Here is a 72,089-nt window from a genome sequence, read left to right on the forward strand (position 1 = left end):
TTCGGATCCTGGGCTTACTAGCTTATTTCTTCAGTGTCTCATGAATTAATCAGGAAGAAATCTGGAGAAAACCAAGACTTCTAGCTGTATCATTTCATCAGTTTTGCCAGCTCACCCATCCCATTTCTACTTTTAGGCTGAGAACCTTTCCCTTGCTTTTGATCTTTCCTTCTTATGCACTTTATGAACAAATTATATTATTAATCACAAACACCTGTAGAGTGCTTTCCAAGATTTACCAAACCCTTCTGCCAATACTCTTACTTGATTATTATCGTTAACAGCTCAGGCTGGTAGCTATTATATTCAGTTTACCTGGCCTGCCCAGAAGAGTTCAATGAATGAATTGTCCAAAGAAACACAGATAATAAGTTATGGAAACAAACCTTCTGATTCCAAAGTCTATACTCTTTCCACAACACTATCGTTCCTACTAGGAGCAGATCCAGATTTTGTGGAGCCTGAGGTTTATACAATTTGTGGACATTTTCAAGAAAAGGAATACAAAATTACAATAAAGCACTAACATAATCCTGTGAACACACTGTTAGGGCCCCTTTTAGTGCCCTGGAAGGGGGTCTATTCAAGTGAAGTGCTTTTAGGATTAATCTTAAGGATTGAGTTTCATGGTTTTCCATGACTATACAATTATTTAATGCTCACTATATGCCAGACACTTAAGTAAAATACTATTTTTGTTACCATAAAAACCCTATGAGGTAGGTATTATCCTTGTTTTACAGAGCACAGAATGAGGCTTGGAGAGCAAAATAATTTGCCCAAGGATACAGAGCTTGTAAGTGCAAAGTATCAAAACTGGAACTGAGACATGGCTCCTGGGTTGATATTATAAATCTACAGTACTTTGTTCCTATATAAGCCTATTTTTCGGGTTTCCTGGGAATCAACTTATTCTACCACTTCCCACTACATTCTACAGTTCTGGCCCTGATAGGCCCATGTCTGAACCAGTGCCATTTTGTCTCCCCAAATCCGTTCTCCTATCATCTACCATGAATGCTGCTACCACCCTAGCAATCCTAACGCCCTGCTGTAATTCTCCGCATTTATCAAAGGTGAAAAACAGTTACTGCTCATTATACACTGCCTGGCAATAGATTCTGTACAGCCTTCTGAGGTGTTGAACTATTATGGAAAACTTTCTTTTGTGTGAACCAGGCACAGTGGGTGAAGGGAAAGCACATTTACATCTCAGAACCTGATCCCTCAATCCCCACTCCTCAATCTCAGTTCTTCATTTGCAACACAAAACCTTAAGGCCAACCTCACAGGGCGGTGAGAATTAAGGGCAGAGGGGGCAGGGTTGGGGCCAACAGCAAGTGGTCCTCAAATGTTGATTTCTTCTGCCTGACTCAATCCCTCCAAAGAACTTGTAAACTCCTTGAAGGCAGGAGCCTTCATACATTTTTGGTATTTCCCAAAAGCCAACATAAGAGACACCTCATGATTATTCAACCTGATCACCTAAACTGATACACTCCAGTGTCTGGTCTTGCACAAGAACCTACAATGGCTGTTAGAACAAAATCAGGCTCTGGAGTCTGACTTTGGATGTTGGTCACTTTCTCTGTGACCTCTGCAAAGTTACTTAACCTCTCTGAGCCTCAAGCCCCTTATTTGTAAAATGTTAAGAATAGTGACCTACCTCATAAGGCTATGGAGGATAATTCAGGTGAACTGCTAAGTACATAATCAGTCCCTCAAAACTGCTAGCTGTATTTATATCCCGTCCCCAACATTTTGTGTCCACAAAAACTTGGCCTCTGCATTCTCATTTCTCCGTGTTTCCAACATACGCACCTCCCTGGAGACCAGTCTCACCACCCTCTGACCTGCTCTGCTTTCCCGACTTTGGCGTTTAACGCCCAGCCTTCATCAAATGCCGCAGGGGAGGCTCTGTATTAAGAAAGTTGCATCAGTTCTCTCCCCCCAAACCACCAAAAGTGCCCAGGAGATCGATTCTACTACGGTTGCCTTTTTAGAGAACAGGAAACAGGCCCTGAGGGTTTGAGTGACTTCCCTGAGTTCACCGAACTCTGCTGAGGCCGCAGCCCGCGCTCTCACCGCCCGCCCCTTCGGCCTCTTCCCGGGCCCGAGGTGGCCGCGCGTCCATTCACACCCTGCCCACTCCCTACACTTACAGTCGCTTCCCCGCTCCTCCCCGCGCCGGTCGCCCCCCACACCTGAGTCAGGCCCCCGGGTGTACGCCCCATCCGTCCTTGGCGGCTTCTCCCTTTTCTCTGCCAGAGACTGAGGGGGAGGCCGGCGCCGAAGTCCCGCACGCGTGTAGGTCATCGCGAACTCCTTGGGCTGAGGACCCGAGGGGCGAGCTCCGCAGAGGAACGCAGCAGCCCTGTGGACGCAGCAGAGGAGGGGCGCAGAGCGCGGGTCCTGCGGGGCCGCCGGTCACGTGGCGGGGAGGGGGCGCCGGCGCGCGCCACAGCGCGGGCGGGCGCGCGCGCCTGAGAGCGTGTAGAGGCGCGAGTCGCGGTTCGGGCGTATGTATGGGGGGGGAGGGGGCGGCGGCCGGGAGGGCCGACTCCGCCCCCTGTGCGCATGCTCGGGCCCCGGCGGATTATAAGGCAGCCCCGCGGGCCCGGCCCGACAAAGTGCTGGCGAGCTGCGACGTGACCTGCCGGCCGCGTGGGTGCTCGAGAGAGCGAACGAGGTAGCTGGCGAAGGACGCGACCTGGACCCTGGGCCCTGCGGGACTCCAGCCGTGTCACGTACACGTTTGGCGGCGCGAACCGCGCATAACGGTTAGTTGGGTAACGGCCCGCGGCGGCGCTGGGCGCGGACCCCGCGGTGCCCCTGCCGCCCTGGCGGGTGGGAGGGGGCCTCGGGACTGGGGCGCAGACCTGGGTCTCGGGGGAAGGAGGCGGCCCGGCAGGGGCATCGTGGCCGCGGGCAGCCGCGTAGCGTCGGAACGTGGCGTTGGGGAAGGAGACCTTGAGGCGATGGGGACAGCGCCTTCCTTCGCCCGGCGGGGCTGCGGCCCCGTAGTCAGGTGCGGGCCACCGGCCTGGCCGGGGAGTTGGGTTTGGATGCCAGTGACCTTGGGGAAGTAGCTTTTCCCCTAGCGTTCAGGAGTCTCCTCAAGAGATGCTTTTGATTTGGAAAAGGGACGACGTGGGGCTGGCTCACGTGGTGCCTCCCCGCTCTCCTGGCCGCGTTCTGCTCGGAGGGAAGGGACTCGGGGCGGGAGTTATTTTGGACTCGTGGCATGCCCGCCCCAACCTCGGCCAGCCAATCTTTGCCCCACCTGGTGACTTGTGAGAGTGCTTTGGGGAGCCGCAGTCCCCGCAGCCAAGACGTGACTGCAGGGTTCGAGTGGACTTTGCGGAGGGAACAGTGCAGCTGCCGGACGCCGGGACTGGGGCTGACGGGGACTCTTTGTCATTCAACCTGTGGCTGCCGAATCTCGACTGGAGCGCCCTCGCGCTCCTGGTCTTGAAGGCGGCCCTGTTGGGAGGGATCTGAAGGATAGCGTTACACTTGGTCAGATGCACGCGTTTTGTTCCGAGTACATCCTTTTCTTCCACGTGCATTTTAGCATTTCATTTCTTTGTCACGACTTATTTGGTGTGACGAGTACTGGCCCAAACCACTTTGTAATTATTTTCAACCAAGAAACAAACGGATTTCTGCTTGAGCCGGTTTGCAGCGTTTGCTTACGAACTAGGCGCCTACTGATAACAGTAGAATGTTTACAGAGCTACTCTTTACCATAACTAGTTTTGAAATGTTTTTTTTTTATTTCCCAAAAGTTATTCCGGTTTCGAAATAAAATGCGTACATGTCAGTGCCCTGATAAAACAAATGTGGGCTTAGTAACTAGTGGAATGTCGTGATAGGGTGAACTCATTATTGTGTGAAAGTTTGGAAGAGTATGACTAGGAATTAGGCATTAATAAACAATGTCAGTGTCGTTTACCAGAACTGTGAGTGAATTAGAGACTGCGTATCTTCAGCTTTTTACTATGGCGTTAAGTAGTGCCCATAAGTCCAAGTCTCATGTTGTGAAGTACAACTTTGCCTTAAAATTGCCATAGGAAATATCAGGAATTCAAGATATCTAGGCTTTAATACAGGTAATGGGTAAGTGTTATTTCAGAGTTTAACATACTTGAGTAATTTAGGGTTTAGATAAATGCTGTTCTTTAATCGTATTGCAGTGACTCTTGTTAAATATGTAAGTTAATGGTCTGGAGAGATTTTGTGAGATTTTTATAGCTGAATAGGTTTAAAGGTTTGGTTGTAAGCTTAACATAATAGGTTATAACATCCCTAAACAGATTTTTTAAAAAGGATAAAAAGGTCATAGGATGAAACTATTTGATAGTGTTTGAATAGTTTACATGTCTTTTTGTCTTCTAAATATTAACGCATATAACATTAACCCTGGGAAAGATCTTAATGACCAGCTAGTCAGATTCCCTTATTTTACAGATTAGGATATTGAAATTGAAGAAGTTAAGTGACTTAACATCTTAGATGTGAAAACTTGTTGTTTGTGTGGAATTAATGTCTTTTGACTCCTATTAACCAAATTGGCACTCTTGAGCTTTCTGTAAAGTTGTTATTATGGGTATAAATTATTTTATACTAAAAATAGATATTTGAATAGCTTTTGCCCAATTTATGTCCTTCATTCCCATCGTGTTTTCAGTCCACTTTATAATGCATCCCTATGTAGGATTTAGGTCCCTGTAAATGCCTATATGGTCAGTCTGGTTTTTTTGCAGATGAAGACTAGGAAGATGGAACTTGGATGTGAGAAAAACAAACCAGAGAGTTGTGGGTATTTATGTATTCAGCAATTTGTTATTAGCTGCTAGGCACTACTTAGGTTTCAGCAATGAACAGGTTCTGGCCCTGTTCCTCCTGGAGTTTGTAGTTTAACTGAAGAGCAGATAGCCTGGTAACAGTGATTACTACAAGTACTCTTTATAAAGAAATACTGAGTGTTATGATAGAGAAAGTACAGGTTCCTGGGAAACGAAATGGTGTATTCCGTACTTATGCGAAGACACCCAACCTAGTATATAAGCAATCTGGGTAGGCTTCTGTGAGGAAATGCTATTTAACTTTTTAGACTTGACCATTAGGAGCTAACTAAGCCAGGAAGTGATGGTGGAGAAAGCATTCCAGCCATGAATGCTGAACCTCCAGAGTACGGGGTACATTGGAAAAACTGCAAGAATTTAGAAAAGCTAAAGCATAAGAGGGAGAAGGGAAATTTGGGAGAGGTGGAAGTTAGAAAGATAGACAATATCAGATACTGGAAAGCCTTATAAGTCATTTTAAAGAATTAAGGAAGGGACTACCTTAAAAATTTAAGGAAGCACTCTTGCCTTGAAGCTAATCAAAAGCAGTTTAAGGGTTTGAAGTGGAGTTGAGGACCATATTTTGCATTTTAGGAACTTTATTCTGTATACAATGTGGAAAACAGACTGAGGGAAGCTTTTGGGAGAGTGCGAGACCACAGTGATGGACAGTAGTGGGAGGGCATGAGAAGGGGGGAACACACAGGATTCAGTGGCGGACCAGGTGTGGGAAACTAGGGCAGCCAGAGTTAAAAGTATCTCTGAGCTTTCTAGCTTGACCAAATACGATTTTGTGGGTTTACCGGATAGTATTTGTCTCCATTTAACCAGTGGGGGCAATTAAGACATTGTATGATTAGCCCAGGGCTGCTCAGGTTGTCAGTCTTGGAAATAAAACAAATCCATTCCTGTCCTCTTTGTAGTTCTGTTGGTGTTATTGATAGTGATTTTTTTTCTTATTTATTCCCCTCTAAACAAACTTCTATCGAAAAATTTCAAACATAGTTGAGAGCCAGTGTTTTATCTATCCCTTTTCTACTCCCCTACACCTGCTGGGTTATTCGGAAGCAAATCATATGTGTATAATTAATTTGTCTACGAATATTTAAGTATATATCTAAAAGATAGGATTCCAGGAAATCATAACCACATACTATTCTCTCATCTGTAAAAATGAACATAACCAAATAACCAGGCAGTGTTCAAATTTTCCTCAGCTGGCTTTTTTTGTTTTTTTGTTTTTGTTTTTGTGTTTTTTTAAGTAAGCTCTACACCCAACACAGGGCTTGAGCTCAAGACCCCGAGATCAAGAGTCATATGTTCTATTGACTGAGCCAGCCAGGCATTGTACCCCTAGGGTTTTTTGTTTGTTTTTTAATTTTTTGAGATCTAAATGTTTATTTGAGAGAGAGAGAAACCATGTAGAGAGGGGCAGAGAGAGAAGTCAGGCAGACTCCATGCTGAGCGTGGACGATGGAGCCTGACTCGGACTCCATCTTACTACTCTGATATGGTGACTTGAGCCAAAACCAAGAGTTGGGTGTTCAAACAACTGTGCCATCCAGGCACCACCCCACTCCAGGTTGCTTTTAAGTAATTGATTTGTTTGACTTGGAATCCAAACACAATCACACATTACATTCGGTTGCTATATCTTTTACTACAGTTTCCCCCTTTGTCGTTTCTCATAATTGATTTGCTGAAGGAACCAGGTTATTTTTCCCGGTTTCCCTCATTCTGGATTTTGTTGAATATGTCCCTTTGGAATAATTTTAACATGTTTTAGTTCAGCAAATCCCTTGATTCCCTGTATTTCCTATAAATTAGTAGCTAGGTTGAAGATTTCAAACATGCTTAGATCAGTTCAGGTTTGGTTTCTAAGAGTGCGAGCAGTGTGGAGGAGAAAACAAATATAATTCATAGGTGATGATGTATATTTCCATCAGGAGGCCTTTGGTTATCACTGACTCTGCTAAACTAATAGTGTGGCTCCATTTCTTCACTAGTGGCTTGCAAATGGCCTTTAATTGTCTCATATTCCTCTTTTTTTTTTCTTAGATTTTATTTATTTAGGGATGCCTAGGTGGCTCAGTTGGTTAAACGTCTGCCTTTGACTCAGGTTGTGATCCCAGGGTCATGGGATCAAGTTCCACATGCGGCTCCCTGCTCAGTGGGGAGCCTGTCTCACACTCTGCCTGCTGCTCCCCCTGCTTGTTTTCTCTCTCTCAGACAAATAAAATCTTTTTATTTATTTATTTATTTTAGGATTCTATTTATTTGACACAGAGAGAGACAGCGAGAGAGGAAACACAAGCAGGGGGAGAAGGAGAGGCAGGCTTCCCGCAGAGCAGGGAGCCTGATGCGGGGCTGATCCCAGGACTCTGCTATCAGGATCAGAGCTGAAGGCGGGGAAGGCAGGCGCTTAACTGACTGAGCCAACCAAGCACCCTTCTCTAACATTCCTTCCTAATTGATTAACTAGAATACCTCTATAGAAAATAGGGTTTTTTCCCCCAGTTTTATTTTGAGATATAATTGACATTACTGTGTAAGTTTAAGATACATAGCATAATGGCTTGACTAACATATTATTATGAAATGATTGCCACAATTAAGTTCAGTTATCATCCATCAGCTCATCAGATAAAATAAAAAGAGCAAAAAATTTTTTTTCCTTCCAAAGAGAACTCAGAATTTACTCTCTTTACCTTCCTATATATAATATAATAGTGTTAACTATAATCATCATGTTAATACCTTAATATCTCTAGTACTTATAATTGGAAGTTTGTTACCTTTTGACTACCTTCTTCTAAGTGGTTTTTGAATAGTAAGGGCAAGTTAAAGTTTGTGTGTGTTTTGGTTTTGTTTTTGTTTTTTGACAGAGAGAGAGACTGAGAGAGAGGGAACACAAGCAGGGGGAGGCGCAGGGGGAGAAGGAGGATTCCTGCCCAGCAGGGAGCCCAATGAGGGACTCCATCCCAGGACCCTGGGATCATGACCTGAGCCAAAGGCAGATGGTTAATGACTGAGCCACCCAGGTGCCCCAAAGTTTGTGTGTTTTAATAGAACATCATAAGTATTGAGATACTGTCTTTTTTGGAGATACGTATGTATGTATTTTTAAAGATTTTATTTACATATTTGACAGAGCACACAAGCTGGGTAAGTGACAGGCAGAGGGAGAGGGGGAAGCAGGCTTCCCACTGAGCCAGGAGCCTGTTGGGGATGTGGGACTCCATCCCAGGGATCCTGACCTGAGCCTAAGGCAGATGCTAACCCCGCTGAGCCACCCAAGTGCCCCTGGAGAAATGTATTTAAATGTATCAAGATATATCCTCTTTAAAAGCAGGTATTTTGTTAAAATGTTTTTAGCACTTGATATGATCATTTCAAATGGTTTTTAGTATTTGGAATATTTAGAATTTCTATTCTTACATTGATAGGGTCTCTTTTGGTCTTCTCTGCTCTTTCAGCTTATTTGTTCCCATAGCTTTTGGGGAATTTCTGGTAGAATCACTACCAAATCTAAATCTCAAGCTGTAACTGGAATATAGATTTTAAATTCCTTAAGTACAGAGATTGATTACTCTTATCCGTGATCTGCTTTTGTAATTATCTCTTGGGCATTTCATACTTAAAATGTTGCCTGAGGTTCATTATTTCTGCCTGTTCTCAACTTCCTTCATCCCCCAAACCTAGTCTTTTCTTCTGACTACATTCTTTCAGGTAGTTAGGCTTAAAACCTCTGAGTCATCTTAACACTTCCCTAGTGGGCCCCCTGCCCTCCCAAATGCAACTGTGTGCCAGAGTTTCTCTTCTTTGTTATCTCTTGTCTCCATTCTCTCCCTCCACCAACCCCACTTTTCATTTTATCATTACTCCCTGGTTTTGGCTGCTGCTATGATTGTTGCTGTGGCCTTGTATCTCCCATCATTGCCATTCCCCTTCTCCAGTCTGTTCTGTGGTGTTCTACCAGTTCCTTTTTTAAAATTTAATTTAATTTAATTTTTGTGTGTGTGTGTTCCAAAATTCATTGTTTATGCATCACACCCAGTACTCTATGCAGTACGTGCTCTCCTTAATATCCACCACCAGTCTCACCCAACCCCCACCCCTCTCCCCTCCAAAACCCTTAATTTGTTTCTCAGAGTCCACAGTCTCTCATGGTTTGTCTCCCCCTCTAGTTTCTCCCAGCTCACTTCTCTCATCTCCCTATGTCCTCCGTGTTATTCCTTATGCTCCACAAGTAAGTGAAACCGTATGATACTTGACTCTCTCTGCTTGACTTAATTCACTCAGCATAATCTCCTTCAGTCCCATCCATGTTGATACAAAAGTTGAGTATTCATCCTTTTTGATGGAGGCATAATGCTCCATAGTATATATGGACCACATCTTTATCCATTCATCTGTTGAAGGGCATCTTGGTTTTGTCCACGGTTTGACGATTGTGGCCATTGCTGCTATGAACATTGGGGTACAGATGGCCCTTCTTTTTTTTTTTTTTAAAGATTTTATTTATTTATTTATTTATTTGTCAGAGAGAGAGAGAGAGAGAGAGCGTGCGCGCGCGTACTGCAGACGGAGGGAGAAGCAGGCTCCCTGCCGAGCAAGGAGCCCGATGTGGGACTCGATCCCAGGACACTGGGATCATGACCTGAGCCGAAGGCAGCTGCTTAACCAACTGAGCCACCCAGGCGTCCCCAGATGGCCCTTCTTTTCACTACATCTGTATCTTTGGGGTAAATACCCAGTAGTGCAGTTGCAGGGTCATAGGGTAGCTCTATTTTTAATTTCTTAAGGAATCTCCACACTGTTTTCCAAAGTGGCTGCACCAACTTGCATTCCCACCAACGGTGTAAGAGGGTTCCCCTTTCTCCACATCCTCTCCAACACTCATTGTTTACTATCTTGTTAATTTTGGCCATTCTGAGTGGTGTAAGGTGGTATCTCAATGTGGTTTTTTTTTTTTTAATTTTTTTTTTAATTTTATTTATTTATTTGACAGAGCGAGTTCACAAGCAGGCAGAGAGGCAGGCAGAGAGAGAGAGGAGGAAGCAGGCTCCCCGCCGAGCAGAGAGCCCGATGCGGGACTCGATCCCAGGACCCTGAGATCATGACCTGAGCCGAAGGCAGAGGCTTAACCCACTGAGCCACCGAGGTGCCCTCTCAATGTGGTTTTGATTTGAATCTCCCTGATGGCTAATGATGATGGACATTTTTTCATGTGTCTGTTAGCCATTTGTATGTCTTCCTTGGAGAAGTGTCTGCTCATGTCTTCTGCCCATTTTTTGACGTGATTATCTGTTTTTTGAGGGTTGAGTTTGAGGAGTTCTTTATAGATGTTGGATATCAGCCCTTTGTCTGTAGTGTCATTTGCAAATATCTTCTCCCATTCTGTGGGTTGCCTCTTTGTTTTGTTGGCTGTTTCCTTTGCTGTGCAGAAACTTTTGATCTTGATGGAGTCCCAAAAGTTCATTTTTCGCTTTTGTTTCCTTTGCCTTTGGAGATGTGTCTTGAAAAAAGTTGCTGTGGCCGATGTCGAAGAGGTTACTGCCTATGATCTCTAGGATTTTTTTTTCTAAGATTTTTTATTTATTTATCAGATAGAGATTATAAGTAGGCAGAGAGGCAGGCAGAGAGAGAGAGAAGGAAGCAGGCTCCCTGCTGAGCGGAGAGCCGGATGCGGGGCTCGATCCCAGGACCCTGGGATCATGACCGGAGCCGAAGGCAGAGGCCTTAACCCACTGAGCCACCCAGGCGCCCTGATCTCTACGATTTTGATAGATTCCTGCCTCATGTTGAGGTCTTTTATCCATTTCGAGTTTATCTTTGTGTATGGTGTAAGAGAATGGTTGAGTTTCATTCTTCTATACATAGCTGTCCAATTTTCCCAGCACCATTTATTGAAGAGACGGTCTTTTTTCCACTGTATATTTTTTCCTACTTTGTTGAAGATTATTCGACCATAACTGGTGTCCTACCTACCTCTGATCATGTCATTGCTCTAATCAAAATTTTCTCATGGTTTTCTAGTGCCTACCAAATGGTATTTGTCTGGATAAAGTCTTCAGTATATGACTCCCAAGTTACCCTTCTGAGTTGTATGTTATTCTTCCTTTAACTTGCACTGACAAACTGAAATTTTTCTCCATGCTTTTTTCCCTGTAACTTTTTTTTCTCTTTTCCTAGTCATAGGATCCATTTTATAATGGATCTATATGCCAAGTTTAGTATAGTTGAGATGTTTGAGCCCTTGTGTCCTATAAAGAAGTAATGAAACAGCAGTGATCTTTTTTTTTTTTTTTTAAGATTTTATTTATTTGACGGGGTGGTGGTGGGGGGAGCAGGCTCCCTGCTGAGCAGAGAGCCTGATGCTATGCGGGGCTCACGGGGCTTGATCCCAGGACCCTGGGATCATGACCTGAGCTGAAGGCAGAGGCTTATCCCACTGAGCCACCCAGGCGCCCCAGCAATGATGATCTTAAGGAAATGATGATTTCTCTTCTGGGGTCACAGTACACACAGTGACAGCAGGAGTTCACATCTACCAAAAGGGAGACTGGCTCAGGGGCTAAGCTGTTGAGGAGTACAACTGACCACTTATGCAGAAGAAGCAGGGTCCAGCTCTGTTGATTGTCCATACTACTACTATGGTACTAATCACAGCTTATAGTATTGTTAAATCTAATCTGATGTGATTACAATAACTTAACCTTCATATAAAGGAGAAGTTTCTCAGAATGTACAAGCATTGTAAGCTACATATTTGATCATTTGTTGAAAAATTTCTTCCCTTTAATTTTGCTCTTACTGTGTAAATCACCAAAATTATTGAGTGAATGAAAGCTTGATAATACTGCTCTAGTGTGTTAAACTGTGTTGGATAGCAACAGGGCTTTTTTTTTTTTTCAAGTTTTTATTTTAAATCTAATACATTTAACCATGTTATATGAGTTTCAGATACACAATATAGTGATTGAACAATTCTGTACATTACTTCAGTGTTCATCATGATAAGTGTACTTCTAACAGGGCTTTTCAAAGTTGCCTTATATAGTTTTGAGACTCAGAGGTTTTACTTTATTAACTCTCTCTTCTCTTCCCCTATCAGCAGTTTTTAACCTAGGATCTGCAGATTGGTCTTCCATGGTCAATGGAATTCAGGGGGTCTCTGAACTTGCTGAAGAAAAAAAATTACATCTTCTCATTAACTTATACATAAAATCTAGTTATTCCAACTATGAATGTAGGCAACAAGCAGTGAGTAGTTTTGCAGTACCTGTGACTTTGTCATCAGTAGAAATTTTCATATGATACAGTGGTTGCAGCCAACTTGAAATTGTTTAAACTCATCATTACTTCAAAGTTACTGTGATTATTAGACCAACTACTAGATCTTATCTAATTTGTTATTTTTAAAAGCACATGTCAATTAAAAATATATTTTGACAATTGTATGTTTGTATTTTATGCATTTAAAAACATCATTCTGACAAGAATAATGACAGGTTTTAGCAAATTGTCAAAGGAATCTGTGGCACCAAAGAGGCTAAGAACCTCTGCTCCTAACTCCTAACTCTTATATGTCTGTTCTGATATAGGAATGGTTAACCAGAAGCTGTGATGGAATATAGCATATAAATCATGATATCATAGGTTTATGTAAATTGTTTGGCCATTGACTTTTGTGTACTAAATCATAAATTTTGACCACACAAATAATAGGGAACAAAATGTTTGTGTGTGTATTTTAAGGGCTAGTAATATGATTTCTACAAATTTGGGCAGAATAATTTTCCTTTGTATTCAGGAAGTATATGTTTATATAACTTAAAATTGTGGTTTCCAAAATTCCGTGGGTTTTTTTTATTTTTAAAAAATTTTTAAAAGTAACCTTTAGACTTGAACTCACAACCCCAAGACCAAGAGTTGTACACTCCACTGACTGAGCTAACCATGTGCCCCCCAAATTCTCTTAAATGCCGTAAGTTAAATGGAATAGGGGGTGTCTTTATTGACTTGGAGCACTTTCTTACCCTCTTTTGGATATAATCAGCAAAAATACTTCAAATTGCTTCCAGTGTTATCTTTATCAGTTCACTCTATTAGATGCAGGCTTTTATTTCGCTCTGAACGAATCCTTAATGGGGTTAGTGGAATTCAGGTTTGAAGTACCTGCTCTGTAGATTAGAAATACACATCCTTGGGGTGCCTGGCTGGCTCATTCAGAAGAGTGTGTGAGTCATGCGTGAACTTGAGCCCCATGTTGGGTGTAGAGATTACTTAAATAAAAATGAAGAAAGAAAGACATATCTTATCTTTTTCTTTTTTTTTTTTTTAATTATTTTAATAAACATATAATGTATTTTTATCCCCAGGGGTACAGGTCTGTGAATCGTCTGGTTTACACATTTCACAGCACTCATCATAGCACATACCCTCCCCAATGTCCATTTCCCCACCACCCTCTCCCATCCCCCTTCCCCCCCGCAACCCTCAGTCTGTTTCTTGAGATTGAGTCTTTTATGGTTTGTCTCCCTCCCAATCCCATCTTTTCATTTTTTCTTTTCCTACCTCCCCCCAAACCCCCCCACCTTGCATCTCCACTTCCTCATATCAAAGAGATCATATGATAGTTATATTTCTCCGATTGACTTATTTCGCTAAGCATGATACCCTCTAGTTCCATCCACGTCGTCGCAAATGGCAAGATTTCATGTCTTTTGATGGCTGCATAGTATTCCATTGTGTATATATACCACATCTTCTTTATCCATTCATCTGTTGATGGACATCTAGGCGCTTTCCACAGTTTGGCTATTGTGGACATTGCTGCTATAAACATTCGGGTGCACGTGCCCCTTCGGAGCACCACGTTTGTATCTTTAGGATATATACCCAGGAGTGCAATTGCTGGGTCGTAGGGTAGCTCTATTTTCAGTTTTTTGAGGAACCTCCACACTGTTTTCCAGAGTGGTTGCACCAGCTTGCATTCCCACCAACAGTGTAGGAGGGTTCCCCTCTCTCCGCATCCTCGCCAGCATCTGTCATTTCTTGACTTGTTAATTTTAGCCATTCTGACTGGTGTGAGGTGGTATCTCATTGTGGTTTTGATTTGTATTTCCCTGATGCCGAGTGATGTGGAGCATTTTTTCATGTGTCTGTTGGCCATCTGGATGTCTTCCTTGCAGAAATGTCTGTTCATGTCCTCTGCCCATTTCTTGACTGGATTATTTGTTCTTTGGGTATTGAGTTTGATAAGCTCTTTATAGATTTTGGATACGAGCCCTTTATCTGATAGGTCGTTTGCAAATATCTTCTCCCATTCTGTCAGTTGTCTTTTGGTTTTGTTAACTGTTTCCTTTGCTGTGCAAAAGCTTTTGATCTTGATGAAATCCCAATAGTTCATTTTTGCCCTTGCTTCTGTTGCCTTTGGCGATGTTCCTAGGAAGAAGTTGCTGCGGTGGAGGTCAAAGAGGTTGCTGCCTGCATTGTCCTCAAGGATTTTGATAGATTCCTTTCGCACATTGAGGTCCTTCATCCACTTTGAGTCTATTTTCGTGTGTGGTGTAAGGAAATAGTCCAATTTCATTTTTCTGCATGTGGCTGTCCAATTTTCCCAGCACCATTTGTTGAAGAGGCTGTCTTTTTTCCATTGGATATTCTTTCCTGCTTTGTCGAAGATTAGTTGACCATAGAGTTGAGGGTCTATTTCTGGGCTCTCTATTCTGTTCCATTGGTCTATATGTCTGTTTTTGTGCCAGTACCATACTGTCTTGATGATGACAGCTTTGTAATAGAGCTTGAAGTCTGGAATTGTGATACCACCGACTTTGGCTTTCTTTTTCAATATTCCTTTGGCTATTCGAGGTCTTTTCTGGTTCCATATAAATTTTAGGATTATTTGTTCTATTTCTTTAAAAAAAATGGATGGGATTTTGATAGGGATTGCATTAAATGTGTAGATTGCTTTAGGTAAAATAGACATTTTCACAATATTTGTTCTTCCAATCCATGAGCATGGAATATTTTTCCATTTCTTTGTGTCTTCCTCAATTTCTTTCATGAGTACTTTATAGTTTTCTGAGTATAGATTCTTTGCCTCTTTGGTTAGATTTATTCCTAGGTATCTTATGGTTTTGGGTACGATTGTAAATGGGACTGACTCCTCAATTTCTCTTTCTTCTGTCTTGTTGTTAGTGTAAAGAAATGCGACTGATTTCTGTGCATTGACTTTATATCCTGACACTTTACTGAATTCCTGTATAAGTTCTAGCAGTTTTGGAGTGGAGCCTTTTGGGTTTTCCACATATAGTATCATATCATCTGCAAAGAGTGATAGTTTGACTTCTTCTTTGCCGATTTGGATGCCTTTAATTTCTTTTTGTTGTCTGATTGCTGAGGCTAGGACTTCTAGTACTATGTTGAACAGCAGTGGTGATAACGGACATCCCTGCCGTGTTCCTGACCTTCTTTTTTTTTTTTTTAAGATTTTATTTATTTTGAGAGAGAGGGAGTGCATGAGAGATAGCAAGCTGAGTGGAGGGGAGGACAGAGGGAGAGGGAGGAGCAGGCTCCCTACAGGGAGCCAGATGTGGGACTTGATCCCAGCATCTGGGATCATAACCTGAGTGGAAGGCAGACACTTAAATCAGCTGAGCCACTAAGGTGCCCAAGACACATCCTTTCTATTGTGATTGTGTAATGATGTTTGTATTTGCTGTCATCTAGAATACTACTTGAGAAGTTAGTAGAGGGAAACAAATGGTTTAATGATAACTGTAGTTTCCAGGAAAATAAAACCACTCCTTTGAAAATTGAGTATTTCTAATAAAGGAACTGATAATTATTTTAAAAGACAATATAGTCTTGTTAGCAATTAAGGCAACTATTTAAGTTTTTGGTTTTTTGCTTTTTTAGAGATTTTATTTATTTATTTGAGAGAGAGAGCATGAGGGGGAAGGTTGGAGGGAGAAGCAGACTCCCTGCTGAGCAGGGAGTGCAATGTGGGACTCGATCCTGGAACTCCAGGATCATGACCTGAATGAAAGGCAGTTGCCCAACCACCTGAGCCATCCAGGCGCCCTGGTTGTTTTTGTTTTTGTTTTTATTTTTTGAAGATTTTATATATTTGTCAGAGAGAGAGAGACAGGCAGGGGAGTGGCAGGCCGAGGGAGAGCAAGGAGCCCAATGTGGGACTCAATTCCAGGACTGGGATCGCAGCCTGAGCTGAAGGCAGATGCTTAACCGACTGAGCCAGCCAGGCATCCCATATTTAAGTTTAACCTAGTATATTTTGAGGTAATAATGCTGACTTATTTTTGCTACATCTTTAGCATCTATGAATATCTTCTAAAAAAAGTTTTCCGTGTTCGCAATAGCCAAACTATGGAAAGAGCCCAGATGTCCATGGACAGATGAGTGGTTAAAGAAAATATGATATGTATGATATGATATGTATACACAATGGAATATTAATTATTCAGCCATCAAAAAAAAGATATCTTGCAGTGACATGGATGAAACTAGAGGGTATTATGCTAAGGGAAATAACTGAGAAAAACAAATACCATATAATTTCACTCATGTGGAATTTAAGAAACAAAACAGAAGAGCATAGAGGAAGGGAGGAAAAAATAAAACAAGGTGAAATCAGAGGGAGAGAAACCATAAGGGACTTTTTTTTTTTTAAGATTTTATTTATTTATTTGACAGAGAGAGACAGTGAGAGTGTAAGAGGGAGAAGCAGGGAGCCCTATGCAGGGCTTGATCCCTGGACCCTGGGATCATGACCTGAGCTGAAGGCAGATGCTTAAGGACTGAGCCACCCAGGCACCCAGAGACTCTTTTTTTTTTTTTTTTTAAAGATTTTATTTATTTATTTGATAGATCGCAAGTACGCAGAGAGGCAGGCAGAGAGAGAAAGGGAAGCAGATTCCCTGCTGAGCAGAGAGCCCGATGCGGGGCTCGATCCCAGGACCCTGAGATCATGACCTGAGCTGAAGGCAGAGGCTTAACCCACTGAGCCACCCAGGTGCCCCGACCCAGAGACTCTTAATCATAGGAAACAAACTGAGGGTTGTTGGAGGGGAAAGTGGGATGGGGTAACAAGGTGATGGGCATTAAGGAGGGCATGTGATGTAATGAGCATTGGGTGTTATACAAAACTAATGAATCACTGAACTCTACCTATGAAACTGATAATATCCTATATGTTAATTAATTGACTTTAAATAAAATTAAATTTTAAAAACTTCTCAGATATACATTGAAGAATGGTGGGTAATGATTTGATTCTAGACAGTACTCAATTTTAATACTCTACTGTGGTTTGTCTGTTACTGATGAAACAAAACAAAACAACTTAGTTTTTTGAGATAATGAAGGTCAAATAATGAAGTTCAGATTCATTGAAAGGATGTTTATCAAAGAATTACCATGTGTGGGGCACCTGGGTGGCTCAGTGGGTTAAGCCTCTACCTTGGCTCAGGTCATGATCTCAGGGTCCTGGGATCAAGTCCCACCATGAGGCTCTCTGCTCAGCAGGGAGCCTGCTTCCCCCTCTCTCTCTCTGCCTGCCTGTCTGCCTACTTGTGATCTCTCTGTGTCAAATAAAATCTTAAAAAAAAAAAAGAATTACCATGAGTACAAGAAGTTACTAGAAAGGGATGAAGGAAAATATGGTTTGAGAACATTTAAAACGACAATAAAGCTTGGAAATGAAATGTTAGCATATTACTACGTTGTGTCTGGTCCTCAAAACTTAAGCTATGTTTCTGTGAAAGTAAGTATAATGTTAACTATTGCTGTCAGTGAACTCAGCCTTTTGCAAGAAAAAGAAAAAATTTCTTTATCTTTTGATGAATTGTAATCCACTTATGCTCCCCATTAGGGTTCAGAATCCTGGAAATGAAGTAGATTCTAGCAGAAATACCACCTACTATATTCAAATACACATGTATATTCAGAGTAATAAATGACACAACCCTGACAGTACATATGTTTGTAATTTTAATCTAACCAGCACAGGGGTGCCTGGGTGGGCTTGGTGGGTTAAGCCTCTGCCTTGGGCTCAGGTCATGATCTCGGGGTCCTGGGATCGAGCCAGGCATCCCATTGGGCTCTCTGCTCACCAGGGAGCCTGCTCCCCCTCCCCTCTGCTTGCCTACTTGTGATCTCTGCCTGTCAAATAAATAAATAAATAATCTTTAAAAAAATCTAACCAGTACGTTTTTTTAGATTCTGGAACAAGACAGGTCTTATATTAATAAATTGAAATGACCCATTTAGATCTTGATTTGATGAACATATTTTTGGGTTGCTGAAGAAAACCAGAACATACACAGGTATTCCAGAATATAACTTGGAATTGTGCCGAGCAGAACCTGCCATTGAAGGATAAAGCTTCCCAACTTCCCGTTCTCTACTACTACTCAAATTCTTTATTTTATAAAATGTGAAATGGGTTTATATTTGGAAACTCTTGTCCCAGCAAGAAATAAATTAGCATGTGAAAGGGAACAGGACTTGGCCTAAACATGGACATTAGCCAATTTTTCAGTCTGTGAGAAACAGGCAAAAATGAAGCATTACAGAAGGCACGATCTGCTGGTGTAGTAATAACTCAGAAAGTGAGGCTGATTAAATTAAATTTCAGGTGCCAGAGTTGTCTTCAGTAATTTTTTTTCATTATTTAAAAACAAGCAAGGGGATCCTGGGTGGCTCAGTGAGTCAAATGTCCAACTCCTGATTTTGGCTTAGGTCATGATCTCAGAGTCGTGAGATCAAGCCTTTAAGATTTCTCTCTCCCTCTCTCCCCTGCTCTCATGCCCATGCTCTTCCTAAAAAAATAAAAAATAAAAACAAACAAAAAAGGTTTTCTGCCTCTTTGACTATATAGGGCACTAACTAGGTCCAGAAAGCATAACATCGTATTCCTGGAAGGTTTTGCCTGGTTGCATGTTTTTCTCTGCTTCTCAGAAACTGGGGAGATCAAATTCCTTGAAGTTCATCTAATGCTGACTTCTGGAGGTGGAAGTTAAATTTTTAAAAGTAATAATAGCCTCTGTCCTTAATTCATGATCTAAAAGTAAACACCTAAACTAATTAGGGAAGTAGTTACTTATAAAGAAAGAAATAGACATACAGTTTAGAATCTTAGAGTTTTCAGAATGCTACCTAAGATGTCATGGAGGAAGTTAACTCCATGTGATGTGATGTATTCAGAAAAACAATAAAGATATTGGTGGGCTAGAGTAGATTTTTAGTATTAGATAAGATTAGAATAATGGAAATTGTCAATAAGTGAGAATTTCATTTTTATAAATTACTAAATTTTTATCACATCAGTATGTGAATTTGGAATAAAATTGTACTATCTTTTTGTCTTTGTTTCTGATATGGTCTTTAAAGCAGTGCTGCCTCTTGAATTGTCTTTTTCTTCATGGAGAATCATGGAGTTGACTTTCTCTTCCCTTCTTTGCTCATTCACAACTGAGATTAACTGAAGTGTGAATGCATCATGAATTCTAAATACATACTTCAAAAGTCCCTTACCAGGTGCCTGGGTGGCTCAGTCCTTAAGTGTCTGCCTTCTGCTCAGGTCATGATCCCAGGGTCCTGGGATCAAGCCCTGCATGGAGCTCCCCGCTCTGCGGGAAGCCTGTTTCTCCCTCTCCCACTCTCTGTGTTTGTGTTCCCTTTCTTGGCGTGTGTCTGTCTATCTGTCTGTCTCTCTCTTTCTCTCTGTCAAATAAATAAATAAAATCTTAAAAAAAAAAAAAGTCCCTTACCTTTCCCTCCTCTACTTCCAAATCTTACAGAGTAGCATTACCAGAATATCTCTTCTTTTTCTCTTTCCTTCTTTCCTCTCTGGTTTATGAGATTAAAAAAGCCTCAATCTTTGCTAATAAGTGTGAGAAGTGCTAATAATACAACCGTATGAAGGGAAAGGAAACTTTTAAGTATAAATTTAAATCGTGACTGATGTAATAGAGAATTGGTTGTACTAACGTCACTTAAAGATTTGAAATATCCATAGAAGTTACTTTCTCATTTCTGGACATCCTCATCTACCTCCTTATCCCCCCAAGTAAGCCTCACTATTAAAGAGAACTAAACTAATTTGATTTCATGGGTTTTGTCTTAGTTTATTATACTGTTATTTTCTTTCTTTCTTTTCTTTTTTTTTAAAGATTTTATTTATTTATTTGACAGACAGCGAGAGAGGAAATACAAGCAGGGAGGGTGGGAGAGGGAGAAGCAGGCTTCTGGCTGAGCAGGGAGCCTGAGGCAGGGCAAGATCCCAGGACCAGGACGAGAGCCCAAGGCAGACCCTTAACAACAGAGCCACCCAGGCACCCCATTATACTGTTCTTTTCTTTTCTTTTTTTCTTTTTTATTTATTTGACAGACAGAGATCACAAGCAGGCAGAGAGGCAGGCAGAGAGAGAGGAGGAAGCAGCTCCCCGCTGCGCAGAGAGCTGGATGTGGGGCTCGATCCCAGGACCCTAGAATCATGACCTGAGCCGAAGACAGGGGCTTAACCCACTGAGCCACCCAGGCGCCCCTATACTGTTATTTTCTAATATTACAAATATACAATAATTTCTTTTTGGTGTAACTTTTAGGGGTAGCATAGGTGGCTAACCATAGTGAAGTGGGAAAGTTCTCTTAAGTTAGGGGTTTGCAGTAAAAAGTAAAAATGAGTTGGCTACTTGCTTTGACTAGGTGTCCAACTTTGGCCCAGAAATCTTAATTAATGCTGAGCCCTAAGTAATGCACAGACCTGTGATATTGAAGAATTACCTGTTTTTTAATTCATCTAATGTTATATAATCCATGAACTTTAAATGTAGAAAAAAATGAAGATGTCTATTATTGTCTGTCCTATACCTTAAACTTTCCAAAGTAGAAAGCCACACTATTGAGAAAGAATACTGTAGATCTGGACACATCCCGAAAAATATTTCTAATACTAAATGGAAAAAGCAGGCTATAAAGCAGCATGAAATATAAGCCCATGTTTATATTACATATATGCTTTGCATCACTATTCTAGAAAGAAGTTTAAGAGAATTTTCATCAGAATGTGAATAAGTGATATGAGGATGGTAGAATGACAGGCAAGAATCTTCTTTTAAAGATTTATTTATTTATTTGAGAAAGAGAGCATGCAATTGGGTGAGAGGGGAGCAGGAGGGAGGGAAAGAGAGAGAGAGAGAGGGCGGGCACTCACATCCTCAAGGGACTCCCCACTGAACGCAGAGCTTGATCCTGTGATCATGACCTGAGCTGAAACCAAGAGTCAGCGGCTTAACAGACTAAGCAACCCAGGTGCCCCCAGGCTGACTTCATTTTCTATTTATATAGATATATCTTTTAATTTCTCTGTAATGAGTATGTATAACTTGTATCTTTTATTACTTTGTTACTTTGTGGGGTTTTTTTAAATCATAAATAAGGTATGTTGGTTGGAGCAAATCAAACAACACAGGTATATGGAAAGAAGATTATTATCTACCCTTCACAACCTGTAACCAGTATAAAGTTGCAAATGCCTTACCTTTTTTTTTTTTCTTTCCTCCCTGAATCTAGACCCTTTGAGGGCAGGGACCATGTCTGTTTATTTACTGCTTTCGCTCCAAGCACTCAAATTTTATTAAATGAGTGGCAAAAAAAATTTGGTGTATAACCTGATACAATTTTTTTAAATGATTATATAGTCCTAATGTGTTTAAGCTTAAAAATCTGAATTGCAAAAACATTTATGAAATTTAGGACATAGGTAATTGATCCTCTTTGGATCTCATAATGCTAAAATCCTGCTTTTGTAATAATCTTTATTATTAACAAGGTATGCCCCTTTATTGGCATGAATAGAACCAACCCTTGTTCTTTGGGATTGTAGTGTTTATTTTTTTAAAAGATTTTTGTTTACTTTTTAACAGAGATACACAGCGAGAGAAGGAACACAAGTAGGGGGAGTGGGAGAGGGAGAAGCAGGCTTCCCGCCAGAGCAGGGAGCCCCGATGCTGGACTCGATCCCAGGACCCTGAGATCATGACCTGAGCCGAAGGCAGATGTTTAACGACTGAGCCACCCAGGTGCCCCAGGATTGTAGTGTTTATAAAGAAAGTTACACCACAGTTTGTGCTTGGGTAGTAGAAAGGAAGGATGAATTGCCCAAGGAATTCAGTATGGCACTTAGGAAGTTGTTATATACAAGGATAGAGAATTAATCTGCTACTCTGAGGCTATTACTGGGAGCACCTGGGTGGCTCAGTCAGTTAAGGAAGCAGCTGACTTTTGCTTTCAGCTCGGATAATGGTCTCAGGGTCCTGAGATCAAGCTCCTCAGAAGTCTGTTTGAGATACTCTGCCTCTCCCATCCCCTTTGCCCTTCCCTTGGCTCTCAGGCCCTCTCTCCCGTTCTCTCTGAAATAAATAAGTAAAATCTTTTTTAAAAAAAGACTTCAAGTTTTTATTTTAATGTAGTTAACATAACAGTATTTTATTAGTTACAGGTGTACAGTATAGTAATTCAGCACTTCCGTACATCACTCTACTTACCACATCACTCTACTTTCACCTATCCTCCTCCCACCTCCCCTCTAGTAACCAACAGTTTATTCTAATTGTTTCTTGATTTGTCTCTCTATCTCTTTCTCAATTTTTAACCTTTGCTTGTTTCCTAAATTCCACATATGAGTGAAATCATATGCTATTTATTTTTCTCTGACTTATTTTGTTAAGCATTATACTCTAGCTCCATCCATATCCTTTTAAATGGCAAGATTTCATTCTTTTTATGACTGTATGCCATCGTAGGTATATACATCACCTCTTTATCCATTCGTCAATTGAGGGACACTTGGGCTGCATCCATATCTTGGCTATTGTAAATAATGCTGCAGTTAACGTAGGGATGCATGTATCCCTTTGAATTAGTGTTCTTGTCTTTTTTGGGGTAAATATCCAGAAATATGATTGCTGGATCATGGGGTAGTTCTATTTTTAACTTTTTGAGGAATCTCCATACTGTTTTCCACAGTGACTGCACCAGTTTGCATTCCCACCAACAGTGCACGAGGGCCCATTTTTTGGCCACGTTCACACCATACCTGTTGTTTCTTGTGTTGTTAATTTTAGCCGTTCTGAGAAGTGTGAGGTTATACCTCATTGTAGTTTTAATTTGCATTTCCCTGATGAGTGATGTTGAGCATCTTTTCATGTATCTGTTGGCCATCTATAGGTCTTCCTTGAGAAAATGTCTGTTCATGTCTTCTGCTTATTTTTAATTGGATTATTTGTTTTTTTGGGTGTTAAGTTTTTTAAGTTCTTTATAGATTTTGGATACTATCCCTTAATTGGATATGTCTTTTGCAGATATCTTTTCCCATTCTGTAAGTTGCCTTTCAGTTTTGTTGATTGTTTCTTTTCACTGCACAGAAGCTTTTTATTTTGATGTAGTCCCAATAGTTTATTTTTGCTTTTGTTTCCCTTACGTCAGGAGACATATCTGGAAAGAAGTTGTTATGACCGATGTCAAAGAAGTTACTGCCTGTTTTGTCTCCTAGGATTTTTATGGTTTCAGGTCTCACATTTAGATCTTTAATTCATTTTGAATTTACTTTTGTATATAGTGTAATAAGTAGTCTAGTTTCTTTCTTTTGCATGTAGCTGTCCAGTTTTCCCAACACCGTTAATTGAAGGAGACTGTCTTTTTGCCATTGGGTATTCTTTGTTGAAGATTAGTTGATCATATAATTGTGGGTTTGTTTCTGGATTTTCTATTTTGTTCCATTGATCTGTGTATCTGTTTTGTGCCAATACCATACTGTTTTGATTACTATAGCTTTGTTATTTAACTTGAAATCTGGAATTCTGATGCTTTTAGCTTTCCTTTTTCACAATTGCTTTGGCTATTTCTGGTTCCATACAAATGGTAGGATTTCTTGTTCTAGTCCTGTGGAAAGTGCTATTGGTATTTTGATAGGGATTGCATTAAGTGTGTAGATTGCTTTGGGTAGTATAGACATTTTAACAATATTTGTTCTTCCAATCCATGAACATGGAATGTCTTTTCATTTCTTTGGGTGGTATTTAATAGCTAATGAGCTTCACTTTTTACTTCTTGAAGTAGTAATTTAGTAGTAGTGAATCTAGTAATTCACTAGAAGCAATGTTAAACTGAAGATTTATGTTTTTCATACTATGTCCCCTTAAAAGTCTACTTATTCTTAGAAAGTTGGGAGCCAGAACCCTAGTAATAAAAGATGCTAAGTTGGGTCTCATTATTTTACTCTGTTCTCATGTTTTGCTATTTGTCAGCTGAAGTAGAAATAGTTGCTAGTTTCTTAAAACCTTTTTAGGGAAAAACAAAAAACAAAAAAAAAACAAAACCCAGGGGCACCTGGGTTGCTCACTCAGTTAAGCATCTGCCTTCAGTTCAGGTCCTGATCCCAGGGTTCTGGGATCAGAGCCCCACATTGGGCTTTTTGCTTGGCAGGAAGCCTACTTCTCCCTCTCCACTGCCCCTCCCCCTGCTCATGCTCTCTCTCTTTCTCAAATGAATAAATAAAATCTTAAAAAAAAAAAAGTTTTCCATATTAAAAAAAATCCTTTTTATAATAAACATTTTAATAATGTCACAATTTTTTGTGTAATTTTGAGTTTTATAATAAATTATTAACGGGAGAGACTTTTTTAAAGATTATTTGAGAGAGGGAGAGAGAGCACACGTCCAGAGCAAGTGAGAAAGAACCTGAATAGGGGGAGGCAAAGGGAGGAAGAAGCAAGGCTCCCCACTGAGCAGGGAGCCCTGTGTGGGGCTCTATCCCAGGGCCCTGGGATCATGACCTGAGTTGAAGGCAGACAATCAACTGAGCCACCCAGATGCCCCAAAGGGAGAGATCTTTTTATTGGAATTAGTTTGATTATGCTTATAGTTTGCAAATCAGACTTTAAAAGTATGTAGAAGTTTCTCTTTTCCTTATTTTAAAAATTCTTATTCTCAATTTAAAATGCATATTAATATATATCAGTATTATCTATTCTGTAAGTCTACAAGTAGATTACTTACCTTTGAAAGAAATTGCACTGGCACAGGGAGAAGAGAGAAATAAAATACTAAAATTAACCCTCAATGGAGAAACCAGAACCTGAATTAAAAATTTCTACACACATCAGGAACCATATTTCTTTCCCCTACCCACTTGCTTAAAATTATGCTTATTTGGTTGAATGGATGCCAGAAATCATTGTCTTATAAGAGTTAAAGAGCATTACAGGGGCACCTGGGTGGCTCAGTGGGTTAAAGCCTCTGCCTTGGGCTCAGGTCGTGTGGGATCGAGCCCCACATCAGGCTCTCTGCTCCTAGAAGAGCCTGCTTCCTCCTCTCTCTCTGCCTGCCTCTCTGCCTACTTGTGATCTCTCTCTCTGTCAAATAAATAAATAAAATCTTTAAAAAAAAAAAAAGAGCATTACAGATTCAGATTATTGAGTATGACATTGCCCGAAATTGACAAAAGAGAACTAAATAAGTAAATATGTGTATATACACACATATATACACACACATGTGCATATATGTATAGTCACTACCTTTAAGCTTGCATATTAGTTTGTTCATTTACAGATAGGATCAATTTCATCAGTTCTCTGTAGTACTTAATAAAACTTTAAATCCTCGGGGCACCTGGGTGGCTTAATTGGTTGAGCAACTGCCTTTGGCTCAGGTCATGATCCCGGAGTACCAGGATCGAGTCCCGCATCGGGCTCCCAGCTCCACGGGACGTCTGCTTCTCCTCTCTCATGCTCTCTTTCACTGTCTCTCTCTCAAGTAAATAAATAAAATCTTTAAAAACAACAACAACAACTTTAAATCCTCTATTTAATTTTTCAATTTTTTTTTTAAGATTTTATTTATTTATTTGACAGAGAGATCACAAGCAGGCAGAGAGGCAGGCAAAGTGAGAGGGGAAGCAGGCTCCCTTCTGAGGAGAGAGCCCGACCCGGGGCTCGATCCCAGGACCCTGAGACCATGACCTGAGCCGAAGGCAGGGGCTTAAACCACTGAGCCACCCAGGCACCCCTTAATTTTTCAATTTTTTAAAAGATTTTATTTATTTTTATTTTGAGAGAGAAGGAAAGAGCGAACAGGAGCAGGGGCAGAGAGAGAGGGTGAGAATCTCCTGCAAACTCCGCACTTAGTGCAGAGCCTGATGCGGAGCTTGATCTCTTGACTCCAAGATCATGACCTGAGCCAAAATCAAGAGTACAACACCCAGCTGACTGAGGCACCCAGGCACCCCAGTCCTCTTTCTTAAAACAACTACAAGAAATTAGGATTGACATTTTAAAAATTTGGGTTGTTAGAGCAGCATCATAGAGTATTGTAGATATTAAAGAATCTCAAGATAAATTTATTGGAAGCCTGCATCAGTGTAGGCCCAGTCAAGCAGAAATAAGCAAAAATTGGTTTTCATTTACTCTTACGTCTTGGGCATTCTATAGTTTCTCATGGAATTTATTTTTTTAGTTTTCATTTTTTTAAGTAGGCTCCATGCCCAGTGTGGAGCCAACATGGACTTGAGCTCACGATCCTCAGATCAAGACCTGAGCTGAGAATGAAGAGTCGATGTTTAGGGGCCCTCTGTGGCTCAGTCAGTTAAGTGTTGACTCTTAATTTCAACTTAGATCATAATGTCAGGGTCATTAGATTAAGCCCATGTATTGTCAGAGAGGAGTCTGCTTGAGATTCTCTGTCCCTCTGCCCCTTCCCCTTACCACGCACCTCTCTCTCACCCTCCTCCCTCTTTAAAATAAATAAATCTCGGGGCGCCTGGGTGGCTCAGTGGGTTAAAGCCTCTGCCTTCGGCGACTGAGCCACCCAGGTGCCCCTGTTAGGCAGTTTGTAGTTGAAGTTGCAAATAGCCAAAATTTCCCCATGTTTTTCATTCATTGAATAGCTTGCCTGGCCTTGTTGATGGTACAGCAAAAGTAGCTTTGTTACCATAATAGTGATATATTGGTATAAATAGTGATATATATTGATTGCCAGGAATCCTTGTAGGAAAACAAACCCATTTCATGAAATAAGCCAGGAATATTTATGATGCATGTCATTCGATGGTGGCACTAAATTCCATTCTCTGGAAGTCTTTCTCGGTACTGGGTCTTTATGTTCACATGTCTCTCTCTTATTGATAAATTTGTATTTCTGCCTTTTCAAAAAATTTTAGCCTTGAGGTTTTGCTCAACTGAGCAAAAGGTAGTTGACTAGTATTTAAGGAAGATCGTTCATAGAAAGCTGTCATTCATAACAGAAAAGTGTTATGCTTGAACAATCTGTACATAAGACCGCAGTCTTATGTGAACAAGAGAGGTGGCTGAAGGGCTGGAAATTAAGGGTATTGGTTGTTTATGTTTGAGAAGCCCTTGTCCCTTGACTTCTGACACACCCTTCAGTCTTAAATTAGGTGGTGCAAGGCCCTTAGTTCAAACACCCTTAATTTCATCACATACCCTTTACATGATACATTTACTTGAAACAGCAGCCCTTTTTTAGATCACAGTAGTAATGGAGACAGTTACAGATGCTAGGTTTCATGTGTTTCATGGTGCTATGGGTCCTGACAGGTATATATTGTGAGCTTTCTGTTGGGAAAAGCTTTTTTTTTTTTTTTTAAAGATTTTATCTATTTATTTGACAGAGTTCACAAGTAGGCAGAGAGGCAGGCAGAGAGAGGAGGAAGCAGTCTCCCTGCTGAGCAGAGAGGCCGATGCGGGGCTCGATCCCAGGACCCTGGGATCATGACCTGAGCCGAAGGCAGAGGCTTTAACCCACTAAGCCACCCAGGTGCCCCCTGTTGGGAAAAGCTTTGAACAAATTGCTGGTTTGGGTAGAAAATACTCTCCAAGGATACATATGGTATTTGGGACAACCAGAAAAATGTGAGGAGGGGGCACCTGGGTGGTACATTCAGTTGACTCTTGGTTTCTGCTCAGGTGGTGAACTCAGGGTCATGAGATAAAGCTCACCTCTACCATCTCAGCACAAAATGTGCTTAAGACTCTGTCTTTCCCTCTCCCTCTAGCCTTCCTCCCCACCCCACCCCCCCACCCCCGCCACCAAACACACGTGCACATGTGCTCTCTCTCTCCCTCTCTCAAATAAATCCTTTAAAAAAAAAAATGTGAGGAAGATGACAGGGAATGCCTAATAAGCCAAAGAACTCTTAAAGGAAAGGAAATTATTATTTTGTTTTATAATAGAATTACCACAGTTGTTTTCTTTTCAACTGGCTAAATAAAAAGAACAAAGATTTGACATCCTTATTCAAAGTTATTTTAATAAGTGAGAGGACTTAAAATGAAAGATAGTCCATTATGCATCATCTCCTACCATCCTTTCCTATATACATATGCATCAGCTTTTTTGTGTAATTAATACGTTCAGGTTATACGTCATTATTTACTAAAGCACTTCAAAAATACAGCCTAGCAGAGAGATTCTGATTCAATTGAATGCACCAAGATGAGATACAGTCTGAATAAACCAAAAATCAATAGATATCAATTTAGTTACTTTTGTAATCAAGTAGAGTTAATTATTTGAAACAACAGCCATTCTCAAAGTGTGGTTTAGAGGCTTCTCAAGGACACCAAGATTCAAGGTTGGAATCCTTAGATTGCACATTGTAACTAATCATTAAGAGATGATAGTTTATTGAGTTTTGGTGTAGTATCAAGGTAAAATATCCACAGTTATCTGAAAAGACTATTAAAATACTCCCTTGTACAACTATGTATCTGCTTAAGGTTGCTTTAGACCAAAAACTTTGAGATCTGTTATATTTTAAAAAGGAATCTATTTTATATCTATGGGTAGGCTAGGCTGACCATGTAAATAATAAAAAATCTGGAAAGTAATGAAAACATTGCTATTTTTAGAGATTATAAATATGAACTAAGTTAAAGTAAGATCTACAGTTACTTTTCCTGTATCATGAGGGACAAACCCAAAATCATCTTTAAGATAAATAATTAGCAAAATGTTAATTTCTCTTCAAGAGTAGTGTACTTAACTCTTACATTTCTTACATTTCTTAGAAAACTTATATTTCTCCTTTCACCAGCCCTTGCTTTATTTATTTATTTACTTACTGTTCTGTTCACAGTCTTTTCTTTCTTTCTGTTCTGTTTCAAGTAGGAAAGAAGGTAAAAAAAGATGAGATTTCCTAAACCTTGAATCTTGGGATTTACCTTGAGGCAGGTAGTTCTGTAAACCATGAAACTGGACTAGGGCTGGTTGTAAAGAGTAGTAGCTTAACCACATTAACAGCAACAGCTTCAGTAAATCAGCCTTCTGGATTTTGTATGTGAATGTTTCCATGTGAATTTGAAACCTAAAACTAGTCTACACTTAGTAACAAATTCTTTTAAGATTATTGATTTTAGATACTTTCTGCCTCTTCTAAGTTCACAAACTGGCCATTGTCCTTTTAGGAAATCACAGCGGCTTTGTTTTAAATGTCAATGAAGAAAGTGTAGGGAACATGAGTAGTACTATTTCCAAGGGCTTTTGTAACTCTTCTCTTCTGGAGTGGGGGCAGAACATGGCGGGTATGGAGCACAACTTCAGCTTTCCAGATTAGTTTACTTGCACAATTCCTGAGAGTCATGGGAAAAGGAAAAAAATCAGAAGGTGATAGAGGAGAAATTGGGTGATTCTTGCACCATGGTCATCACCAAGAAGTTAAGGTTGTTTCCCATTGTCCTTTACAAGGAAAACTGACAATGAACTTTCTCATCACCGTATCACTTTTTTTTTTTTTAATCTCCCCATCATTGTCAGGGAACTGCAAGAGAGTCATCAAATAATAGCTAAGCTAACAGGAAGGCTACTGTGCACACTGTAAGGATTAAAATCTTAAACTTTAATCCCTTTTAGCCTCTGGACTTGAGTACTTCTCAACAGGGCTCTGAATACTAATGTGGGGGAGCTTGCTTTCATAATTTACTTGTATGAACCCTTTTGTTAATAGCTGAGATGTGGTCAGTAAAAGGAAATAATATATTTAGATAATGATACTACACAGTTTTTTTAACTTAACAGAATTTTTTAAGTTAATAAGGAGAGCTGCATTGTGTTGAATCCGTATCTGTTTTTTTGAAGTTTTGTTTTCAAAATTTTGTATTCTCTTATACTTCTGGCTTCCTTCTGAATCTTTTTAAAGCTTCTTCAAGTTTTAAATCTAATTTTGACACTATGGAGTAAGATATTACTAACTTGATGAGGCAAGTCTTAGTGACTAAAAATTGTAACTGCTTTAACCAACCGGGACAAATCATAGCTGGCAGCTAAGCTCAAAGTTTCATCACGTCCAGCACGTATTAGCTGTTCGAGTCAGAGCTTGATGCATTAAATAGTTCCGCCGTCTGTGTGGGTATCTCTCTATGTGTGTAAACAATCTGGGGCATATGAATCTTTTTAGTGTTCTTTGAAAAATCTCAAGTGCTTTTCTCTTTTTTCATACTAAGATGAAGGAAAAACTCATAAAATTAATGCCTGGAGCAGTTCTGTTTAACATAATTTTAGAATCAAGACTGTTTCTTTTAGCAGAACAAAGTAGTTACATAGCTTCCTATATTCATTCCAATAGGAATTTTAGGAAGCTTCAGCTTGTAAATAATTTAATCCCTCCTGAACCATAGATAGGTGAAATACCCTAGGACAGAGATCTTGAGTCTTTAAACTGGGTTGTATTTTTAAGGGAATTATTCTTCAGATTTTCAGATTCAAAGTACTCTGAACTAAAAATCATCTCTCCTGAAAATGGCTGCCTGCGGTCCTTTCCTTCCTTTTTCAGTTTGTTTTCTTCAAAAGCCCTTAACCCCATTATGAAAGAAAGGTGTATCTCTCCCTTATCCTAATTCTGACTATGGTTCATTGCCCCCATACTACCAAAATCTCTAGGGTTCCCCAAACAAGAGAAAATTGCAGAATGCCTTGTCCCACAGAGTGTCCCACGACAGAAATCCAAAGAGGGGTTAGGTCAGAAATATTGGGGGAGGCAGGACTTTATTCCTTCTGGACAACAAACTCCTTTTTCTGTTTTTAAAGTTAGAATTAGATTTTAAAAGTGAGGTGGTTACCACAGGGATGGTGTAAATACATTCATTTCAGTTAAAATGAGGTATGACTTTGACAGAAATCTGGCCGATTAGACTAGATGGTATTTTCTATAAATTGGGCTAAATTTTTAGCACCGAAGTTTTGACAAATATATTTAAAGCACATAGAATACAACATATAATATGCCAGAAGTTCTATTCTATATAACTATTAAGCTTAATAGCAAATTTTAGATGTAAAATTAATGGATAAGACAGTAGATTTTTTTTTTTTTTGGTCTATACAAAACCCTGCACGTGGAAGTTACAGCAGCTTTATTCATAATTGCCATAACTCAGCAGCAACCAAGATTCCTTCAGAGGGTGAAAAGATAAATAAACTGTGCTGCATGTAGACAGTGGAATATTATTATATAGCATCAAAAAGAAATATGCTGTGAAGCCATGAAAAGACCTAAAGGGAACCTAAATGCATATTACTAAGTGAAAGAAGCCAGTTTGAAAAGGCTGCATACTGTATGATTCCAACTCTGTGGCATTCTGGAAAAGGCAAAGCTATAGAGATAGTAAAAAGATCAGTGGTTGCCGGGGATTAAAGAGGAGGAAGGGATGAATATTGGGAGCACAAAGGATTTTTAGAGCCATGAAACTACTTATTAAATACTATAATGGTGGATACATATCATTATAAATTGTCCAGATGTAGAATGTATAACACCAAGAGTAAACCTTAAGGCACGCTATGGAGTCTCGGGTAATGATGTGTCATAATTAATGTACATACTGAGTAAAACAAGACTAGAGTTCCAAGGAAAAGAATATTATTTTAGGATGGTGACACTGTTTTCACATAGAGAACAAGTTTGAGATCCTCAGATAGGCCAAGTGCCTGAAATCAGGATAAGCCTGCAGTTCTGGCTGTGCAAACAGTATTCTTTGACAATGGAGAATTATGCTTCAGGAGATTAAGACCTATCTGCAACTCAGTGGGGTTGTGACTATCTCTCAGAAATGTCTCCTCACACTGTTTGAACTTCTCACACTGTTTGAACTTCTATAAAGGAAATGGATGGTATGTTCTGTTTCTCCAGGCACTCCACCTTTTCATCAGCCATGTTTGTCTGTTCCACCAATGAACAAAAATAGGTTGAAAATTATATTATGACACAATTTCACCCATCCTGACAAGTTAATGAAGGGAAACTCCTGATAGGAACAAATTTATAATTGTTGTGGTGGCTTCCAGTCTATATCTGATCACAACAGTCTTGGCTAGTACTTCCTCTTGGGAAGTTCCAGTATCCAGTACCAGGAGGATATGGAGAAGATGCCCTTGCCTAACATTCTTGAGCATCTTTTCTCAGACAGTTCTGAAGGAGCACTACCAAATATGGCCCAAGGGATCAGTACTGGTCTATTGTGTATTTCCAGTCCATGATGAGATAAGTACAAACATTAATGTTAGTAGTAAGCATTCAGAAACTTTTATAGCAATTTTTTTTCAATTTTGTATATGTTTGTATGTAATAGTACCAATATATACTCTTTAAAAAGACTCTGGTATAGAGATACAGATATATACACATATATAGTTTTACATGAATCACACTGTGTATGTCTAAGGTGTATTTTGGAAATGGTGTTTAGTATCCATTATACATCCTCTTCTAGTGTACATTATTGCGTTACAGAGGCTTTAAAGTGAAGCTTCATTTCTCAGGCTTCCTTGTAGCTATATTCCTGAATTTGATTTAAATTCTGCCAGTCACATGTATTCATGTGACATTTGTAAGGCAGAATGAGAACAAAGGTCTTGCTGTCTACTCACTAGCTTTGAGGTTTTAAGAAGCAGGGCATATGGGATCCATCTTGAAGATGCTATCAGAGGAGGCACATATGGTTCTGGAGCTAACTGCAGAAATTAACAGCCTTTGATAGCAACTTCCTGATTTTGATGATTACTTGATTTTGGCAGTTTTTTTATATTGCTAGCTTCCTAGTTGTGCCAGTAGTGATACGATTATCAAGTCCCGTGGCTTTTTGGTTATAGAAGGAGGAGCAACTGTCTTGGTGGCCTAGGTAGTGCTTTGGAAAGTTTCATGGATCCAAGGGAACAAATGTTGAGAGTTTAGGGCCCGTCAGGAGTAAGAGCTCTGGTAAATCCTGTTCTTTTGAGTTGGGATCCTAAAGAGCTGTGCCATAGGAATAAGGGTACATTGGAGGTAAAACAGTCCTCAAATGACTGCAGCCTGAATTCACGTCATCTATATGAACAAAACACATTGGTCCTTGAAATATTCTTGAAGAGATTCTAGGTTTATATAGCCCTAGGTAAGTGAAAATCACTCTGGAGGAAGATACTATCCTAAGCCTCAAATTCTCAGTACAGATGGAACTGTACTAAGGATGGAAAGCACAGAAGAGAAAGAGAGTAGATACCATGGGAAGGTTGAACCCACATCTAATTGGAGTCTCAAGGGAGTGGAAAAAGGGAAGGAGGAAGAAGGAATATTTGAAGACATAGTGGCTGAGAGTTTTTCAAAATTGATGAGAATTCTGTTTTGTCAAGTTTGACTATCTTGTAATCTGTATTTTCTCAAAAATTTTTTAAGGTTTTCCTCTATCTTTTATTGGGTTTTCTCAAACTATAGGTTCATATTATTCATCAAATCTGGAGTAGCCATAGCCATTAACCCCTGAAAATTGCCTCTGTGCCATTCTTTCCCTTCTCTTCCCAAGTCCGTTTAGATGTATGCCAGATGCTCCCGTTCTCAACTTCTGTGTTTCTAAATCTTTCTCTCTCAGCTCCACAATAAAGCTCTCCCCTGAATTCTGTTTTCTTCAAACCTATCCTTTAGATTTATGTTCTCTCTTTTCCAGCTATATTCAGTCTGCTGGTTAACCTATTATTTCATTGAGTATACTTTTTATTTCTAGAAGTTCTGTTTCAGGTCAGCTGGTCTTTTAATACTATTTAATGTGTTTTTTTTAATCTAGTGGTCTTAATTTCTTATCTCATGCTTTTAATAATTTTAAATATTCATATGCAGTGTCTGTAGTGCTTGTGTCTAATCCAGCAATATTGAATTGGCTTTACTTCACTCATGGTTAATTGATTCTTGATGTGTTTTGAAATTTTAGATTGTCGGGGCCCCTGAGTGACTCAGTCAGTTGAGCATCCGACTCTTGATCTGAGCTCAGGTCTTGATCTCTGGGTTGTGAGTTCAGGCCCTGGGCTGGGCTCCACGCTGGGCATGGAGCCTACTTTAAATGAATGAATGAATGAATGAGAATTTATAGTTTGTCAGCTTATGTTTGGCAGGGCTTTATCTGTGGGAAATCTTTGCTAGCAAAGTCAAGCATAGTATATATCTAAAAGAACAACAGAGGTTTCCCACAGACATTGCCCTGCCAAGCACAAGCTCACCCAGGCCCGTAGTTGTGAATTCATCTCCTCTTCCTAGTTTCCTTTTCTTTCTTTTAGTCACCAGATAGCCAAGAGAGAGAATTTGCCTGCCATCACCTTTTGCTTCTGTATTATCTCCATATGCTACTGAACAGATTTTATCCTCCTTGTCACTGTCTTTGAACTATTTTTTTGACCATTTTTGTTGAGGTATTATTTTTTTAAGACTTTTATTTATTTATTTGAGAGAGCGAGAGTGAGAGAGCACAAGCAGGGGGAGTGGCAGAGGGACAGGGAGAAACAGGCTTCTGCTGAGTAGGAAGCCCGAAGAATGGGGCTTGATCCCAGGACCCTGGGATCATGACCTGAACTGAAGGCAGAGGCTTAACCCACTGAGCCACCCAGGCGCCCTAGAGTTTGGCCTTTTCTAGAGCATGATATAAATGTAACCATACAGAATATAGTCTTAGGTCTAGTCTTTTTTCACTTAACATAATGCTTTTATGATTCATCCATATTCTTAAATGCATCAATAGTTTGTTTAAGTCTGTTGTTCCAATATATGGCTATACCATGATTTGTTTTTCCATTCACTGTTGAAGGACATTTGGGTTGTTTCCAGTTTGGGGCTGTTATGAATAAAGCTATTAGGGAATTCTCACATAAGTCTTTGTGAAGATGTATGTTTTCATTTACCAAATGATCATATGTTTATATCTTTAACTTAAGACACTTCCAAAATGTTTTTCAACCTGGCTCTACTGTTTTGCTTTACCACCAACAACAGCATTCTGTTTGCTCCATATCCTCACCAACTCTTGGTATTATCGGTCTTAGTTTTAGTCATTCTAATAGATATGTATTAGTATTTCTTGATTACAATTTGCATTTTACAAATGGCTAACAATTTTGAGCATTTTTTCATGTACTTCTTTGTCATCCGTGTATCTTCTTTGATAAATTATCTCTCCATTTCTGTTGTCCATTTTTAATTGAGTTGTCTCTATTACTGAGTCATTAAAGATCTTTTTGTTTTGGACATGTCTTTTGTTGGTTATTTTTTGTATTTATTTTCTCCCAACCTGTAGCTTAAAATCAATTTATACACTTTTTAGTAAATTTGCTTTTGTGTGCCTTTAGAAATATTTGCTTAATTTAAATATTGAGTCTCTCAAACCATGAGAATGGATTATCTTTTGTTTTTTAATTTCTTAGTGATATCTTGTAGTTTTCATTGTATACATCTTACACATTATCTGCCAGATGTATCCCTGTTCAATACTTTTGATGTTGTTCTAAATGGTATTATTTAAAATAGCAAATTCTGATACTGGTTTATATATAAAGACAGATAATTTCTGTTTATTACTGTTATATCCTGAAACCTAGTTAAATTCATTTTTAGTTGTATTTTGTATTTTTACTTCAGGAACGTTTTTAAAATATTCTTTAGCATTGCCTACATAGATGATTATATCATCTGTGACTAAAGACAACTTCTTCCTTGCTAGTCTTTTTACCTTTTATTTCTTTTTCTTGTCTGCATACACTAGAGGCTAGAACCTCTGGTATAATATCATGTAGAGTGTTGAAACCTATGCTGTTGCTTTTAGGGAAACTTCCCTTATGAGCTATTTTTTTTCCTACCCCTGCAACATTCATTATCTTAAATCATATTTGAAGTGTTCAGATGGGTTGGAAGAAACAGTGTTTAGCAGTTGACTACTATACTACTACTATATTATAAGCTAGGATTTGTATTTTAGACTAAAGAATGTTGTAGCAAAGAGTGAACTTGTCCTCTGTGACCAGTATTTATTGCTGTAATAAGTCTGAGTGGTGATCATTTGAAATGGACATGCTAGCATAGTGTTGCAGGATGAGTTGTAAGGTAGAAGTTAGCTTCAAATAAATAAAAGGAGAGCTTCATGAGAGAACAGGCAAGACTGCCATCACACACTCACTCTATCATCTTGTTCACACTTTAACAGGAAGTTACATTTTCTAGCCATGCTATTCATTAGTACTAGGCGACTTCAAGAAAAAGGGAGTTTTTGATTTGAAGTACCATCTTTTGACAGTATAGTTCAGTTTGTGAGTTTATATTGACTAGCTGATGTTTAGGGTCTTTTCTTATATAATGGAAAAAAATACCTTGAATCAAAACAATTAGATAAAAGGAAACTTTGCTGAGAGAAATTTCTAGCCCACTGAATGAAATTCTTTGGCGTTCAGAATGATCTGTTTTGTAAATTGCTACATATCTAGTGACTCGGGTACCCACTTCCTAATATTTTGTCAGCAAATAAATAAGAGAAAGTAAAGGTAGGATTGAAGAATAAATTTTGGGAAAGGGGGAAAACTTACATAGACTTTGTTCAAGGCTGAAACTTGCATATGGCATGTGTTACGTGAATTTTGCAAGCAGATAAGTCAAATGACACAGTTAGTTACGGTAATTTGAGGAGTTATACTAACTGCTGAAACAAATAGGTTATTTGAAATACAAAGGCTGTATTGAACAGGATATATTTCAGTTGTGGCTCCTTAAATGGTTTGGAGCTATTTTCCTTTATGCTATTCTTGGCAATACCGTAACTCTGAGACTCTTTTCCTTTCTTTTTTTCTTTCTTTCTTTTTTCTTTTCTAAAGATTTTATTTATTTATTGGAGAGAGTGAGTGAGAGAGAGAGAACACAAGAGGGGGGAGGTCAGAGGGAGAAGCAGCCTCCCAACTGAGCAGGGAGGCTGATGCAGGATTCTGTCTTGGGACTCCGGGATCATGAACGGAGCCGAAGGCAGTTGCCCAACCAACTGAGCCACCCAGGTGCCCCATCTAAGACTCTTTTTCTTTCTATTCTTTTTTTTTTTTAAATTAAGATTTTATGTATTTATGTATTTTGGCAGAGAGGGAGAGTCAGGGAAAGAGAGGGAACACAAGCAGGGGGCGGTGTGAGAGGGAGAAGCAGGCTTCCTGCTGAGCAGGGAGCCTGATGCAGGGTTCCATCCCAGGACCCTGGGATCATGACCTGAACTAAAGGCAGATGCTTAACAACTAAGCCACCCAGGGACCCCTAAGACTTTTTTTCTGATAATGTCCTTAGAAGATCATCTCTATTGCTTAAGTAATATTGGGAAACAATTCCAGTTACTTGAGAGCTGGTTATAAAGGGTTGAAGTGCTTTACTGGTGGAAGTGCTTTATTACTGACATGGTATTTTAATTTTATGTCCTTCAGATACTTGGATTTGAACTGCATTTTGGAATTCATCTACACTTAAAATGCCACCAGCAGTTGGAGGTCCAGTTGGATACACTCCCCCAGATGGAGGCTGGGGGTGGGCAGTAGTAGTTGGAGCTTTCATTTCCATCGGCTTCTCTTATGCATTTCCCAAATCCATTACTGTGTTCTTCAAAGAAATCGAAGGCATATTCAATGCCACCACCAGTGAAGTATCATGGATATCCTCAATCATGTTGGCTGTCATGTATGGTGGAGGTAAGTACCTGTGAGGGCCTGTGATTTGGTTCAACTCAGTATCATTTAAAAGCTCTCAGAAAAATAACATGCACAGCTGATTTTTCTTACTGCTCTCTTCTAGATTCTTAAGATGTAAACACAAATAAAGATTTTTCTTTTTCTTTTTTAAAGATTTTATTCAATTTTTTGTCAGAGAGAGAGAGCTCACAAGCAAGGGGAATGGCAGGCAGAGGGAGAAGACGACTCCCCACTGAGCAAGAAGTCCGATGCAGGACTTGATCCCAGGATCCTGGGATCCTGACCTGAGCTGAATGCAGACGCTTAACTGAGCCACCCGGGCATCCCACAGATAAAGATTTTTCTTAAATTGATGTTGGGAGAATTAAAGTAAATCAGGCTCACCTTAATAGCATAGTTCAGAGTCTCAGGTAAAATCTTTTCATGGTGTTGTTAGATTTAAAGAACTGAATAAAATCTTCCTATTCTTCCTTGTGATGTTATTCATCCTAAAAGCATTTCAGCTGAACCTTAAACTTAAGTTTCATCATTTTTTCCCCTTCTGTTTTCCTTGACATGTTATAAAGGAAATGTGAAGAGTAAGTTGCTTAACTAACATCATTTAAAATACTGTTTCCCCTTGGAACATCAAATTACAATGTAAAATGTAAAACTCAAAACCTTCCATAGTACTTAAAATATAGTTGCTTAGTGAGATTCTAAAGCCAAGTGTATTTATTTACTGAGATTGACGGTGTCTCATGTTGCTTAGTTAGCCAAACTTTCACCTCTGTTAATACTACTTTTTGGTGGCAGTTTAGTATCTCAGATATTTTCACATGTAGCTCCTTAATAGCCAATACAAAGATTCTGTATGTCGACTGTAAAACCTTAGAATTGGAATTCTTGGAATTCCAATAACCTGGTGGCAGAGTCAACCAATGTTTAGCGGTATGCACATATTTCATACTAGGCTAGATATTGTGAGTGATAGAGAACACTTGGTCCTGATCCCTGCCTTTGGGGAGTTTATAATCCTATTGAGACAATAACATAAACTCTTGAAACAAGAATAGTTGAAGTCATAATTTAACTAAATATATAATTTAATTGCATACGAAAAACAGGTAACCTGGTTGCCTTAGAGGTGAATTCGGTGACTGGGAACAGAAGTGGGAAGACTTAGGTTTTTTCACTGTATATCTTTTTATTTTATGCCTTTTGAATTTTGAAGGTATACCTATTCTGTCAAGTACTTTTAAGAGAATATAAGTGCTGGGGCGCCTGGGTGGGGCGCTCAGTGGGTTAAGCCGCTGCCTTCGGCTTGGGTCATGATCTCAGGGTCCTGGGATCGAGCCGCCTCGGCGCTCTGCACAGCGGGGAGCCTGCTTCCCGCCCTCTCTGCCTGCCTCTCTGCCTACTTGTGATCTCTGTCTGTCCAATAAATAAATATAAAAAAAATCATAAAAAAAAAGAATATAAGTGCTAAATTGTAGTACTTACTTTCTTTTTAAGTTAAAAGGGACTTTGGATATTATCTAGCTTCTGAGAGCCAGTAGTTCTGGAGGATTTGAACTCTCATCTGCCAGGATTTTCTAATCAGGTTTTAACTATGATGACTGGAAGAAACTGGTATAAATATTATCCAGACGTACTCCAGGTGCTCAGTGTATCTTTAAGCTGACTATAAACCAGAGGTTCACATGTACAATTTGGAGCTGCCAAAGAGCTTGAGAGCCACTTGCATTTTGCATCAGAAGTAAGTGATGTCAGTTGTACTAATGGCACATGACACTTTCTTCTGGGAAAACAGTTCTTTAATTGTCCTCACCCAGAGATAACTAGCACATTTCTCTGAATTTGTGTTATAATAGGCCTACAAACTGTACCCCTCTCTATTTTTAATGATAGCTAATTGGGGCCATCCTTCCTGAAATAACTCTGAAAGACAGATTGCGTATCAAGAGCCTTGTGGCAGAATTTTTACTAAATGGGTTATTTTGTTTTGATTGGCTCCTAGGTGGCATATCCCCTAAGAGTTATCAGTTTTTCAACTGCCACAAATTCTTTAACTTAATGTATTTGGCCCACACCCTCAATGCTGATGTTTTGAACTATGAGTGGTTTAGCATTTTTTAATTTTTTAGTACTTTGTTTCAGAGATATGTGCTGATACTTGTTAGAGTGTAAGTATTTTTAGGGAGGAGATTTTAGTTGCCTGCTCTTTTATTTATTTGAGTTTTTCCCTAATTTTTTTTTTTAAGGGAAGTGTAACTTTGCCTGTTTTCAGTTTCACACTAATGTCCTTAACATTTCCTTGTTTAATATTGCAGATGTTACAGTATTTTTTTTTTAAGATTTTATTTATTTATTTGACAGAGTTACACAGCTAGAGAGGGAACACAAGCAGGGAGAGTGGGAGAGGGAGAATAGGCCTCCTGCTGAGCAGGGAGCCCAATGTGGGGCTCTATCCTAGGACCCTGAGATCATGACCTGAGCGCAAGGCAGACCCTTAACCATCTGAGCCACCCAGGCACCCCTACAGATGTTACAGTATTAACTTCTTGTGTGTGGCAGGATTTTGATCTTTGTAATTCTGACTGTACCAAAATCTATTTTCATGACCAAATTATATGGAAATATTTCATGAATATTCTTTCAGTATTTAATTCTTTTCATCTTACGCAAGCTGTAAATTCAGACTATTTCCAAACCAGCCATGGTCTGATATTTTCATGAAGTGACTTAGAATTTCAATGAAAACTTCTTTATACATATCCTTGGTTGGGCCGGAAGTCTTTCCTGGCAGCCAGTTCTTGATCCAGCCCTTAAAGAGACTTAGTCCTCTGAAACACTAGGATATCAAAAAGTTTGATTCTGGGACGCCTGAGTGGCTCAGTTGGTTAAGCAGCTGCCTTCGGCTCAGGTCATGATCCCGGGGTCCTGGGATCCAGTCCCATATCGGGCTCCTTGCTCAGCAGGGAGCCTGCTTCTCCCTCTGCCTCTGCCTGCCTCTCTGTCTGCCTGTGCTCACTCTCTCTGACAAATAAATAAATAAAATCTAAAAAAAAAAAAAAAGTTTGATTCTGGGACACCTGTGTAGCTCAGTCTGTAAGGCACCTGCCTTCTTCAGTGGTCATGATCCTGGTGTCCTGGGGTCAAGCCCTGAGTCAGGCTCCCTGCTCAATGGGGAGCCTGCTTTTTCCTCTCCCTCTGCCACTCCCCCTGCTTGTGCTCTCACTCGTGCTCTCTCTCTCTCTCTCTGACAAGTAAATAAATAAAATCTTTAAAAAGAAAAAAATGGAGCACCTGGATGGCTGAGTTGATTTAAGCAGCTGCCTTCGGCTCAGGTGATGATTCCAGGGTTCTGGGATCCAGCCCTGCATCAGGCTCCCTGCTCAGCAGAGAGCCTGCTTCTCCCCCTCCTTCTTGTATGCTTACATACACCTTAATTTGAATCTGGGTTCCCTAGGGTCAGAGCTGACCTTTTAATTGCATCATACTGCAACTTGGAGTATAATACTAGAATATAAGTAACTGCAGAATTTCCCATAGTGTTTATGGAAATAGAATATGTCAACATATAACCAGTAATATATTCTGAATACTGGTTATACAGTCTACATTCTATATTTGTTTTAAAAAATGGACTTACTGTCTTCTAAGGAACTAATTATAGAATAAACAGAATAAAGTCCAAATTTATTGTGTTAATAGAAGAAAAATATAATTTTTATGTCTTTTGCTTTATAGCTTAGTTCCAAATATATGGAGTATACATAATAGGGAGGAAATGGGCTGGATTTGAAACTTGGTCCTCAAACATCAGTTCATTTCCTTGTGTGCCCTTCCCCACTGATGCATTGCACTGATCCTCTCTGTTTGCAGTCATCTACCTTAAACAAGCAGATGAGGTATGGTGTCATGTAAAGAAAGTTGCCATTCCCACAAGTCCATATCCATGCAGTACAGACGTAGGTATATTCTTCTATAAAGAAATAAAATGCAATAAATGTCATTCAGGGTAATCAGAAAATATTGTTAGTCTACTTAAGAGTTGTGTTACAGCTCTTATTTTTTTTTTAAGATTTATTTGAGAGAGCGAGCAAGTGCACGCGGTGGCGGGGGAGGGGCAGAGAGCGAATCTGCCAGCTGACTCCCTGAGGAGTGTGGAGTCCCATGCAGGGCTCAATTTCACCATCCCAGATCATGACCCCAGCCAAAACCAAGAGCTGGAGGCTCAACGACTGAGCCACCCCCAGGCACCCCATGTTATAATAAACACTTAAAAATTTGGAAAGGGAAATAGGGGAATTATAGATTATATCTGTTTGTAGCAAGTAACGAGAGCCCATTTGATACTCATATTTGAAAACTGATATATTAAATGCATCAAGTCGTTTTCTTCCTGATCCTTATGATACTTCACATTTTATTTGGGTCCCTCTCTCACACTGAAGGAAAACTGGTATTTTGGTATGGATCTATTTGATTATCAGAGGAAATTTAATTTGATTATTTTAGATAATACTCTATTTCCCATCTTCTTGAGTTGTTAGATCCAAGATATTTTGACCATTATTTGACTTAATCTCCTGCAAGCTTTTTTTTTTTTTACAGTATTGCTACCATGAAACAGTAATTTAGGCATGGAACCAAGTTAACTCTAAAAGAAATATTTAGTTTGGTACCTGAGACATCTAGGTATAACTGGGAACAGTTTTTGTTTTCAATTTAGATTTCCTAATTACAAAGCTACTTAAACTTGAAAAAAATACATATTTTTCAGGGAATTTTTTTTCTTTTTTAAAATATGACACGGGGCACCTGGGTGGCTCAGTGGGTTAAGACCTCTGCCTTCGGCTCAGGTCGTGATCCCAGGGTTCTGGAATCGAGCCCCATGTCAGGCTCTCTGCTCAGCGGGGAGCCTGCTTCTCCCTCTCTTTCTCTGCCTGCCTCTCTACCTACTTGTGATCTCTGCCTCTCAAAATAATTAAATAAAAATCTTTAATAAAAATAAAATAAAGTAAAAATAAAAATATGACACAAACTACATTTATGGTAATGTGTAAATAATGCTCTGATAATCATCATATCAGAGTGCCTGTCCAGAAATTAAAACAGAGCAAACCTAACTAAATATGTTTGTCATATCTTAGATCAACAAGCCTATGAACATCTATTAACAAGTGTTTTCAGCCAGTTATGCCTTATAACAGGAAGATTAAGGAGAGAACCAGAGTCTGATATTTTAGTAAAATTCCATCCAATATTCATAAAGAAGATACACAATGATGGTTTTTAGCATCTTTATTTTCTAATACACATTCGGTATTCTTACTGTTGTCTTTGTTTTTATCTGTTTATTTTAAAGGACTTGTAATTTAGCATCAGTGCCTTGTGTAGATATGAGGGAGTTGGTTCCTTTCCTCTCTGCTACTAAATTTCTGGTTCTCTCCTAGGTCCGATCAGCAGTATTCTGGTGAATAAATATGGCAGTCGTCCAATCATGATTGTTGGTGGCTGCTTGTCAGGCTGTGGCTTGATTGCGGCTTCATTCTGTAATACTGTTAAGGAACTTTACTTGAGTGTTGGAGTCATTGGAGGTGAGTTACTGTTGATTCATTTTCAAGCATTAATTTATTGCTGGCTATTTGGTATTCATTTAATGTTCATCTTTCAGATCTTTTAGGTGAAATTTCTACCTTAAAGAAATTACTTGATTATCATTATGAAGAGCTGTAAATACATTAAAGGGTACAAGAAAAACAAACTTCTAAAGAAATTCTTGTTCTATACTGGGTGTTCATTGTTGAATGAATGATTAGGGGCGCCTGGGTGGCTCAGTCATTAAGCATCTGCCTTTGGCTCAGGTCATGATCCCAGGGTCCTGGGATCAAGCCCTGCATCCATCTGGCTCCCTGTTCAGCCAGAAGTCTGTTTCTCCTTCTCCCACACCCCCTGCTTGTGTTCCCTTTCTTGCTATGTGTCTCTCAATTAATTTTTTTTCTGTTGAATTTTGTTGGAAAGAAAATTTTTTAGTCTTATTCCACCTTTTCCCCTTTTCATCTACAATTTCATGTATTCAAAACTCACAATATTTTATGATTTTTGTCTTGTATATCATTATTACAAAGTTGTTCTCCATGCCAAGTTTATGAATGTATTTGCCTACTTCTTAAAAATTGTGTTTAATTCCAGTGTAGCTAGCATACTGTTTCAGGTGTACAATCTGGTGATCCAACAATTCCATATATTACTCAGTGCTCATCCAGATAAGTGTACTCTTCATCTCCTTCACCTATTTTACCCATCCCCCTAACCCTTCTCCCCTTGTTCTCTATAGTTAGAGGAGTCTGGGGTTTTGGCTTGGTTTGGTTTGGTTTGGTATGTCTCCCCCCTGCCCTTTGGTTCATTTGTTTCATTTCTTAAATTCCACATATGAGTGAAATCATACACTCTTTGTATTCTTTTGCTGGATTATTTAACATAACATTATACTCTCTAGATCCATCCATGTTGTTGAAAATGGCAGGATTTCATTCTTTTTATGGCTGAATAATATTCCATTGTATAGGGGTGCCTGGGTGGCTCAGTGCATTGAGTGGTTGAGCATCTGACTCTTGGTTTCAGCTCAGGTCATGATCTCAGAGTCCTGGGATTGAGCCCTGTCTCGGGCTTTGTTTTCAGTGGGGAATCTTTCTGAGATCCTCTTCCTCTCCCTCTGCCCCTCCCCACTCTCACGTGCATGCATGCACACACTCTCTCAAATAAATAAATCCTTAACAAAAATAATATTTTTGTGTGTGTGTGTGTGTGTGTGTGTGTATGACATCTTCTTTATCCATTCACCAATCAGTGGACACTTGTGTTGCTTCCATAATTGGCTATTGTAAATAACGCTACAGTAAACATCAAGGTGCATATATCCCTTCAAATTGGTGTTTTTATCTTCTTTGGGTAAATATATAGTAGTGGGATTACTGGATTATATGGTAATTTTACTTTTAATTTTTTGAGGAATGTCCCTACTCTTCCCACAGAGGCTCTACCAGCTTGCATTCCCAACAATAGTGCACAAGGGTTCCTTTTTCTCCACATCATCCCCAACATTTGTCGTTTCTTGAGCTTTTGATTTTGGCCATTCTGACACATACGAGGTGTTATCTCATTGTAGTTTTAATAGGCATTTCCCTGGTGATGAGGGATGTTGAGCGCCTTTTCATGTGTCTGTTGGCGGCCATCTATATGTCTTCTTTGGGGAAATGTCTAATGTCTTCTGCCCATTATTTAACTGAATTATTTGGGGGGGGGTGTGTGTGTGTGCGTGCGCGTTACATAAGTTATTTATATATTTTGGCTACTAGCCCTTTATCAGATATGTCATTTGCAAATATCTGTTCCCATTCAGTAGGTTGTCTTTTTTGTTGTTGATTGTTTCCTTTGTGGTGCTGGAAATTTTGTTTTGATGCAGTCCCAGTAGTTTATTTTTACTTTTGTTTCCCCTGGCTCAGGAGACATATGAGAAAGATATTATGCTGATGTCAGAGAAGTCACTGCCTCCGCTCTATTCTAGGATTTTTATGGTTTCAGGTCTCACATTTAGGTCCTTACTCCATTTTAAGTTTATGATTGTAGATGGTGTAAGAAAGTGGTCCAGTGTCATTCTTTTGCATACAGCTGTCCAGTTTTCCCACCACCGTTTGTTAAAGATACTCTCTTCTTCCCATTGCATATTCTTGCCTCCTTTGTCAAAGATTAATTTAATTGACCATATAATCGTGGATTTATTTCTGGTCTCTCTATTCTGTTCCATTGATCTATGCGTCTATTTTTGTGCTTGTACCATACTGTTTTGATTACTACAGTTTTGTAATATACTTGAAATCTGGACTTGTGATACCTCCAGCTTTGTTCTTTTTCAAGATTGCTTTGGCTATTTGGGGGTCTTTTGTAATTCCATACAAATTTTAGGGTTATTTATTCTAGTTCTGTGAAAAATGCTATTGGCAGTTTGATAAGGATTGCATTTAATCTTTCCCCCCTCCTTTTTTTACATATAAAATTTCTGATTGGAAGAAAACATTTTACATAAAATGAGAAGAAATATGAAACTCTTTGTTCCCACATGGTTAGTCAGTTTGTTCGTTTGCTCTTTTATTTCCTCAAATATTTATTGAGTAACAACCATGTGTGTGTCAAGCAATATTTTAGATTTTGTTGGGAATAGAGCAACAACTAGGGCTAAATCATACTCTTCAATGAAGGGACAGACAGTACTACTCAAATGTAGGAAGAATATCAGGTAGTGATAATGCTATACAAAGCTTCAAAACAAAATGTTCTGACAGGGAAGGACTGGTAGACTGGTAGTCTACAAAGGTAGATCGCTCTGAAGAGATGACCTTAACCAAGAGATCTGAGTAGCAACAGGTAACAAGCTTTGTGAAAATTTGGGGCAACCTAAGCCCCAGGTCAATAGTATGCTTATTGGGGCACAGGTGAGAATGGTCTGGTATGAGATGAGGAAGGGAGGTAAAGGCCAAGGTAAAGGTTATAGATGGGAAGCCATTAGCAAGCCTGAACTAAGAGAGTGGTCTGCCCTGGTGTATTGGTTTAAGCCTCTGTGAATACCTTAAACATAAATGGTAGGGAGCTGGAGCAAGTCGGGGCCAGGGAGAGCATCTAGAAGTTATTTGAATATTTACTTTTACTAGCACTGTTTATTGAATAATTCTATAGTAATTTAAAATTTCGTTTTTACATTAAATCACATATATATGTTAAATCATTTTACATTTTACAATATATATATTAAATCATTTACATTTATGGGGCGCCTGGGTGGCCCAGTGGGTTAAAGCCTCTGCCTTCTGCTCAGGTCATGATCCCAGGGTCCTGGGATCGAGCCCCACATCGGGCTCTATGCTCAGCGGGGTGCCTGCTCCACCTCCCCCTCTGCCTGCCTCTCTGCCTACTTGTGATCTTTGTCAAATAAATAAATAAAATCTTTTTTTAAAAATCATTTACATTTATATATGGATATCTATCTATCTATCTATATATATGAAATCAGGTATGTTCCTGGACTTCCTGACCACTCTCACTGATAAGTTTTTACCTGAGTCAGAGCCACACTGTTGTAATAATTGTAGCTTTTAGAAGAACACTTAAATATCTGTTAAAGTTTGTCCCACTCCTCCTGTACCACCAAAAATTTCCTGGTTGACTCCCATGCATTCTTCTAAGTATGTTTTAGAGTCATTTTACCTATTCCAAATGAAATGCGCTAACGTTTCATTTGGAATAACATTAAATTAATGCATTCATTTGGGAAGTACTGACACCTTGATAATGTTGTGTTTTATTATCCGAAAACTGTGTGTATGTGTGTGTGTTGTTTTTAAATTCAGGACTCTTTAGGAAAGTTACACAATTGTAGTGAGCATATTTTTGCAGTGAATATACATTACATGTTTGTTTTTTTTTTTACTTTTTGATACTACTGTAAAAGGAATAATTTTGTATTGCATTTTCTGTTGTAAAACTTTTGTCTCTAGTTGTAACTATCTACTTAATGATCTTCTATTGTTACAGTGACTCCTCAGATGATTCTGTAAGACTAGACAAATAGTTATTCACCTTCAAGTAATATAAGCAACAATAATAAAAATAACATTTATTGAGTGCTTTCTATATGCCAGGCACTCTTCTAAATGCTTTACTCACAGTAGTGCTGTATGCCTCTTTTACATATCAGGAAACACTCACGTGTCTGATCTTACCAGCCAGTAAATAGTGATGCTGAGGTTTGAATCCACTTAGATCTCACACTTTAAACCATTATGCAGTATGTCCTGAACTGGTGAGGATTTTTGTCTCTTTTGTATTATACTTCTTGTCTTAATTTCTTCGTCTGGCTAAGTAATTCCTAATATGTTTCTGACATTTATATGGTTCTTTTTCCCCCTCCTTCCAGGTCTTGGGCTTGCCTTCAACTTGAATCCCGCTCTGACCATGATTGGCAAGTATTTCTACAAGAGGCGACCGTTGGCAAATGGACTGGCCATGGCCGGCAGCCCTGTGTTCCTCTCCACCCTGGCCCCCCTCAATCAGGCTTTCTTTGGTATCTTTGGCTGGAGAGGGAGCTTCCTAATTCTCGGGGGCCTCCTCCTAAACTGCTGTGTGGCTGGAGCCCTGATGCGACCAATAGGGCCCCCAGCGACAAGTACGGGGAAAGACAGGTCCAAAGAATCCCATCAGGAACCTGGGAAATCTGAAGAGAAAAAGGGGTCAAGTGATGCAAATACAGATCTTATTGGAGGAAACCACAAAGAAGAGAAACGGTCAGTTTTCCAAACAGTTAATAAATTCCTGGATTTATCTCTGTTCACACACAGAGGCTTTTTGCTATACCTATCCGGAAATGTGCTCATGTTTTTTGGACTATTTACCCCTTTGGTCTTTCTTAGTAATTATGGCAAGAGTAAACATTACTCTAGTGAGAAGTCTGCCTTCCTTCTTTCCATTCTGGCTTTTGTTGACATGGTAGCTAGACCTTCTATGGGACTTGTAGCCAACACCAAGTGGATAAGACCTCGAGTTCAGTATTTTTTTGCGGCTTCTATTGTTGCAAACGGAGTGTGTCATCTGCTAGCACCTTTATCCTCCAGCTACATTGGGTTCTGTGTCTATGCTGGATTCTTTGGATTTGCATTTGGGTGGCTCAGCTCCGTGTTATTTGAAACCCTGATGGACCTCGTTGGACCCCAGAGGTTCTCCAGCGCCGTGGGATTGGTGACCATTGTGGAATGCTGTCCTGTCCTCCTGGGGCCACCACTTTTAGGTATAGTATGCCCTACTCCCTCTTTGGCTCTGTTAACATGAAGCAGGCATAGAAGATAGAAGGGTGCTAGAAAGCCAAGGTTAGTAAGCTGCCTGGTGGCAGGAAGTATTTCCGATTCCTCTAGCCTCAGTGCTGGCACAGTGCTTGGCACAGCAGAACTGCTCCTGTTCTTACAGAAATGAATTACACTCAACCATTCACCTGAAAGGGGAGTCAAATATTTTTACAAATGGCATTCTTTTTTGAAGTATGTTTTCTCTTCAAAAAACTTATGTGCTTGTTGTAGAAAACATGTAAAATACAACTCCATCTCTGATAATAGCTACCATGTAAGCTCATGGTTTACCAAGGACTGTTCTAACCATTTTCTATATTCTCTTATATCTCACAAGCCTATGAAATAGAACTGTCGTAGTTCCCACTTTATAAGAAATAGAAACTTTGAAAGGTTAAATAATTTGCCTTATATCACATGGCTAGTAAGTGAAGATATGATTTGGGAACTGTTTCCTAAGGTTATTAAATACTTCATCTTTTAAATTAGTAGCTCATTAGATAATATTAGTGAAAATACAATTTGGCCCTCCTTTTAGATGTATCCTTCTTGAAAGTATTTGGCTAGTGAGTGAGGATACATAAAAGAAAGAAGTCCTACAGCTATCTTTTCATATTGTTCTTTTCCACCCCATATCCAGTGATTGCCAAGACTTGTCAATTTTCACCTCCTAAGTCTCCTTCTATTCAGCCCACTTTTCCATCATACCACCTTATTCACAGCTCCTGTCTCCCTTCTGGGCTGCTGCTTCCCCTGGCCTACTGGCTGGTGTACCCATATCCACTCTATCCCACCTTCAATCTGTTTTCTACCCTGCAGGCAGAATTTATCTGTGCAAATAAATACAAACCTGATAGCCCAGCTGATTAGATCTTTCCAGTTGCTTCCCATTGTTCTCAGGGTGGAGATCTGATTCCCTCCCGTGGCCTACAAGGCGTCCCCCAGCCTGGCCACCAATCTCTCCAGCCTCATTTCCTGTCACTCACCTTTTGTTCTCTCTGTTGCAGCAACCCCGCCCTTCCTCCTTCCCCTCTCCTGTCGCAGCCTCCTCCCACCTGCCTTTGCACTTGCTGTTCCCTGGCCCCAGCCTTCTCCCCTCTCCTCCTCCTGGATAACTCCCATCCCCCTCTAGGTCTCCGCTTCATTTACACTTTAAGAGAAGCCTTCCTGACCCAGCTTGCTGCTGCCAACCCCCTATTTTCTGCTTGCAAACCCCCCTTGTCATGGTTTGTGTAATTATTTGATTAACATTTCTCTTGTCCACTGAACTGTGGAGGTTTTCTCCTCTGCTCTCCCTTATCCTGAGGGCCAGCAGCCCAGTGCCTGGGACAAGTATAGGCACAGTAAGTATTGCTGGATGGCCAGTGCCCTGAGTTAGAAAAACACATGAAATGGTGTTTGAATTGGTTCTGTTCGGTCCTTCTCTGAGGGATAGAGTAGGGTTTTCCAGAGTTTATTCCTTAACATACCAATTGGATGAGATGCTAATAAATTCTATTATCATAAGGATTTCATGGCCAAAAGAAAATGTTGGGAACACTAAGTTTGATAGATGTCTCTAGTAGAGGACCTTGCAGAATCTTTAATATGCTAATGCACATGGTGACCCTTCACTGGAGAAGCATATGCTGAGCCATTTCCTAGGTCTGACTCTGGAAACACTTGGGAGGTTACAGGTCAGGCTTCAGAGTCAGACCTCCTGGGGTTCAAGCCAGGCCACTTCACTTACTAGCTCTGTGACCTTGGACAAGTTACCCAAGGTTTCTAACTTCAGTCAGCAGATTATATAGCAAGTGTGATGACAGACGCTGCCTGTTGTGAGGGTTAAGCACTTACGATGTTCGAAAGGTGTTGCTTTTAGTTAATTCTGTAGCACAGGACAAGTGTCCCTAGGGCTGCTCTTCGGGAATGCTGATGTCAGCAAAAGAACATTGGGCGGGATGCTGCAGTTGGGTCTGGAGCCTGGGGCAAGACTCCTACATCTCTTCTGAGCCACACATTTTTCCATTGTGAAGGGGGAGACTTGATTCTACGTATCTCTAGGCCTTCCCCATTCCAGTTGGCCAAGATTTCATTACTTTCAAGTTGCTAAAAGTAACGGGATAAGCAAGGCCATCTAAAATCAAGTGTGATGTCATAAAAGATGAGATCATTGTTAGCAGTCCCTTTTTAGAAGCATTTGTCATTTGTGGGCTCTTTGAGGATTGGCTGACATCTCTCTGAGTGGATCCTTCAGCTCTCTTTGGGGGAAGATGTACGTGTTTACGTCTGTCCACATAACTTTGTTTTGGGTATCTTCAGGTAGTCTGAATGACATCTATGGAGACTACAAATACACCTACTGGTCATGTGGTGTGATCCTTATTGTAGCAGGCATCTATCTCTTCATTGGCATGGGCATCAATTACCGACTTGTGGCGAAAGAGCAGAAAGCAGAGGAGCAGCAGAAAAAGGAAAGCAAAGAGGAGGAGACAAGTGTCGATGCTGCTGAGAAGCCAAAAGAATATGAAGCAGAATCTGCAGAGCAGAAGGACACAGAAGGAAGTCCCAAAGAGGAGGAGAGTCCAGTCTAAACCTGTGCGGCCCTAGGGTCAATGAAGTAGCTATGACCCAAGATACCTGAAAATATCTACTGGCCTGTATTCCAGCAGTGGTGCTCAATGACGATAGTGGGCATATGTGTGCGAATCATACCAGGTGTTCATGGATGGAATTTTTGTTTCACTCCTTACCAGTAGCCTGAATTAAAAATGCCATACCTTTGGGGAGGGAGTGGTTGGCAAAGAATGAGAGAAGGCAGTAGTGTGGTGGTTTTTTGTTTGTTTGTTTGTTTAAATCCTAGCTTTTAACAGTGTCCAGAAGATTATAATATGTGCCTTAAGTTTTAGTCTTTAGAACTCTTTAGGGAGCCTTAACTTTTTAAACCATTCTGCTGAATTCATCTATTTTAAGTGTTACATTATAAGGAAAAATAACAACTAACTTGTTCGAGACAAATCTAGAAGTTAAAATTAATCTTGCTTCATTGTTATTTGTAATATACTGTCAGACATCATCACTGGAAGATTTATGAATAGAAATATTGGTTGGAAGTTGGGATATTATAAAATCCTGTCTAAAATATTTTCCCCGTATCAGTAGTTGCCTGGCATAGTGCCTGCTAGCTATATATTTAGGAAATTTAAGGCATAAAACTTTGGAAACATCTTGGCTGTTCTAGATACATTGTACTCAACAGCATCCCTCTGGAATCTTTTCTTAGGATGCTAATATTATTAGTGCTTGAGAATTTATTTCATTAAATTACTATTTTCCCTTTTCAAAGACACATTTTGAGTGGTTATAGACCATTGCCCCCTTTGAAATTACTTAGTACTTTTCACTCTAAAAGTTAATTTTAAAATATGCAAAACTATGTATTTGTGCCTCCTTAGTAAACACAACACATCTAATTAAATGTAGACAGATATTTCAAACAGCAGCTAAATTCAGCTTCAGTTTTACCAAAACCTTAGTTAAACTGTGAGACTTGGAATTTTTTGTTGGTGGTGGTGTTCCTGGAATTTCCCCCCACATTGATTCGTAGTGGTTCCATTTATATCTGCGTCTAGCTTAGAGCTGTGTGTGAGATACTCAGTCTTTGTGTGTTTAGGTTTGTTTTTTTTTTTTTTTAATGTTTGCTAATTAAAGCCAGAGTGATTTGGCCCCAGGCAAACCAGTAAGAGTAAGATTGGGAGAGAAGTTGCTCTGTTTCTTTTACTGAGAAGGCCTGAAAAAAAATTATGTTGCTTATAATTATTAGACACAGTCTTACTACTCCACAGAAACGTAAAGATATTGTGACCCTTTTTACTTACTTGAAAAGTAGAGAAATGAGTTTAGCATAAGGATTGGGAGAATGGACCAGAATGAAATCTGTAAATATTTTTTAACCTAATATATTCTAAAATGCACAAGAAGATAATGATAGACACTCAATAAATCATATCTAGTGCATTTTAAAGTATCATTGTAATTGACACAGTGAAAGTATAGGTACAAAACCTTTTGTGTAAGAGGCTGGCTTTTCCAAATAAACTTTTTTTTTCTTTTTTTTTAAGAAATCTTTCTCCCTCTAAATGTTTATTTTCTTGAGAAAGTATTACTGTGTCTTCATTTTCATTATCAAGATCCAATTTGGCCCTTACTAATATTAAATCATTCAGCTTATGTGCTGTGGGAGCTGTGTATATGATTTATTTTTGTTTTTCTTCTTTCCTCCTTTTCTTTAAGGCAGGGAAGAGGGGAATTTCGAAATCACCTCTCTGAAAGCATCCAAAGCAGTTAACCTTAAGGACGCAATGAAAATTCCCTTTCTATGCCTGAGTGTCATGGCAGATGGAGAAGGAATTTTAGGGGAGAAGCCTGCTGTGATTGTTGGCAGGCTTGGCTCCAGTTGGGACTCTGCTGTTTTCCACAGACCTGAATCCATAACCTCTATGTGCCTCTTTCCCCTTCCATAAAAATTAGGATCACTGTCCATGAGAAGGAAGTAGGAAGGGGTGGGGTGGAAGAGGAGGAGTACAGAATTATTTTTTCCTCTAAGGAAGAAAACTGTCCTTTCTTTCTAGGTTCTTTGGATGGCCTAATAATTGACATAAGACAGATAAGATAGAAAATTTTAATTTCATACATACAGGAACTTCACATAGACAGGAGAGGGTCAAAAACAATCAGACAGGGGCGCCTGGGTGGCCCAGTGGGTTAAGCCTCTGCCTTCGGCTCAGGTCATGATCTCAGGGTCCTGGGATCAAGTCCCACATTGGGCTCTCTGCTTGGCGAGGAGCTTGCTTCCTGCTCTCTCTCTCTCTGCCTGCCTCTCTGCCTACTTGTGATCTCTGTCAAATAAATAAAATCTTTAAAAAAAAACAAAACAATCCGACAGCTGAGACTTACAAGCCGTCCAAAGCCAAGGAGGGGTGGATAGTGGTCTGTAGCTTCAAAAGGAATGAAGACAATTTACACGAAGATGGGAAGAGCAAATGTTTGGTAGACCATGCCAACATAGAGAAGTCTTGCATTTAAAAAAAAAAAAAATGGTAATACCTCTCTTCCTGGTACAGGCTCCCTATCTAAATTTTTTTAGGCAGTTACAGGGGAGGTAAAAAGCTCTTCTTGAGTCTGCTAGGCATTGACTGCCTTCAGCTCAAATACTCCACATTCCAATGTGGCACATTTGGGGCAACCTTGTCCTGAACCCCATCATTACCTAAGACCCTGCTTAGTCTTTGTTCAGTAGTTGAATCTTGTTAGTAAAGGGTTAAAAACTGGCTCAAAGCTGGAATTAAACCTTCTATTGCCCAGTCCAACCCAGACTTTTTTCCCCTGAAGAGGCAGAAATTAAGGTATTTATTCAAGATTAGTTGTGGTTAACAGCCCACACTAAAACCCAGTACAGGCCTACTCTGTGCCATCTATTCCTTGTTATCAGTCAGCGGGTCCTGTCTGTGTTGTAGGTTGTGTTCAATGCTGAGAAGCAGCTGGGTTTTCTGAGCCAAGCTATTGTGCTTTACTCCACGTGAGGACAGTTTTCTTCCAATTCGTACAGTTTCTATGGCTGCTTTGGAAACATAAATGTATGCAAAGACCACCTGCCCATCTTCGTTTTCTCTCTGTCCCACACCTTCTGTAAGTCTCAGAGAGAACATGTACAGCTCTTCGGTAGTCGTAGGCCCTAAAAACGCTTGGCACTGTTTAAGAGCTTACTCTGTAATAAGCTGCTAAGCCAAAGCTAGAGTATTACTTAAACTGATAGGTTAGCAATTACAGATGATCTTGGTGACAAGACTGTATTGGGCTGCACACTCCCGTCTGTTGAGAATTTAAATTATCTTAACTAGTTAGGATAAATGAATAATTTCTACAAAATACTCAGGAAAGCATGATGGTAAAAACAAATTATGAAAACTTCAGAGGTGTTTTATCCCTGATAATCACACTGAAGACTAATCATCTGAATTCTTGAGTTGTCTGAATTTAGTTAGTTTGTATCATAGATACATATGTCAGTATTAATCCTGTATTTTAAAAAAGAAAAAAAATGTGTTAAGAACCATTTAATATTTTTGTACGAGCCAGTGTTTGTATTGAATATCAGAATGAAATGGGTATCAGTTTTTATGAAAAACCTAAATGTCTGGGTTTTACCTAGCAAATGGTTCACAGTATAACAAACCTAGTAATCAGATATGTCTCCCCCCACCCCCCGCGTTTTGCTCGGAAAGATGAGGGAAGGTGAACAGTAAATTTCCACTTTTGCAACATGGCCTGTCTTAATAATCAGGTCAGGCATTTGCCTCGAAGACATGAAGAAAGAGGTTAATGACAGACTTGTGTCAATAAGAAAATTCTTTCGGTTCTTGACAGGAAGCGACAGCCCGAGCTTGCTTGGCTTGCCCAGATGTGAGCAATTAAGCCGAGTTACTTCAAAGTTTAGAAGCATTTAGAGGGTTTCAAGTACATCACTTCTGAAATGTTTTCTAGCTCTAGTTAGATTCAGTCTCCCCTTTTCCCCCCAGTTCAGTCTGGGCCATAGTGACAAAATCATTCAAATGACAGTGATTGGGAAAAGTACCATGTGTATGTGTAGATTATCTTTTCCTTGAGCGGAACAGCATCGTTAGCATTTTGCTAACTTTTACCTTGAACTGCCCAGAGGAGACTGGGATAGCTAGTAGTGGAATTGCCTAACAGTATAAGCTACCTGGGTTCAAACTGAGGCTGGGTGACCTCAACCTAGTTACCTAGCCTCCATAAGCATCAGGTTTTTTTCTTCTGTAAGTTGTTAATAATAATTAGTACCAACCCCCTCCCACGGTTATCAGAAAGGTTAGTTGATATGTAACAGCTTATGTTAAATAAGGGCTTCATGAGCATAAATACCTGACTATAAAAAAAAATCAAAGAAAATTAATACTTGGGGAAAAAATTGCTCTTCTAATTCCCAAGATGGATCATTACTTAGGACAGTTTGGAAGTGACTTTTAAAGATAAATTTAGCTCGGGCGCCTGGGTGGCTCAGTCAGTTAAGCAGCTGCCTTCAGCTCGGGTCATGATCCCAACGTCCTGGGATCAAGCCCCACATTGGGCTCCCTGCTCGGCAGAGAGCCTGCTTCTTCCTCTCCCTCTGCCTGCTGCTCTGCCTACTTGTGCTCTCTCTGTCAAATAAAATCTTTTTTTAAGAAAATGATAATATTAGGTAAATTTGGGGCGCCTGGCTGATTCAGTCAATAGAGCATGCAACTCTCCATCTCAGGGTTGTGAGTTCAAGCCCCACGCTGGGTGTAGAGCATACTTTAAAAATAAAGACTATTAGCTAAATTATCAAATTGTTCTTTTGATCAGATCCTCCTTTTATTCTTTTTTTCCCCCCCTCCTTTTATTCTTACAAATGTAATCGTCTTTCTTTGGTAAATGAATGGATGAAATAACCAGTTTATGAGACTGATGCATACATGCCCAGCTCTTTGAGCAAGAGGGATGTGAGTCCTAAAACCCTTGCTCCTGATGCTCTAACATCGTTTCCAAGGAAGAGAGGCCCACCTAGCAGCAGATAAACATTTCCTCTCAATGTCTGTGATGATTCTCAAAGAATAAGTAACTAGTAACCAGTCATGGTTAAAGTTGTCTGTCCCAGCAATGTTCTTAAATGCAAATTGAAGACTTGATGAGGTTTTAATTTTTCCATACTATATTGATAACCTGATTTAAATTATAAATTATCACTTGTTAGCCAATTAAATAGGTATTTAACATATTGGCAACAATTTCATGATATGTGTCAAGTGCCATGAGTTCACATCTAAGAATTTCAGATTTGGAATTTATATAAGAAAAAGGTCTTTGAAATTTGTCAGTTTCTTTGAAAAATCCTGAAGGTGTATATCAGTAACTATTTAAATGGATGGTTATGATGTCCTTGTGGTGTAAACATGGCACGATGTTAAACAAAAAGGCAAAACACAAGGTATGCCTGGGTGGCTCAGCTGGTTAAGTGTCTGTCTTTGGCTCAGGTCAGGAGGTCCTGGGATGGAGCCCCGCATTGGGCTTCCTGCTCGGCGGGGAGCTTGCCTGCTCCCTCTGCCTGCTGCTCCCTCTGCTTGTGCTCTCGCTGTCTCTCTCTGACAAATAAATAAAATTTTTACTAAAAAAAAAAAAAAAGATCATGATACATGTCACACACACACACACAATGCATATATACACATGCATGGCAGGAGAAAGAATATACACAAGTAGGCTAATCATTTTGTGACTGGTGAAATTAGAGGTGACTTTCTGTATTTTTTTCATACTCTAATGTGTTGGTAACTTTTACACTGAAAAAAAATTTAATGTAGCACATAATACTGGTTTACAGAGAGGGGAAAGAATAGTATAGTTGATATAGAAGGGTTCTGACAAGAAAACGGATTCCTAAGAACATGAAGCTGATGATTATTACAAGCAGGTTACTTTTTTCCTGCTGCTTCCAGAGCTGCATCTGGTGAAAGGGTGGTATATGAGACCCAGGACTCAAGAGCCCAGTGGTCTCAAGTCATGGTCTTGCTGGTGTTGGACCAGGGCCGTGGAGCATGAGTCCATGGGCCACACCCGCACCAGGCTGCAATGCCGTCTTCCCTGAGACCATGCTCTTGGGGACAGCATTCCTGTGGTTCCCCCTCTGATCATCATCTTGCTGCAAGTCAATGTTTAACTCAGAAAGCCAGAGCATTCAGCACTTACCCACATCAGAGTGTTGCAGTCTCAAAACATTATCTTACTGGAATCAGCGTCAGAAAAAAAGTGCACGGATGTCACAAAAAGGAGAATTTGCTTGTCCACATAGCTGTCATTTATTTACCAGCAAGTATTTATTGGACTGTTACTATGTCCCAAGCATTGTTCTAGGCTTTGAAAATCCAGCCATGAGCCAGGCACAGTAAGTCTTCCATACATCTTACATTGTAGGAGCAGAAGACAGACAGTGAACACTATGTTATAAGGAAAACAGTATTTGGCGGGTTGGTTTTGTTTTGTTTTGTTTTTTCTAGCATCTTCTATGTACTCATTTGCTGAATAGAGATAACAGTGAACAAAATTTTGTTCCTGGCACCCACAGCTTCTAGTCTAATAGTAAGTGTTGTGGTGGGGCAGCACTTGGAGAATTCTTTAACCCAATCTCAAGAGGGCCCTAAAAAGGACAAAAAGTATATTCTTGAGCAAGTTAATTTCTCTGAACCTCTGGTAAAATAAACAATGAAATTGTGAGGATTAAGTGTGAAAATACCCAGTATTCTGTTGAGTGTATACTAGCATTACATTGAGGTCATAGTGTTAAAAATTAAATAGCAGAGCGCCTGGGTGGCTCAGTCAGTTGAGTATCTGACTCGATTTTGGCTCAGGTCGTGATCCCAGGGTCATGAGATGGAGCCCCACGATGGGCTCTGCACTCAGCCAGCAGTCCAGTAAGGAGTCTCCCTCTCTCTCTGCCCCTCCCCCGTGGTCTCTCTCTCCCTCTCTCAAATAAATCTTAAAATATATAAATTAAATAGCAAGTGCCAAGTCATCAGAATAACAAGGAATAACATTTGTATAGCTAATCGGTTTTCAAAGGCCTTTTGAGTATATTCTGTCGTCAGAGTCACACAAAATCCTGGCGGGTGTCATGAAAAATACTGACCCTTTAGTTGGGTCTTCATCCGAGGAGGGCATCTCCCCTGCTGCAGAACAGTGCAAGCAGGACTGCAGACAGCTCAGTGACTAGAGCTGAAGGCACCAGATGGAAGTCTGAAGACCTACAAGAACGGGAAAGACTGAATCCTGGGTAATCTTGGAACAAGGACCAGACCAATGACTTGGGCCCTGCACCAAAATGAGTAAAGTGGTCCTGCCCCCAATGAATTCACAATCTTTTTCCTTGGCATCAGAATTCATAATGTGATTTCTTCACTTGTGGATTTCCTTTCCTAATATGCTTTACTAATTCCAGAATTAAAAGTTTGCATTTCCTGAGCTTACTCTGGCCCGGTCCCAAGAGGAAGTGGCCCGCAGCCATTAAGAAGCTGGGAGGGGAACTGGGCTGGGATTAGAAATCACCTGGTGTGCTGACAATCTGTACATCGATAATTATCAAGAGAAGGTTTCTAATGATTCTTGTCATTGTGATTTGTCTCTTCCTTTCTCATTCCCCCCCCCCCCCCGCCCCGCCTTGAGACCAAAAGAGAGGGGCCTGGGTGCTTTTCCTCAGGCCCTATTTATTTATAGACACTTCTCAAATGGAGAGGTTTACTTTTGATTAACAACGCTTCGCCTTTTAAATTCCAAGTACTATCTTCAATGCTAAGAGTGAGCAGGAACGGGCCTGCAGTAGGGGGTCAATGAGCCAGGCACTTGGGAGGGCGCCTAAAATTCCACCCCTGCCCCAGCCTCTCCCTCTGTCTCCCCATTCCTTCCCCCACATGCCTCATCAGCTCCTTTCACCCCCTCCTTTTGTTCCCCGCTTGGCTTTTTAACAGCCTCCCCATCTAGGTTCCAGCCACCTCCAATCCAACCTCAACACTGCTGTCAAAATGATTTCTCTAAAAAGACCAAGTGTCTCAGCAGCTTTTATAACTTCAAATAAAAGCAATAAAGATAAAAATAATAAAACTCATCTAATCATGTCACTCCTCTGCTGAAAATTCTATAGTTTGAGGATAAAGTCCAATCTCTGCTCTACCCCCAGGAGCCCTTCTCAGTCAGCAATCAGCACCTGCGTACTGCTCCAGTCTTATCTCCCGCCAGTCCTCCGCCAACCGCACCCTGCTCTCCCGCCCAACAGAATATCTGAGTACAGCAGGCCCTGATTTCTGACCGCCCTGCCTTCCTACGCACTTGGTTGTGCCTGGTAACCCCTCCGCACTAACTCCTCGTCATCTTTTGAAACTCGGTTCGTCTCCTCTTACAGGAGGGCCTTACTGATTCTTCCCCAGTTTTTTGGTTGGTTTGTGTTTTCTTTTAAGATTTTATTTATTTTAGAGAGCGCACAGGAGCAGGGAGGAGAGGGAGAAGCAGGCTCCCTGCCAAGCCAGGAGCCCGAGGCGGGCTCGATCCCAGAACCCTGGGATCATGACCTGAACCAAAGGCAGACACCCAACAGACAGCCAACCAGGCACATCCCCCCATTCATTTTTAATTGTCTTTAGGTATACAGCACAGAGTATGAATCTGTGTCAAATCCCAGGTGTTGGGTACAAGTTCCAAACAGGCCGCTCACTGACTCTGAGTCCTTAAGTTATTTAACTTCTAGGCCACAGTTTGTACATGCATAAAATGGGACTAAATAGAACTTACCTTATAGGGTTGCCAAGATGGTTAAATATGGCAATGTCTATAAGACCCTTAGCATAATGCCTGAATAAATGCGCAGCAGGAATTATCACTACCTCTATCCTAGATCTTCCCACTGCCGAAGAATATTTCTCAAAATGGTAAAATCACAGGGCACCTGAGTGGCTCAGTTTTAAGTATCTGACTCTTGATTTTGGCTCAGGTCATGATCTCAGGGTTGTGATATTGAGCCAGGTCAGGTTCTGCACTCAACAGGGAATCTACTTGAGGTTCTCTCGCTCTCTCTCTCTGCCCTCTCCCCCCTACTCACATTTTCCCCCCTCTCTCTCAAATAAATAAAGAAATAAGAAAGCTTAAAAATGGTAAAACAGGGCACCTGGGTGGCTCAGTCAGTTAAGCATCTACCTTTGGCTCGGGTCATGAACCCAGGGTCATGGGATCAAGCCCCACATTGGGCTTCCTGCTCATCGGTGAGCCTGCTTCTTCCTCTCCCTCTGTCGCTCCCTCTGCTGCTCCCCCTGCTTGTGCTCTCTCACTCACCTCTATCTCTCAATTAGATTAAAAAAATCTTTAAAAAAATTAAAAAAAAAAAAAAGGTAAAGTCAGGGACACCTGGGTGGCTCAGTCAGTTAAAACGTCTTGCTCTTGCTCTTAGCTCAGATCATGATATCAGGGCTGTGGGACTGAACCCCATGTAGGGCCCTGTGCTGCTCAGCATAGAGTCTGCTCCTCTTCCCACTGCTCCTCTCCCAGCTTGTTCTCTCTCTCTCTCTCTCTGTCTATATCTTTCTCTCAAATAAATAAAATCTTTAAAAAATGGTAAAATCATAGCTTTCATACAGATATAAAATGCACATGTTTATATAACTCATTAAGGAGGGAACCAGTACGATTTTACAACCGTGGATTTATGGAGATTTCTCTACTGGACAAGATGCATTTGCACTGCCACGAACAGGGGTAATTCGCATCATCCATCAGAGGGAGAGCATCTGCACCACTGTCAGCCCTCCACAGGTTAGCTTCCATCTCCACCGAGCTGCAATGCAGCCCCACAGAAGACAGTCAGATGCAGAGCTCCCTATAGAACCAGATAGCCCAGAACCCCAGACAACTCACAGCCTTACACAGACAGAACACCCAGGAATCCTCTGCCCATTTGTAAAGTCTCACAATTTTGCCTTGCACAATAGTGCATGGCACTCATCAGTATGCCTTTCTAGACACTACCAGCTAGGAAATGCTTGAGATGAGAGGGAACAACATGCAAACTCATCATTCCCTTTTGGTTTTAGGGGCTGGAGATGTTCCTGCAGGAGGTGACATTTCAGCTAGGTAGAAAAAGGGAAGGCCACGTTTCTCGTGGAGAAGAACATCCAAAGAGCTGTGTGGGGTCAGGGTAGAAGCAACTGTGTTAAACACAGACTGTGTGCCAGGCCCTGGACCAGGCTAGGAAGATAGAGGAATGAGGACTGACCTCAGCTTTCAAGAAGCACTAAGTCTGTTGTGGGAAATAAAAGGAAATCAAGCCTTACAACAGTGTGATGAGGGCCCTAAAAGTCCAGAAGCCAAACTTCAGAAAGTCAAGTGAACTACTGGCAATGTTCCCCAAGCCCAGGTTTGATGAAAGGCCAAACACAGGAGAGCCCTGTGAGGCTCTGGGTGGCCTCAGAGAAATCAGTGAAGAAGTACCTGTTTGACACCCATAGTCAGAGCCCCTCCTCTTCTGACCTTGTGGCTGGACACTTGTTGCCAGATGGGTGGCCATGGAGAATTAGTGTCTGAGTTCCCTCAGATCTGGGAATGGAAGTCCTTATTATGGGCAGGGACAACGCCGAAGCATTCCCAAATTCTGACTTAGGGAACCAGCTCACTTAAAGTCATCGCGGGGGCGACTGGGTGGCCCAGTCAGTGGAGTGTCTCTTGGTTTCAGCTTAGGTCATGATCTAAGGGTCATAGGATCGAGCCCCGCATTGGGCTCCACACTCAGTGGGGAGTCTGCTTGAGATTCCTTCCCTCTGCCTCTCCCAACGCCACTCACACATGCACGAACTCTCTCTCCTTCACTTTCAAATAAATCAATAAAATCTTTTTTTCTTTTTTAAAGATTTTATTGATTTATTTGACAGAGAAAGAGACACAGATCACAAATAGGCAGAGGGAGAAGGAGAAGCAGGCTCCCTACTGAGCAGAGAGCCCAATGGGGGACTCAATTACAGGACCCCAAGACCATGATCTGAGCTGAAAGCAGAGGCTTAACCCACTGAGCCACCCAGGTACCCCTCAATAAAATCTTAAAAAAAAAAAAAAAAAGTCATTGAAAGGAAAATGGCACTCACCTGCTGAAAGAAGGATAATCAACAAGGAAACGCAGGAAAATGTGTTCTCCCCTGGGATTTAAGCTCTGTGAGGCAGGGAGGACCTGAATATGCTTATTATCTGATAGGCCTCATTTGTTGAATATATACAAAGAAAGGATGAATGAATGAGGGCTCCAGAGAAGGATCTGTCCAGGGAGACGGATCTGGCTCCCCTGCGCAGTGCCCTCAGATGGAATCAAGACTGGCCTCATTTAAATAGTTGAAGCACCAACCAACCCCTTGGATTTACTTTCCTCCTCACTAGATGCTTTGGCTGCCTCTATACTGTTAGCGGCCTAATAGGAGATGACAGACATAGCATATTGGCAGGAATGTTCCATCTGAGTGCCGGCCATACTTTCCCTCTGAATTCTGGTATACCCCTGAGCCTCCGATGTCTGTCAGGCTCCCAGGCTCCCTTCAACCCTGGGCCACCAACAAGGCCAAACCACTCTAGGTTCAGCAAGGCCCTGCCACCCAAGCAAGCCTCCTGCCCGATGGGCCTGGAGACACCCCTGCCACACAGATCCCCTCTATTGACTTTGCACCCATCACTGAAGTGTTTCTCCAAACACTACTGGTCTGGGGGGCCTGGGTGGCTCAGTGGGTTAAATAAGCCTCTGCCTTCTGCTTGGGTCATAATCCCAGGGTCCTGGGATCAAGCCCCGCATCCGGCTCTCTGCTTAACAGGGAGCCTGCTTCCCCTTCTCTCTCTCTGCCTGCCTCTCTGCCTACTTGTGATCTCTGTCTATCAAATAAATAAATAAAATCTTTAAAACAAACAAACAAACAAACACTACTGGTCTGCTCCAACCACGGAACCACGGGAGGGGACGGACGGGGTCTCTCCTAGATCCTGGCTCTCTTAGCAGCCTCCCTGTGCCACACACATCCCATCAGAGGCCACCCCCGCCCTTTGGGACAGCCCCCAGGACCCTGCCTCCCCTGAGCGGCCTTCTGGGGTGGGGGGTAGGACAGACACCCGGACCACCTGTCAGGACCCACCACAGCTGTCCGCCTGGGCTGGGCCTGCAAGCCTATCCAGCCACCTACTGCACCTGCTACACCTCTTAACCCATTTCTGCTGAGGCCAGGTGGTCTGGTGGCTCTGGGCTCACTGGCCATGTGGCTCTGGAAAGGTCACTTCACTCCTCTGCACTTCTGTCCCCTCACCTGTCAAAGAAGGATGACAAGGGTTATACCAGCCAGAGTTCCGAGCAGAAATCCCAGCACTCTGGGTATTTGCAGCAGAAAGTGATTCACACAAGGGCTTAGGTGCTTGGGGGACTATCGGGGTTCCTGGTTGGGGGAGGGGAGGCTGAGGCTAGAGAAGATCTGCTCCCCTGTGGCCTTGGGAGCTGGGGCATCTGGAGGACAGGGGTGGGAGCCAGGGAGCAGGCAGGGCCTCGGTGGTTGCCTCCAGTGCTGTGGAACTGCGCCCAGGACACCAGTGCAGGAAAAGACGCAGGTCTGCGTGACCCTGCCTGTCTGTCGAAGGGAGCAGCCAAGCCCAGGAAGGCGGCCTCTGGCTCCCTTCCACCTGCGGAGTCCCAGGTAGGGGGCCGAGCACTGGCTCACAGTGGGCACCCACACTCTGGAAGGAGCGGTCTTGGAAATGTCGCTGTAGCTTTCTGTCTGCAAAGCACAGAAAATATGGGACAGGGGGTCCTGGGTGCTCTTCAGCCACAAGAGGGTTACCTGCACCCCTGTTTGTGCCTGGAGAGCACTCACCGCCCCCTCCCCCCACCCCTCCACTCTTTTATCCCCCCCCCCCACCTCCCCAGGGGCACACAGGGCACACGTGCTGAATGAAGGCGGTTCTGGTGGGGGGGTGATGGTGACCGCCAGCCAGGGCCAGGCCCCAGGAGATTCAGCAGCGGACAAGACAGAGCCCAGCCCTAAAGAAGGGCTGACCCTCCAGGGCCCGCAGAGACTGGAATCATCAAGGAATGTGGTTGGTGTAACAGGGTGTCTGTCCTAAAAGCCTGGGGAGCACAGGGAGCTGAGAGCAGAGGGGGCACACCTGGGCCAGTGTTGGGGGTTGGGGCACAGAATGGTAAGAGCCAGCTTTCCAGTAGTAGTAGTAGTAGTACAAGGCTGGAAGGGAAAACTACAAATTAACCAAATTAAGCAGGAAGAAACAAAGGGTGCCTGAGTGCCTGTGCATGACAATGCTAATTTCCACTTGAAGGGAGCGTATGCATATACAAACTCCTGGAAGCTGTTTGGCAGTGACCACAAGTAGACAGCTGAGTCCACCAGTGCACAGAGTGGTGAGTCAGGGGGGTGGACAAGAAATGAAGCTGGAGAGGAAAGCAGGGGCATGGGGATCCCAAGGGGCTTCCACAGCTCCGAGAATCTGAGCTTTATCCTGTGGGCAGTGGCGAGCCATAGTAGGTATTTAAGCAGGGACAAGAGTCCCTGTGCTGCAGTTTGTGGAATAGGCTGGAGAGGGCTGGACTGCAGGTGAGGGTGTCAGTGATGACACTGGGGCAGTCTGGGCTGGAACTACTGCCTGCCTAGAAGAGGACAGGGAAAAGACAGAGCAGACTGCTGGGAGTTTAGGAGGAGGCAGAGTGCACAGGAGGGGATGGGAGTGGGAGCAGGGAGAAACCTGGGGTGGCTGCCAGGTTTCAGCACCAGGTACACCTGGAAGGGTGGGGCCCCCACCAGCTCCTGGCACTGGATCCTGGGGTGGTACCCACCCACAGGCTCCCTGCCTCTGGACTGAGTTCATAAAAAGCCTCTTCCCTCCCATGAACCTTATGGCCTACATGCAATTCAATTCCACCAACATTTGTTGAGCAGCTCTTATGGGCCAGAAACCAGGGAAGCTTCTCCCTTTCTCACCTAAGGGAGTTTGAGCTGGATGACTGAGAGGCTCTGGAGCACGGATGGGGGGCTGAGGGTGGGCAGGGAGAGGCTGCGGACACAGAGCCTACATTCAGGCCTTCTCTCCTCCCCCTGTGGAGGAGGGTCTTGACCCATGACCTCTCACCCTCATGACTGAAAGGTACAAAGAGCATCCACCACAGCCTTGAACAAAGGCCCTGGGCCCCAACCTCTGCTGGAACAGGCAGCCACCCCTGGTCCTTTCTACTTTGAGTTCTGCATTCCTTCTGCCCTGAGATACCAGATGAAAGGAGAGACCCACCTGCCTCTTCACCGCATTCACCCCGAGGACTGGTGGTCTGCCATCCCCCAGATGCACTCCTTGCAACCCAGGCATTCCCTCCCCCCCCCACCCCGCCCCAGGGGCTGTCAACAGAAGACAGTAGCCCATTACTTACTGCTGGGCTGACATCGGAACTTCTTACCAATTCACTCTCACAGTAATGCAGGCCAATTATAGGAGCCTAGAAGGGAGGCCTGCTTTTTTGAAAAGGTGAGCCGCCAGGAGTCATCCCCTGGGGGGCTGGGCCCTGGAAAAGAATGCCGGTAAATAGCATTCACTGTTCCTGGAAACACTCTACATTCCTAATTTCTGAGTCTCCATAACTCTGTAAGATCATTATTGTTGCCACTTCGCAGATGATGAAACTATGGTTCAGTTAGGCCGAGAAGTTTGCTTATTTAGGGTCACACAGCTACTAGGGGGGCTGAACTAGACTTTTAACCAACCCAGACCCCACACTAAAGCATTCTTCCAAGTAACCCTTAGTGTCTACAGGGTAATTAAGCCTTGCTCCCTGGACCCCTGCTCTGTGCTAGGTCCTGCCAGTAGTCCCAGGAAGATGTTCTCTCACATCTTTCTCGTGGTTGTTGGCCTGAACCTGTTCTCCTTCACCCCTCCCCCGCAGGGAGTCTCCCAGGCACCGTGAAGTCCTGCTTTTGTCCCCAGCCCGTTTTGGGACCCTAAGGATTCCCGAGCCTTGCTATTCCTTCTCCGGCTCCGGCTCCAAGAAGCCTCAGAACTTCCTCATCCTCTGGCTCTGGGACACTGTCCAGGGCGTCAGCCTACTGGCCTGAGCCTCCCACCCTGGTTTAATTTCCACTAACCCTAATGCTCTCCAAATCCCCGGCTGAGACGCCAGACCCGGGTACAGCCTGTAGAGCTTATTCATGTGCAGTAGGGGCCCAGTGCCTGTGGTGGGAGAGGGAAGAAGCTTCTAGGCTCCTGGCAGCTGTGTCCTGTGGAGGGGAAGAAAAATAATTTCTCTTACACCCTTCTGAATTCTTGACTGAGGCCCCTGTAATAAAAAACAGATTAACATGAGCAAAACAAACAGAATTTTATTCGTAGGTGTACCTCCTGTATAGATTTGAGATAAGAGAAAAAGTCAATCGTCCCACAAACCAGCCACTTCAGCGACTTCTTCAGCTAAAGACAAAAGAGCAAAAGGGGAGGATGGTGGGGGGAGGTCTGTATGGGAGGTTACCTGGAAAAGCAGGGTAAACAAGGGGAAAGCTTCTTAGGCAGATTTAAATCACTGCTGTCCCCATTGGGTAAGCGTCTCTGGTGACTGAGAGTCATCTTCTCTTCCTACTACGGAGAGGGAGACACCCTTACAAAAGAGTATTTCCTTTGCAAATGTAAGTTTCCCTTTCAAAAGGGTAATTTCTACTGTTTTCCTTATTTGATAAAATAATCAGCTCAAAATAAGCCTTATGACCAAGAGGCAAATTTGGGGGTGACATATTCCGCCATCCTTCACTCCCCCTTCCAAACCCGGGCTCCCTGCCATGGCCCGAGGCAGCTTTCAGGAGGAAAAAAGAATGTTCTGGTCCAAGTGAGACCAGTGGTGTTTCTTAGGTCACAAGACCTCTGCTGGACTATGCCCCTGGACACATCTTAGTGGCACCAGGTCCCTGAGCGGCAGGAGCCGGCAGCCGCGGGGGATCACAGCCTTTGCGGGGTGATGAGAAGGCTGGGGAAGCTGGTTGCAGGCCCCTAGGGAAGCTCTCCCTATCCATCCCGCCGCGCCGGGCAGAGGGGGGCGTCGACCACCTTCCGCCAGCCGCGGGGCTGAGGGCAGAGGCTGCGCTCACGGCGGTCAGACCCCCGGCGGACTCGGACGGGAGGAGTCGCCAAGGCCACTTGGGCTGCTCCTCGCTTCAGATTCCGCTCCTCGAGGCCGCCCCCGGCTGGCCGGAACTGCCCCGCCCCACGCCCCCGCCCACCCTCCACACCATCCCAGGGGAAACCTCCACACCCACACCCCTACCTACAGCTCACACCCCGAGAAACAAACATTCCCTTCCCCCACGCAGGCAGCCCCGACACATGCGCACCAACTCCTCAGGCCTGGAAGCCGGTTCCGTGAGTCCAGTTGCCAGGGGGACCTCACACTGACCTTCGTCAAGGGTGACCCCACGAGGGACCCGGAGAGGGGACCGGTCTGGGGTCAGACAGGACTCCCTCCCTCCGCGACTCCCCGCTGCCCCTCACCCCGCAGAAGGCCCCCGGCACCCCTCGGGTCTGGCGCCGCAGGCTGGACGCGGCAGCGCGGGGCGCCCTCGTGTGGCCAGAGGCGGCGCTGCACTCCCCGCCGTCGTCGTCCTCCTCCCGCGCCCCGGAGCTGCTGGCTGAGGAGCTGCCCCCTCAGGGTCCCAGCTGCGTCCCCGCTGCGCCCTCGCCCGCGGTCTCTGCTTCCCCGGGCTGGCGCCCAAGCTACAGGCCCTCCTCCTTTCACCTCCGAAGATTTTCTCCCTGTATCTTCCAAGTCAATATTCCTACATATCAAAAGACAATGTAACAAAATGGTAGTTATAAAACATAATATAGTTATTATCCGCGTGCCCGCCACCTGGGAAGAGAGCTGAATCATCACTTAGTAAGTTGCAGCTTCCTTTGTGTTCCTCTCATTGACCCTAATTTCATGGTTTCTCTTGCTTTTTGTTTCCATTTTTTTTATTGTGGCAAAATACATATAAAATGTGATGTACAGCTCTGAAGTATTAAATCCGTTTAGAAGGCTGTACAAGCATCACCACCATCCATCTCCAGAGCTTCTTTCCCTCTTGGGAGACTGAAACCCTGTACCAATTACATAACAACTCCCCATTCTCCCCTCCCCCAGCCATGGTCAGCCACCATTGTATTTTCTGTCTCTGTGCATTTGACGAGAAGTATCTTAGGTCAGTGAAATCACACAGTTTGTGTCTGTTGGTGACTGTCCTGTATCACTTAGCATAATATCTTTAAGGTTCATCCATGCGGGAGCCTGTGTCAGAACATCCTTCCTTTTTAAGGCTGAATAATATTCCATTGTGTGTATACTGCATTATACATTTTGCTTATCCATTCATCCACCCACGGACACTTGGGTTGCTTCTGCATTTTAGCTATTACAAATAATGTTTCTACGAACATGCAGATACAAATATTTCTTTGAAACTATGCTTTCGGTTTTTCTGGGTATATATCCAGAAGCAGAATAGCTGGGTCATACTGTAATTCTCTATATATATTTTTAAATTTTATTTATTTGACAAAGAGACACAGTGAGAGGGAGCACAAGCTGGGGGATTGGGTGAGGAAGAAGCAGGCTCCCCACTGAGCAGGGAGACTGATGCTGGGCTGTATCCCAGGACCCCAAGATCATGACCTGAGCTGAAAGCAGACACTTAATCCTCTGAGCCACCCAGATGCCCCTCATTTTTTTAAAGTAACCTCTATGCCCTGCGTGGGACTTGAACTCACTACCCCAAGATCACGAGTGCCAGTCAGGTGCGCCAAGGGTTCTAACTTCTCCACATCCATTCCAACTCTGGTTGTTTTGGGTTTTGTGTCTGTTTTTTGTCTTTATAATAATCATCCTAATGGGTGTGAGTGGTCTCTCACACTGTCTCTCTCTCTCGCTGTTTTGGTTTACATTTCCCTCATGATGAGTGATGTTGAGCATCTCTTCATGTGTTTATTGATCATCTGTATGTCTTCTTCAGAGAAACACTGATTCAAGTCCTTTGCCCATTTTTTTTTAAGATTTTATTTATTTATTTGACAGAGATCACAAGTAGGCAGAGAAGCAGGCAGAGAGAGAGGGGGGAAGCAGGCTCCCCGCTGAGCAGAGAGCCCGACGCGGGGCTCGATCCCAGGACCCTGAGATCATGACCTGAGCCGGAGGCAGAGGCTTTAACCCACTGAGCCACCCAGGGCCCCCTTTGCCCATTTTTGAATCAGCTTATTTATCATAGAGTTTTAGGAGTTCTGTATATATTCTGGGTAGCACTCCTTTTTCTGTTATATAATTTGTAAATATTTTTTCCCATTCTGTGGGTTGCCTTTTTACTCTGTGGAGAGTATCTTTTTTTTTTTTTCCTAAGATTTTATTTATTTGAGAGAGAGTGAAAGTGAGAGAGATCACAGAGGGAGAAGAAGTCGACTCCCCGCTGGGCAGAGACCTCACCGCCCCCCCCCCAGCCCCATGCAGGGCTCCATCCCAGGACCCTGAGATCACAACCTGAGCCGAAGGCAGATGCTTATTGGACTGAGCCACCCAGGAGCCCTGAAATTATCTTTTTCAAAAAATTTTTATTTATTTATTGGACAGATAGAGATCACATGTAGGCAGAGAGGCAGGCAGAGAGAGAGGAGGAAGCAGGCTCCCTGCTGAGCAGAGAGCCCTATGCGATTCGGGGCTCGATCCCAGGACCCTAAGATCATGACCCGAGCTGAAGGAAGAGGCTTTAACCCACTGAGCCACCCAGGCGCACCTGAAAGTATCTTTTTATGCACAAAATTTAAAGATTTCCAGGAAGTCAAATTTGTCTTTTTTTTCTTACCTGTGCCTTCAGTGTCGTGAAGTTTTGTCCTGTGTCTTCTAAGAGTTTTATTGTTTCGGTTCTTACATTTAGGTCTTTTATGCGTTTTGAGTTAATTTTTGTATGTGGTGTTAGGCAGAGGTCCGACTACATTACATTCTTTCACATGTGGACATCCAGTTTTCCCAACACCATTCCTTGAAAAGACTGTCCTTTCCCCCACTGAATGGTTCTGGCAGCCTTTTACAAATTGTTTCACCATCTTTGTGAGTGTCTTTATCTGGGGTGTCTATTCTACTCCATTCGTCTATATGTCTGTCTTTCTGCCAGTACTACTGTTCTGACTGCTGTAGCTTTGTAGTAAGTTTTAAAGTCAAGAAGTATAATTCCTCTAGTTTTGTTCTTTTCCAAGATTGTTTTGGCTGTTGAAGGTCCCTTGGATTCCATGTGAATTCGGAGATGGGTTTTTCTGTTCCAGAAAAAAAAAAAAAAAAAAAAAATCATTGGGATTTTGCCAGGGATTGCATCGTATCTATTTATTGCTTTGAGTAGTATTGGTATTATATTCTATTGTATTTATGTATTTTAGAGGGACAGAGAATCTCAAGCAGACTCGGCTCTGAGGACAGAACCTGATGCCGGGCTCGATCTCACGACCCTGAGATCACAACCTGAGCTGAAACCAAGAGTCAGATGTTTAATGGCCGTGCAGATGCTCCATATTGACCTTTTAACAGTATTAAGTCTTCTAATCCATAAGCATGGGACATGTTTCTATTTATTTATGTCTTTAATTTCTTTTAGAAATGTGTTATAGTTTTCATTGTATAAATCCTTCATCTTCTTGGTTCTTAAGGATTTTATTCTTTTTGATGCAATTGTAAATGAAATTGTTTTCGTAATTGCTTCTTTAGATTGGTCATTGTTAGTGTATAGAAATACAGCTAATTTTTGTGTGTTGACTTGGTATCCTGCCACTTTGCTGAATTCATTACTTCTAATCAGTGTCTGTGTGTGTGTGTGTGTGTGTGTGTGTGTGTGTGTCTAGAATCTTAAGGGCTTTCTATATATAAGATCATATCATGTGCAAACAGAGATAATTTTACTTCTTCCTTTCCAACTTGGACGTCTTTTATTTATTTATTTTCCTTGCCTAATTGCTCTGGCTGGAACCTCCAGTACTATGTTGAACAGAAGTGATGAAAGCAGACATCCTTGCGTTGTTCTCGATCTTAAAGAAAAAGCATTTAGTTTTCTATCATTATGATGTTCACTGTGGATTTTTCATATGTGGCTTTTTAATGTTGATGTGGTTTCTTTCTATTCCTAGTTTTTTTAGTGTATGTGTGTGTTTTAATGTGAAAACATTTCAAATTTTGTCAAGTGTTTTTCTGTATCAATTGAGATTATTGTGTGTCTTTTTTCCTTACATTCTGTTAATCTGATATATTCCTTTGATTGATTTTCTTATGTTTAACTATCCATTCATTCCAGGAATAAAATCCACTTGGTCATGGTGTATAATTCTTTGAGTATGCTGTTGAATTTGGTTTGCTTGTATTTTGTTGAGGATTTTTACATCAATGTTCAGAAGGAATACCGGTCTATAGTTTTATTTTCTTGTAGTGTTTTTGTCTGGCATTGGTACAGGGTAATACTGGTCTCACAGAGAGAGTTAGGGAGTGTTCCTTCCACTTAAAGTTTTTGGAAAAGTTTGAGAAGTGTTACCGTGTGTGTGTGTGTGTGTGTGTGTGTGTATACATACATAAACATAAATCTTAATGTTGATAGAATTCACCAGTGAAGTCATCTTGTCCAGGGCTTTTGTCAGATTTTTTTTTTTTTTTAAGATTTTATTTATTTGACAGAGACACGGTGAGAGAGGGAACACAGGCAAGGGG

At 41.6% G+C, this 72,089-nt stretch overlaps 1 protein-coding gene across 1 annotated transcript; it reads left to right on the top strand.

Annotated features, from left to right (window-relative positions):
* Positions 1-2,495: 2,495 nt before the first annotated feature.
* SLC16A1 (solute carrier family 16 member 1) lies at positions 2,496-53,837 on the top strand. The gene is made up of 5 exons (XM_080802748.1): positions 2,496-2,780; positions 37,635-37,895; positions 43,337-43,480; positions 47,854-48,720; positions 51,077-53,837. Exons 2-5 carry the CDS (start codon positions 37,679-37,681, stop codon positions 51,346-51,348), a joined length of 1,500 nt encoding a protein of 499 aa, XP_080658874.1. The 5' UTR covers positions 2,496-2,780; positions 37,635-37,678; the 3' UTR covers positions 51,349-53,837.
* The last annotated feature ends 18,252 nt before the right edge of the window (positions 53,838-72,089 follow it).

The sequence above is a fragment of the Martes martes genome (assembly GCF_963455335.1).
Source record: "Martes martes genome assembly, chromosome: 4".
Classification (NCBI taxonomy): domain Eukaryota; kingdom Metazoa; phylum Chordata; class Mammalia; order Carnivora; family Mustelidae; genus Martes; species Martes martes.

What these genes read in the sequence shown, in the direction of transcription:
- SLC16A1 (XM_080802748.1), top strand. Translation starts at nt 37,679, where the DNA reads ATGCCACCAGCAGTTGGAGGTCCAGTTGGATACACTCCCCCAGATGGA. An exon ending in GGCTGTCATGTATGGTGGAG is followed by an intron (nt 37,896 to 43,336) that starts GTAAGTACCTGT and finishes GTTCTCTCCTAG; the next exon opens with GTCCGATCAGCAGTATTCTG. An exon ending in GAGTGTTGGAGTCATTGGAG is followed by an intron (nt 43,481 to 47,853) that starts GTGAGTTACTGT and finishes CCCTCCTTCCAG; the next exon opens with GTCTTGGGCTTGCCTTCAAC.